General features: G+C 42.5%; 3 protein-coding genes and 1 long non-coding RNA gene across 7 annotated transcripts; 2 read left to right on the top strand and 2 right to left on the bottom strand.

Annotated features, from left to right (window-relative positions):
- Positions 1–2,593: 2,593 nt before the first annotated feature.
- LOC143125688 (uncharacterized) lies at positions 2,594–5,073 on the bottom strand. Its single transcript, XM_076287374.1, has 3 exons — positions 4,543–5,073; positions 4,238–4,271; positions 2,594–3,857 (listed from the first exon to the last, which is right to left on the bottom strand). Exons 1-3 carry the CDS (start codon positions 4,792–4,794, stop codon positions 3,451–3,453), a joined length of 693 nt encoding a protein of 230 aa, XP_076143489.1. The 5' UTR covers positions 4,795–5,073; the 3' UTR covers positions 2,594–3,450.
- Positions 5,074–29,634: 24,561 nt separating this feature from the next.
- LOC143125776 (uncharacterized) lies at positions 29,635–54,309 on the top strand. Its single transcript, XR_012987317.1, has 4 exons — positions 29,635–29,804; positions 31,392–31,464; positions 50,572–50,744; positions 52,471–54,309. It is a non-coding gene; the product is annotated as an uncharacterized LOC143125776 (long non-coding RNA).
- Positions 37,769–44,996, top strand: LOC143118167 (uncharacterized). Its single transcript, XM_076279318.1, has 2 exons — positions 37,769–38,027; positions 38,596–44,996. The coding sequence occupies exon 2, from the start codon at positions 38,850–38,852 to the stop codon at positions 44,994–44,996; it is 6,147 nt and encodes a 2,048-aa protein (XP_076135433.1). The 5' UTR covers positions 37,769–38,027; positions 38,596–38,849.
- Positions 54,310–54,748: 439 nt separating the features above from the next.
- LOC143125625 (stonustoxin subunit beta-like) lies at positions 54,749–69,439 on the bottom strand. Of its 4 annotated transcripts, XM_076287288.1 has the most exons (7): positions 69,234–69,439; positions 68,777–69,020; positions 68,391–68,561; positions 66,788–67,084; positions 59,815–59,988; positions 58,121–58,167; positions 54,749–56,705 (listed from the first exon to the last, which is right to left on the bottom strand). In XM_076287288.1, the coding sequence occupies exons 2-5, from the start codon at positions 68,940–68,942 to the stop codon at positions 59,981–59,983; spliced, it is 642 nt and encodes a 213-aa protein (XP_076143403.1). In that variant the 5' UTR covers positions 68,943–69,020; positions 69,234–69,439; the 3' UTR covers positions 54,749–56,705; positions 58,121–58,167; positions 59,815–59,980. The 4 variants fall into 4 exon arrangements, with proteins under 4 accessions (XP_076143403.1, XP_076143373.1, XP_076143382.1 ...); XM_076287267.1 differs by lacking the exons at positions 54,749–56,705; positions 58,121–58,167; positions 59,815–59,988 and adding an exon at positions 61,839–65,246; XM_076287258.1 differs by lacking the exons at positions 66,788–67,084; positions 68,391–68,561; positions 68,777–69,020; positions 69,234–69,439 and adding an exon at positions 61,574–61,771.
- Positions 69,440–72,089: the final 2,650 nt, after the last annotated feature.

Below are 72,089 nucleotides of genomic sequence, written 5' to 3'. Positions count from 1 at the left end.
GTTTCCTGTAGGCCTAGTATAGCGCTTTATTCTTTCTTTATTTTTCTATGTCCAAATATTGGGGGGGACATTTTGGTCATATTTGAATATTGGGGGGGACACGTCCCCCTCAATGTCTATGGTGACTACGGCCCTGGTTTGTCACCACACTTAGCCAATAATGGCAAACTTCCAGTGAACTTCTGGTAACAAACCTAATTTGCATAATGACATTGCTGGAAATTTGCTGCAACATTATCAGAAACCTGACTGAAACGGCATGAGAAACGCAGGGAATGTTAGTGCCACTTCTACACTGAAAAAAAAAGAAAACGCTGATTTTATCATGTACATCGGTTGCACACGAATGAAATGTCTAGAATTAGTCCAGCGATTCTCAATGTGATTGTGTTATACAGGTGGCATGTACTGAGAGTAGGTATTCAGATGTAGACCTACTTATTGCAACATCAATGTTAAAGGAAGACAACTGTGATATAAAAGACTTAAAAGTGTCTTAAAATGAAACATGCTGAATATGTTGTGCCACAGTATTCAGAATCATTCATTGAAGTTGAAAATACTGTATGTTCCATGACAGCACTGATACTTTATGCATGCTCAATACCCAACGCATTCATGGTGGGAACAAAGTGATTCATCTCAAAGCAAGACATAAGATACAACTCGACTCCGAATTCTATACTGGTCTCTAAGCAAAATAATAAAAAATAAAATAAAACAATAAAATAAATAAATCTACATTCAGGCAGGAATATTCTGTGTCACAAGGTGATCTTGAATTGGAATGACTATTTGACCACTGTAAGGTTGTGTTTTATTCAAAACTAGACTGTTTCATGTAATTGTAACATAATATGGTTTGATAAATTGGACAGCCCAACAACCCTTAATTATTCACGGGACATAGAACACACACACACCCACACACACGTACACACAATGGCGGACTGGCCGTCTGGACTTTGGACTAGAGATGCACCGATAGATCGGCTGGTGACCGGAATCGGCCGATTTTCAGGTGATCGGCCATGACCGGCGACCGGCAGGTCATTCTGAGACATGCCGATTTTATGCCGGTCAAATACACTCGTGCGCCGCAATTGTAACAACACCCAGCTGAGTTTGCAAAGTTTGAAGAAGCTAGCAACCAGGCCAACACTCAGGGCTGGATGTAGGGCTACAAAGAAAGCTCTAATAGGCTACTGAGTTTTTCTATGCAGCAAATGCTGTGCTTTGCCATTGGCCTACTGCGTGGAATTTACTAAGCTGTCACTTCATTAGGCTACGTAAACATCGCTCATCACCGCCCGTCACTGCCGCTAATTGCGTGCCCACAGCTGAACCACAAGCGCTGCTGAACGGAGATAACCGATTGCGACATTAAAAATAATCAAAGTTTAGCGATCATAGGCTACATAATAAGATGTCAACAAGCAGCGACATACAGTAGCCCTAGTAGCCTAGTTCTTCTCCACTTAAAAAAAAATACTCGAACTATTTACTGCACGTAGACTAGGGCTATGCCTTAAAATACCCTAGTCTAGCAGATTGAGAAGTGGATGTCGTGAAAGTGAACAAACGATCACCTATTAGAAAGGCAAACAAAGTTGCTTTTGACATAGTAGCCTACAATGAAGAAAACTGATGCTCTGAATACTGAATCAGCCGTCTCTGAAAGTTTCTATAGCCTAATTGATGCATTTAACCGGAATTTGGATTTAATTTTTTCACCGCAAAACAGACGTGCACTGTTTTCATATGGTGGAGCACCTAATCGCTATTAGCACTTCTCCCCTGTGTTTGCGTGATAGCCTAGGCTACTACCACTTTTCCCTCGCCCTCCCATAAATTCATCAATGCATATGAAAATATGTTAGCCTACATGGTAGCATGTTCAAATGTATCATGAAAATTGTTCTTATATCTTTAGTTGGATATTGGATTTGAGAAATTGGTGTTCCATAACTTAATCCATAATTTGAAACTGCAGCTGAAGTTAGACTTGAAGAAGAATCTGTCTGCTCACCAGTTCCATTTTTTTTAACAGCCATTTCATTATTGATAAGTTGATTACATGTCTATATTAACATGTTCTATCAAAGAAAAGATAGAAAATAACTATTTGTGTGTGTGCTGTAAAATGGTTAGAAGAAATGAAATCGGAATCGGCCAAAATCGGTATCGGCAGGTCAAACTCTATGAAAAATCGGAAATCGGTATCGGCCCAGAAAATTGCAATCGGTGCATCTCTACTTTGGACACATGCCAGAAGGGCCACTCGTCAAATGGAACAAATCGAATGCTGATTTAAATAGCCTTCTATTGGCATGGTGCAAGAACGCAGGCAGGACCTCCCCTCCCCAGACAGCAACACACGTTGGCCCCACGGCATAGCAGATGTTGGGATAACGTTGTTTACTGACTTTGGGCCAACGCCATTTTGGCCGGTGGGGTAACGTTGCTGTGACGTTGACATTTCAATAGAAAACTCAACAATCCGCAAACCAGCAGCCTACATATTGGGCATATGGCGGAAAGTTAGAAGTATACTATAATAGTATATATAATAAATACAACAACAACAACAAAATTGAAAGTAACTTGTACTTTGAGTATTTTATTAATACTTTAACCTTTACTGGAGTACGTTGCTCAAAAAGGAATTTTCATTTTTACTTGAGTCAATTTTTAAGGGAGTGATTGTACTTTTACTTGAGAAAAGATTTTCAGTACTCTATCCACCACTGTGTGTGTGTGTGTGTGTGTGTGTGTATCTTTTGTCTCAGAGAGGGAGGGGCGTGTGTGTGTGTCATTGTCTCAAAGCATTACATATTGTATATGAAAGTGCAGTTGCCTCTCTCTCTCTGTGTTGTTGAGGTAGATGCCCTCTGAGTTTTAAAATCATTCATAAGCCATAAGTACTTCCATAAAATGTCCAGCCTGTGAACAAGGCCTTGATTTCTATACATTTCCATTGGAACACACAACCATATTACTGTTATTCACATGAAAAGCAGCTAGGGGGCGTCCCAGAGGTCGCATGGCAGACACCATTACAGTCAAAACAATCGAACACATGATTGACATCAACTTTACTAAACTCCGCTCTTCAAGCTAAGTTGTGTGTAAGCTTTCACAACTTATGGTAAAATTGTCTCCCGTCACTGTAGTGCTACCTACTTTCATAGTTAAAAAATAACATGTTGAACAATAAATATAGGCTAGGCCTATTAGTCTGTTTTACAAACATACATTGCATGTTGTAAATAAATAGTAAAAAATAGACATCATATAAATAAAGAAATATGTGCTTAAGAAAATGTCCATGTCTCTCTTGGCATGCAGTGTCCTGAGGTGAGAAAAGTGCATCAGCTCCGCGGGCTGCCGGGTCCGCTTGGAACAAGTCTTTGTTTTTAATCCAACCAGTCGTCTCCAGCGAGGGTCGACTCACAGGCTGTCCACGAGGAACATCCCGAAACCCGAGTCGTTGCTTACGAGCTGCCAACGGGAAGGCTTTTCCCCGTGCACGGAGATATCGCCACTGATGCGGCTATCACGATCCAGGTGCTGAACCACAGCCCAGCATCTCTCTGTCACAGTAGGGCAGTCTTTCAGTTTTACCTCGCACGAGAGCAGCACGCGGCCCTTGGACTTGAGGGTTACTTGCACCGTACTATTCCTGTCACAGTCCAAGTCTGCGTTAGTGAAATTAAGGTTCAAGTAGATGAAATAGCTCCCTTCGCGCTTCACCGTCAGCATGCGTTGAACACTGTCATAGTCAAAATTAGCACCAATGGAAGAGCCGTTGCCGATGTCAATCGCGTCCCATTTCATAGTCCCAACATCGATTTTGTCTACGTGAGAATAAAACAATTACAATAGATTTTAGAATCGTGTTAGCATTTGTTTACAAATAAGAAGACAATACTACTACTACTACTACTACTACTACTACTACTACTACTACTAATAATAATAATAATGCAACAGGTAGGCTACGTCAAATATTTTGCCTATAATAGTGTGGGGGTGTCCAATTCCCTCCAAGGATTACAATTTGTAAGGCCACACACATTCAGCACACACAACATCACTACACAAACAGCTAGCCTATTTGACCAGGCTGGTGTACAGTTGATGTAATCATGATTTGCATTGGGCATACACCTACATTCTACCACATAACCTTTAAACATGAATTAAGCGTGACATAGACATAGTGACATAGTCTTACCTTGGGAAGCTCTCAGGTAGGCTAAGTTTCTCGACTGCAGAGAGAAAGAGAGGATGAAAAAGAGATGTTAGGCTACTATGATTAGGCTACAGATTGTGGATGTTTCTGCGTAAAATAGCAACATACGACAGAGTATGCTTTTGTAAAAAAGCAAGGCAAACGAGTGATTTGTATAGAAGTAGAAGCACATTTCACTTGCATCTTGCTATCTGCCTGTGACATCTTTGTTGTCATTGCAAAGTGCACACACACACTTTAGCCTATAATACAGTAGCCTATAAAGGCTATCGGTACACATAACTTACCTTAAACTTATCAGCTTCAGCGAGAGCGTACTGGGTAGCGCCGTGATACCCTGTCCCCGACGATTGGATTGACATTAACATGTCTATGTTCTTGTTTAATAAGTCCATCTTATTCCACGCGAGCACGACCACTGCAGCTCCACCAAGCGAGGTCACAATCACAGCGAACGCCAAACACGCCAGCGAGAGGTGTACGCACTTGTTGCTGTTGCGCACCGTGGGCTGAAGACTCTCCACGTCCTTCGATGACATGCTGACCAAGTTGAAACTGTGAGGCTTTTGCCAGGGAAACAAACTAGCAAATGAAGTAAGATGCTGTGTTGTATTCCGTTAATGAGTCCAAATGGTGTTTCTTCGAGACTGCGATGTGGAGAGAGTGTGTATAACTGTGAATAACCGATTCGCCAGTACAAATTACTTTTCCAACTCTGACCTTTCTCTCTCGCGGTCCTTCTTGCAGTTTGTTGAGAGAACATAGCTCAGGTCGACTTTTATCTGACTTCATGAACCAGAGGGAAGTCATGGATTTCCCTCGCGTCGTTTCCCACCCACTCTCCCCTCCCCTTTAGGGCTCCGTTGGCCGGGTCAGCTGCGTCGACGTAGACGGCTCACACCCCGACGGAGAGGGAGAGAAAAAAAGTTCAGACTTTCCGCTCCGCCGCTTGCTGGGTTGCGAAAGCAAGCGAGTGGAAAGTGAGACTAGTGACGATGTAAGCGAAACAGGACGGGGCAATCCGCCTCTCTCGCTCTCTCGCCCCCCCCCCCCCTGATGTTCTCATTATTTTTTTTTATACATCGAATAGAATATAATTATATTGACCAATTAGAACCATATCTCACAACATCAATGTGTATTAGGACATTTTACATTTCTTCCATTCTTATTATTCATATTTATAGAACAAGCAAAAGTCTTTGATATCTGTGACTGATTCTGTTGTACTTTGCCAGAAGCACACGCACACACACACACACACACAGAGAGAGAGAGAGAGAGAGAGAGAGAGCGAGAGCGAGACATGCATGGAACAAGACAACAGCCTCAGTGAATAGAGGAAAATCTATTTTTAGATAATCGACTAAAGGTCTGGTTTTTAAGGGATAAATACTGCTCATTATTCATGTCCCACCCACAAGAAAAGACCAGCCAATTAGATTTCATAGTCCAAATTCTACCGCCGCCCACAGGTATTACGAGCCAATCCAAGGCCCTCCCACCCAGACTGAGGGCCTCCACACCATTGCGATGTCATCCCTCTAACCTGTTGAGGTGTGAATTCTTTAAAGGACCAGTATGTAGGAAATAATGGAAAATAAATTGTAACCATTCCAAAAATGATCACCATATGTTGTCAGAGAGTAAGGAAACACGATGAATTGAAGTAATGGCTTATTTGACAACATTACTATAACCCTTAAAACCCTGTAAAACACATGAAAAAATGAGTTACGGAATCTCTTGGAATTTTCGTTCATGTTTTGAACGATTAATTCTAGAATAGCGTATTAATAATGGGCTGGCTGTCCTCCTATTTGTGTTGCCAAATTAGCAAAGGCCAACTGTCAACTTGCTGTCAGTTGTAGTCATGAACACCTACGAGGGGCAGGCAAATTTCCAAAATTAAAACAAGAAACAAATTAAGTGGACATCGGAGGAGCTTCCTGAGATGGCGACGTCTTTGTCAAACGAAGAATATCAAGTCTGACGCAGAGCTGGCCATATTTCTCCACGACAGGTAGCCTAAACTTCATCTGCATCGCTAACTTCAGCTAAATATGTTACGTTGGTTAGAGAGGTATTTTTTGTTTTCACCGTTTTCGTAATGTGTAGCTGGGTCATGGTTGGAGAAACGTTAAAGCAGCTGCAGGTTCGTTCAGCATGATGCGAACTTCTGGGTACTCAGATTAGCTGCAGGTCAACTAACGTTAGCTAAGTCTTCATTACATCTGGCAACCCAGAAGAGGCTCGCGTCTGGTAGTCTTGAGAACGTTCACCAGTGTTTTGATTTTGGCCTACAGAACGTTCGGTAACAATCCTACAAATCGCTCCTTCAAGACAATGCCGTTCCGCAGAGAGTGAATTATTTTCCTGGCTCCTTCTAGAATTCTACACGAACATTCTATAGTTTCAGTGTTCTTAAAATTGTTTAATGGCAGAAAAATCCTAACCTGGCCCTAGCCAGATGAATGTCGTTCCGCTAGCTCCGCCTAGCTTCACTCACATCCATCTGGAACCTCTTCCATTGAGAGTGATTTCTCCAACCAACTTTATGGTTTAGCCAATCAGGACGCAGGGCGGGAGTTTCATAGATGTGACATAGCGTAGAAGCGACTGTGAGACTGTTATCAGCGTCACGGGTTGGCTTCGATGAGAGTGGTTGAAGTAGCACGTCAATAGATGACGGACAAGTGGCTTATTCAATCATATGCAAGCATTTTTTGATTAGGTCCAGCCTTCTGAAACGACATTTCAATGGATCGGTTCCAGATGGATGAGTGGAGCTAGCGGAACGACATTCATTTGGCTAGGGCCAGGTTAGAAAAATCCCTGAGGGTAATTGTTGCGTCACGGTATAGAACCTTCTTCAAAAACGTTCCACATATTCACATAGTAATCACATATTTGTGATGGTACTCCCAGGGGCCCAGCTGCATCTGATCACATATTTGTGACCATACTCCTCAACAGGCTAAAGGCATCCTGTAAAGACATCCCCACACTGGGTGCTACAGAGGCTCTCTGTGTACAAGGTCCCACGTTTGACATGGTTACAGTATGTTCACATTTCCATAATAACACTGTCAGTGGCAGTTCTAGACTCAATTACTCCCTGGGCGAGATCCCCCCGAGCGCCCCCCCCAACAACAAAAAAATCTTCTTTTTTTTCAAACAGTCATTTTTTTAAACAGCAACGTTAACCAAAATGATGGAAATAAATAATCAGAACTTTTGAGGTTTTGACCGTTTTGTTGCAAAGCATAATCCATCTCATGGTGAAATTAGTTGTTGTGTTTGTTAAAACCGAATTATTATTTTATAGGCTAAGCATAGGTATCATTGCAAGATGGCTAACAAACGTAAAAGTTATACTAGGCTAGGCCCTATCAATTAACATTGACGTTAGCCCTTCACTCATGACATGATACTGTTATTATTAGGACATTACATACCTTTATCCTTTGCTCGTTTCTCCTCTTCTACTTTTCTTTTTTTTTGGAACTGGCCACCTGATGGCTTTGACCGCTTTCTGTCCATCGTGTTTGGCACTCGACAGTCGACAACAATCCACAAATTCCCATGATCCACTCGCGACCACAGTCAAGACCAAACCAATTCACCTGGGTGACCTCTTAATCGTTTTGTCACCTATTTTTATTAGCCATTTCACACAGTTAATTAAATGTGCAGGAATCATAGGTCTGCATTCATAACATTATGAGATGTGCGTTGTTTGGAAGAAAGTCAAGGTGTGACTGATTTTAGCCCACTAATAGACTGTTGTAGGCTACTATACAGTGGATCTCCCTTCATCGGGACATTCTAAAACGCTTAACGTGAAAAAGCTTAACGTGGCTTAAGGTAGGAAAACAACGATGAATCATCACCAAATTTCGCATGACCATATGTTGTCATGAACACTTAAGTCTGTCAAAAAAACTAAACCGAAATCCAACGATTATAGAAGATATCTCACGTTAACGTTTTCTTCTTCATTGGCGCATATGGCGAGAAAAAGGCTTAACGTGGTTTAATGTACCTAATCAACGATCAATGATCACCAAATTTCTCTTTCATATTGCTCCTAATAAGCACATAAAACTGTCAAAGTGTCAAACCCAAAGTCCAATTATTATGGACGTTATCTAACATTAAGCGTTTCTGCTTCATTGAGGCCTATTGAAAGGAAAAAGCTTAACTCGATTCAATGTACCTAAACAACGCCCAGTGATCACCAAATTTCTCTCATATATTGCTTATCATATCCACTTAAGACTGTAAAAAAATCGGACCCAAAGTCCAATTATTATGGACGTCATCTGACATTAAGCGTTTCTGCTTCATGAGGCCTATTGAAAGGAAAAAGCTTAACGTGGATCAATATACCTAAACAACGTTCAGCGATCACCAAATTTCTCTCATATATTGCTCCTCATAAGCACACGAAACTATCAAAAAATCGAACCCAAAGTCCAATTATTATGGACGTTATCTGACATTAAGTATTTCACAGGCCTGCTGGCTATAAGAAAAGGCTTAACGTGGTTTAATGTACCTATAAAACGATCAATGATCTCCGAATTTCTCTCTCATTTTGCTCCTAATAAGCACATACAACTGTCAAAATATCAAACCCAAAGACCAATTATTATAGACATTACTTGACATTAAGCGTTGCTGCTTCATTGAGGCCAATATTAAAATAAAAAAGCTTAACGTGATTCAATGTACCTAAACAACGCTCAGTGATCACCCAATTTCTCTCATATATTGCTTATCATATCCACTTAAGACTGTAAAAAAATCGGACCCAAAGTCCAATTATTATGGACGTTATCTGACATTAAGCGTTGCTGCTTCATTGAGGCCTATATTAAAATAAAAAAGCTTAACGTGATTCAATGTACCTAAACAACGCTCAGTGATCACCCAATTTCTCTCATATATTGCTTATCATATCCACTTAAGACTGTAAAAAAATCGGACCCAAAGTCCAATTATTATGGACGTTATCTGACATTAAGCGTTGCTGCTTCATTGAGGCCTATATTAAAATAAAAAAGCTTAACGTGATTCAATGTACCTAAACAACGCTCAGTGATCACCCAATTTCTCTCATATATTGCTTATCATATCCACTTAAGACTGTAAAAAAATCGGACCCAAAGTCCAATTATTATGGACGTTATCTGATATTAAGCGTTGCTGCTTCATTGAGGCCTATTGAAAGGAAAAAGCTTAACGTGGATCAATATACCTAAACAACGTTCAGCGATCACCAAATTTCTGTCATATATTGCTCCTCATAAGCACATGAAACTATCAAAAAATCGAAACCAAAGTCCAATTATTATGGACATTATCTGACATTAAGCGTTGCTGCTTCATTGAGGCCTATATTAAAAGAAAAAAGCTTAACGTGAACCAATGTACCTAAACAACGCTCAGTGATCACCACATTTCTCTCTTATATTGCTTATCATAACCACTTAAGACTGTAAAAAAAATCGAACCCAAAGTCCAATTATTATGGACGTTATCTGACATTAAGAGTTGCTGCTTCATTGAGGCCTATAAGGAAAAAGCTTAATGTGATTCAATGTACCGAAACAGCGATCAATGATCGCCAGATTTCTCTTTTATATTGCTCCTAATAAGCACATAAAACTGTCAAAATGTCAAACCCAAAGTCCAATTATTATGGGCGTTATCTGACATTAAGCTTTTCTGCTTCATGGCGAGAAAAAGGCTTAACGTGATTCAATGTACCTAAACAACGCTCAGTGATCACCAAATTTCTATCTCATATTGCTCATCATAACCACTTAAAACTATAAAAATATCGAACCCAAAGTCCAATTATTATGGACGTTATCTGACATAAGCGTTGCTGCTTCATTGAGGCCTATTGAAAGGAAAAAGCTTAACGTGGATCAATATACCTAAACAACGTTCAGCGATCACCACATTTCTCTCATATATTGCTCCTCATAAGCACATGAAACTATCAAAATATCAAACCCAAAGTCCAATTATTATGGACGTTATCTGACATTAAGCGTTGCTGCTTCATTGAGGCCTATTGAAAGGAAAAAGCTTAACGCTATTCAATGTTCCTAAACAACGCTCAGTGATCACCCAATTTCTTTCTCATATTGGTCATCATAACCACTTAAAACTATAAAAATATCGAACCCAATGTCCAATTATTATGGACGTTATCTGACATTAAGTATTGGCCTGCTGGCTATAAGAAAAGGCTTAACGTGGTTTAATGTACCTATACAACGATCAATGATCTCCGGATTTCTCTCTCATTTTGCTCCTAATAAGCACATAAAACTATAAAAATATCAAACCCAATGTCCAATTATTATGGACGTTATCTGACATTAAGCGTTGCTGCTTCATTGAGGCCTATTGAAAGGAAAAAGCTTAACGTGGATCAACATACCTAAACAACGTTCAGCGATCACCAAATTTCTCTCATATATTGCTCCTCATAAGCACATGAAACTATCAAAAAATCGAACCCAAAGTCCAATTGACATTAAGCGTTCCTGCTTCATTGAGGCCTATATTAAAAGGAAAAAGCTTAACGTGATTCAATGTAGGCCTACCTAAACAGCGATCAAAAAATCGGACCCAAAGTCCAATTATTATGGACGTCATCTGACATTAAGTGTTTCTGCTTCATTGAGGCCTATTGAAAGGAAAAAGCGGGGTACCTAAACAACGATCAGTGATCACCAAATTTCTATAGGCTAAGCCTAGCTCATCATAAGCACTTAACCATTACGTTCCCAATGCACATTCTTCATAGGCATTCTCTGTTACCATTAAATCTGCATTCTATGCAAACATTCTAAATGGCTAAACGCCATTTCAAGTAACCATTCTCCATTAGATTCTAAATACACATTCTAAGTCAACATTCTTCATAACATTCTCTGGCTAACTATTCAGCCACAATGAAGAAGAGTGGCGTTTCGGACGTTTTTTGTGTGCCTACTGAAGGTTGTTCGTTTTCTCTATGTCACACGTACTAAATCAAATGAAAGATGATTTCCTACATAACCTAAATAAAAATAGCAGTCATGGATAGTAGGCCTTTGATGAAAGATCCACATCTATGTAGGATAATGTGTGTATTTCGCTTATCTTAAAATGTTTTCTTAAATAGTGGAGTTGAGAGTTAAGAGGAAGTAGCCTATGCCGAGTGTAGCTCCACCCGGAGTCGTGTTAAGTGCTGGCTCCGCCCATCTTGAATGCCGTTGGTGAAGTCACTCCTCCAGTCAGATAACGTCCATAATAATTGGACTTTGGGTTCGATTTTTTTTACAGTCTTAAGTGGTTATGATAAGCAATATAAGAGAGAAATTTGGTGATCACTGAGCGTTGTTTAGGTACATTGGTTCACGTTAAGCTTTTTTCTTTTAATATAGGCCTCAATGAAGCAGCAACGCTTAATGTCAGATAACGTCCATAATAATTGGACTTTGGTTTCGACTTTTTGATAGTTTCATGCGCTTATAAGGGGCAATATATGAGAGAAATTTGGTGATCGCTGAACGTTGTTTAGGTATATTGATCCACGTTAAGCTTTTTCCTTATAGGCCTCAATGAAGCAGCAACGCTTAATGTCAGATAACGTCCATAATAATTGGACTTTGGGTTCGATTTTTTTACAGTCTTAAGTGGATATGATAAGCAATATATGACAGAAATTTGGTGATCGCTGAACGTTGTTTAGGTATATTGATCCACGTTAAGCTTTTTCCTTATAGGCCTCAATGAAGCAGCAACGCTTAATGTCAGATAACGTCCATAATAATTGGACTTTGGGTTTGATATTTTGACAGTTTTATGTGCTTATTAGGAGCAAAATGAGAGAGAAATTCGGAGATCATTGATCGTTGTATAGGTGCATTAAATCACGTTAAGCCTTTTCTTATAGCCAGCAGGCCTATGCAATACTTAATGTCAGATAACGTCCATAATAATTGGACTTTGGTTTCGATTTTTTGGTAGTTTCATGTGCTTATGAGGAGCAATATATGACAGAAATTTGGTGATCGCTGAACGTTGTTTAGGTATATTGATCCACGTTAAGCTTTTTCCTTATAGGCCTCAATGAAGCAGCAACGCTTAATGTCAGATAACGTCCATAATAATTGGACTTTGGGTTCGATTTTTTTACAGTCTTAAGTGGATATGATAAGCAATATATGAGAGAAATTGGGTGATCACTGAGCGTTGTTTAGGTACATTGAATCACGTTAAGCTTTTTTCTTTTAATATAGGCCTCAATGAAGCAGCAACGCTTAATGTCAGATAACGTCCATAATAATTGGACTTTGGGTTCGATTTTTTTTACAGTCTTAAGTGGTTATGATAAGCAATATAAGAGAGACATTTGGTGATCACTGAGCGTTGTTTAGGTACATTGGTTCACGTTAAGCTTTTTTCTTTTAATAGGCCTATAGGCCTCAATGAAGCAGCAACGCTTAATGTCAGATAACGTCCATAATAATTGGACTTTGGGTTCGATTTTTTTTAGAGAAATTTGGTGATCACTGAGCGTTGTTTATGTAGCCTACATTGAATCACGTTAAGCTTTTTTCTTTTAATATAGGCCTTAATGAAGCAGCAAACGCTTAATGTCAGATAACGTCCATAATAATTGGACTTTGGTTTACATTTTTTGATAGTTTCATGTGCTTATGAGGAGCAATATATGACAGAAATTTGGTGATCGCTGAATGTTGTTTAGGTATATTGATCCACGTTAAGCTTTTTCCTTTCAATAGGCCTTAATGAAGCAGAAATGCTTAATGTTAGATAACATCCATAATAATTGGACTTTGGGTTCGATATTTGTATAGTTTTAAGTGGTTATGATGAACAATATGAGAGAGAAATTTGGTGATCACTGAGCGTTGTTTAGGTACATTGAATCACGTTAAGCCTTTTTCTCGCCATAGGCGTCAATGAAGAAGAAAACGTTAACGTGAGATATCTTCTATAATCGTTGGATTTCGGTTTAGTTTTTTTGACAGACTTAAGTGTTCATGACAACATATGGCCATGCGAAATTTGGTGATGATTCATCGTTGTTTTCCTACCTTAAGCCACGTTAAGCTTTTTCACGTTAAGCGTTTTAGAATGTCCCCCATTCATCCCCCCTTTCCCGTTTCATTAAAGAGACCCAGAGGTGAACTGTCCCCCGCAAACCCCTCCCTTCGCCCCTTCCTCTGCACAGTGCAGTGCAGTAGGCCTACCTTCTGAGCAACAGGGGCGCCAATTCCCTAATTCCTCACACAAGTGATGGATAATAGAAAATCGTTTTGCGACGTTTATTATTATTATTCTTTTTTCTTTTTTTTTTTTTTAAGCGCTCGTGCCGCCCCCTACAAGATGCCGCCCCGGGCGACCGCCCGGTTCGCCCGTACCTAAAACCGCCACTGAACACTGTAGTACTGTAATCCTCCCTGCAGACGCGGGGATGAACACAGAGGTTAAGCTAACGTCCGCAAAACTACAGTGAAAGCAATCATGTGTCTGTGTGTTCATGTGTGTGTGTGTGTGTGTGTATGTGTGCACGTGTGTGTGTATGTGTGTGTGTGTGTGTGTGTGTATGCGTGCATGTGTGTGTGTGTGTGTGTGTGTGTGTGTGTGTGTCCTGTTATGTGGTTATGAACACATATGCAAACACTTGCAGCAGGCTGTGTGCATCTTCATATGTGGTTACAAATGCAGGATCTTCCATATACACACCTCTAACTAGCTTTGTGTGTGGTGTATGGTTTGGTGTATGTGTGTGTCTGTCTGTCTGTCTATCTGTCTGTCTGAGTGTGTGTGTGTGTGTGTGCGTGTGCGTGTGTGGATGCATGCACGTATGTGTGTGTGGATGTGCATTTGCCTGTGTGTGTGTGTCTGTCTATCTGTCTGTGTTTGTGTGAGAGGGAGAGAGTTTGTTTATTATGCGTGTGTGTTTGTATGTGTGTGTGTGTGTGTGTGTGTGTGTGTGTGTGTGTGTTTGTGTGTGTGTGTGTGTGTGTGCATATGAAGTTCATGTGTGTGCAGTTGTGTTGGTCCCTATGTGCTTCTTGTCCTCTATGTTGACACCATTATGAAAGTGGTTTTCAGTGGCTGAAGGCAGACAGAGGGACATTTTGTGGATATTCAAGCAACGGTCAGGGTGACCAAAGTCGTCTGTGTGCAGGAATGGGACAGGCCCTGTCCCCACCTCCCAGCACCACCACTACCACACACACACCACACACACACACCACACACACACACCCACACACACAGTGAGAGGGAGAGAGAGAAAGAGAGAGAGGGGGGGGGAAGAATGCACATAGGCCTGTGTTGCTTAGGCATAAAAAGCTGCCATAAACACTGCTATCATATTGTTGTGCCGTGCTGTGTCCTATCATATCATATCATATCATATATCATATCATATCATATCATATCATATCATATCATATCATATATCATATCATATCATATCATATCATATCATATCATATCATATCATATCATATCACATATCATATCATATCATGTCATACCATAAAATATCATGTCATATCAATTCATATCATATCATGTCATATCATATCATATCATGTCATGTCATGTCATGTCATGTCATGTCATATGATATCATATCATATCATATCAATTCATATCATGCCCTCTGGTGCATGTGACTGGTGCTGCAGCCTAATAACCCCCTGATGACTGGACTGCCCTGAACTGGAGTTGCCATGACCGTCCAGGTCCTGAGTCCTGCCCATGTGCCCGTCCGCCTGAGAAGAAAACTGGGCAGTGATGGCGTCCAGTCCACTGCTGCCGCCACCGCTGTTGGAGACGCAACGTGAGCTAAGGGGGCGAGCGGGGCCTAGGCTGTGGGTGCACGAGTGACGGACCTCACGATGTCCCGCGCGGGGCATCATGCAGCTGCATCGGTCTGTAAGAGCGGTCAGTCGAGTGATTACTGGCCTATGGAGCGGAATTTCCTCTGGGGACGCGGCAGGCAGAGAAAGCAGAAGCAGAAGTGAAAGGGGGAGGAGGGGCAGGGAGAGAACAGAGAGAGAGAGGGAGAGAGAGAGAGAGAGACAGAGAGTGTGTGTATGAGAGAGACAGAGATAGAAATAAACAAAGAAGGGGTGGAGAGAGTGAGAGGACACAGAGAGAGAGAGAGAGAGTGTGTCAATGTGATACTACAAGTTAATGATGTTTTATTGCCCTTTATGCTTTGGCAATAATGTATCTCAAATGCCATGCTGGCATTCAGATAGATAGAGAGACCTGAAGTGAGGGAGAGAGAGAGAAGAGGAGGAGAGAGAGAAGAGGAGAGAGAGATATTAGGGGGGTAGAGATGGGCAGAGAGACCTGCATTGAGGGAGAGACAGAGAGAGAGAGAGAGAGAAGGGGACAGAGAGAGAGAGATAAATGGGGGCAGGGAGAGAGAGAGAGAGAGAGAAGGGGACAGAGAGAGAGAGAGAGAAATGGGGGCAGGGAGAGAGAGAGAGAGAGAGAAGGGGACAGAGAGAGAGAGAGAGAAATGGGGGCAGGGAGAGAGAGAGAGAGAGAAGGGGACAGAGAGAGAGAGAGAGAAATGGGGGCAGGGAGAGAGAGAGAGAGAGAGAAGGGGACAGAGAGAGAGAGAGAGAAATGGGGGCAGGGAGAGAGAGAGAGAGAGAGAAGGGGACAGAGAGAGAGAGAGAGAAATGGGGGCAGGGAGAGAGAGAGAGAGAGAGAAGGGGACAGAGAGAGAGAGAGAAATGGGGGCAGGGAGAGAGAGAGAGAAAGAAAGAAAGACGGATGATAAAACTTTCTTTACAGAATCAATAGCCACCCAACCAGCCAATCAGAAAAAGGTATTTGTTTACATCGTTGATGAACACTAGCTTTGTCCAATGTGGCCCGTGTATTATAATTATTATTTGTGTATTATGCGTCTGTGTGTGTGTGTGTGTGTGTGTGTGTTTGTGTGTGTGTGTGTGTGTGTGTGTCTACGGACATTATAGACATTCTCTGGCACAAGCTTTGGTCAATTTCTGTAAAGAAACAGTGCCACCTATAGGCCTGGGATATGAAGTAACGTGTTGAGTCGCATTGAGATGGATCCGTTTGGACGCAAATATTCTTGATACGGTTCCAGGGAAGACGGAGAAAAAAAAGATCGGTTTGGTACGTGTGGACTAGGCCTAACACTTGAGCTCTGTCCATGTTTGAAAACCTCATGTGGCCCGTGAGCCAGGGACGTCACTAGACCTTATTCACTGGGGCACGTGCCTTAGTAAAAGTCTCCAGTGCCCCAGTAAAATTCTAGCGCAGCTCTCGCTGGAAACGGCATTCATGAGCGCATCTCCGGGCCTGCTTTAGTCATGAGTCGAGCCTGTCACTTACCAGCCAATAAAAAAAAAAAAACATGGAATAAAGAAAGGGGCCATAATAGCCAATCAGGAAATAGCACCTCTGTAGCTGGCTACAAGATTGAACGCAACAACTAATGAAAATCGTTCACATGATTCCTCCGAGTGTTTCGTTGTACTGCACACACATACACTGTGGAATCTGCTGGAGCTCGTTACATCATTTTGATCATAGAGTAAGTCGTCCCCTGTTTAATGTTACAACAAATTAACAACTTGTTTGACAGAAAAAATGACAAGTTGATCGCTGTTAGAGAGTGTTACCCACATAACTAGCATGTTTTCAATGCTTAAATAGCTTAAATTTAGCAACAGTTTACCAGCTTGTGCTCTCTCCCTCACACACACACTCACACCATGCATAGGTTGCATGCACACATGTGGACAATTAATAAGGATTTATACGTATACTGTAGAGAGAGTCCTGTAAAAGTAGCCTATACTATTTGTGAAGCTGTCCTACTGTAAAACTAAACATAGCCTTCTGATAAACTATTCAGAGATGGACATCAACAAATTCTTCCTGAACAGAGGCAGAGGGAGAGGAACAGTGAGGAGGATGAGGGAGGTATGATAATTTTGCCCACATTAACGGTAACATTAAGATTTATGCTGGTAATAGCCAGTGCTGTGATTTGATCAATGGTTTAATGGCAAACTTAAATAAGTTTGCTGCATTTGCAAATGTAGCCTATAATAATATACACAGAATCAGAGTAGCCATCTGTGTAGATTATTATAGGCTACATTTGCAAATTATCACCAAAAGTCAGTATGAAGGCTTTAGTAGGCTATTTAAGCTACAAAGAACTGCAGTATTTCCAGGATGTCTATAGGAGGGAAGTATATCTTGGGATGGGAGGGAAGTATATCTTATATTTGACTAAAAATAAGCTTCCCTTGTGTTAGTAGGAAAGCCTATTAAATTCATGCAGTTAGTATAGGCCTACTTATGCCTATGTGTTTGGATGTTGCTGGATAGTGGCTGCTACAACAATTGAGGGAGAGTGCTGGAGGAGGAGAAGGAGGAGAAGAAGGTCGAAGAGAGGGAGAAGAGAGGGGAGAAAGAGCACAGGCTGGGCAGTCCAATACCAGGCAGAAGGAGGAGGAGGAGGAGAGAGACAGGCAAGAAACGGATGAGGACATGATGGGGGCTAGACGTAAACGAGTATGGAGGAGGATGTCTGTGACCTAGGGGAGATATGTGATGGTCCAAATCAGGCTAGCCATTTATTTCATATTGCGCGCACACCGCACAGTTATTTTTTTTTATGTATTGGGAGTTGGGGGCCTGTGCCCCAGCAAAGCTCTAGGTCTAGAATCGCCCCTGCCGTGAGCCCAAAGGCTTGCCCTCCCCTGGGCCAGGAGGCCGTGGTTCAGCGCGAGGAGACATGGGGAGGACTTTTTTTGCGGTTCAAGCATAAAGTGAAAGGAGCGGACTGGGAGGATGTTGTTATTTCTGCAGGGCATCGAAGGGGATTATTTAGCGTGGGCCAACATGCATCTACATGCATCTAGTGTGTGTGTGTGTGTGTGTGTGTGTGTGTGTGTGTGTGTGGGTGTGCGTGTGTGTGTGTGTCAGTGTTTGAGTCAGAGGAATTACAGTAGCCTCTTCCCACGTAAAACCATGTTGCATTATAGATATGTTAGTCATTGGTGTGTTTGTGTGATTATTTTTGTGCATGTGTGTGTGTGTGTGTGTTTGTGTGTGTGTGTGTACGTGTATGTGCCCATTTCTGTGTGTGTCTGTGGGTGGGTTAGTTTTTTATAGCAGTTTTGGCATTGGTGTCATTGCTTAATATTGTGTAAATATCTCCAAGGGAGTGTCACTGACAGTGTGTGTGTGTGTGTGTAATTGAACCACAATAGGGAGAGTAAGAGAGAGAGTGTGTGCTTGTGTGTGTCAATTACATAGAGAGTAATAGCTGTTTGTGTGTGTGTGTGTGTGTGTGTGTGTTTGTGTCAATTACATAGAGAGTGATAGCTAGTCAGAGGAGCTACAGTGGCCTCTTCCCACTCATAGCCATAGTCCATTATAGATATGTTATTCATTGGTGTGTTTGAGTGTTTTAATGTAAAGCACATGGAATGACCTCTGTGTATGAAATGCGCTATATAAATAAACTTGACTTGACTTGCCTTTTGCCATGTCTGACTTCTGCTTCAACACTGAGTCATCATGCCACATACAGAAGTTTTCCGACGTCAGGGGAGGAGTACAGGAGCCTGGTGAAGGACTTAGTGCAATGGTGCAAACTCAACCACCTTCAACTCAACACTGCGAAGACCAAGGAGATGGTGGTGGATTTCCGCAGATCTAAGCCTGCTCTGCCACCAATCTCCATTGATGGGGTCCTACCTACAAGTATCTGGGTTTACACCTGGACAATAAACTGGACGGGTCAGCCAATACTGATGCTCTCTACAAGAAAGGGGAGAGCAGGCTATACTTCCTGAGGAGGCTGCGGTCCTTCAATGTGTGCAGCAAGCTCCTCAGGATGTTCTACCAGTCTGTTGTTGCCAGCGTCCTCTTCTATGCTGTGGTATGCTGGTGAGGAAGCACAAAGAAGAAGGATGCTGGGTGACTACTAGACAGGCTGGTAAGGAAAACTGGCTCTGTCGTGGGAGCTGAACTGGAGTGCATCACTTCAATATCAGATAAAAAGGACCCTGAACAAACTGATCAACATCTTGGACAACGACTATCATCTACTCCACAGCACTATTACAAAGCAGAAGAGCTTGATCAGCTGGAGACTTCGCTCACTGTCATGCACAACTGACAGACAGAGGAAGTAATTTGTCCCCAGGGCCATTGAACTGTTCAATGAGTCACTAAAGGGAAGAGGAGAGATAGACTTCTCTGCATAGTCTGTCTGCCTCCCCACCTATTTCCATGTTTGTGTACTGACTGTCCACTGGCTTACTGCTACACTGTTTACATGCTATATTAGCACATATGCACAACCCCTCCCTCCCTCCCACAGCCTGAACGGTAGCCGTACTTAATACTTGACCAATGGCTGTAACCCTATTACTTACATTACAACCTATTCTTGCACTGCTATAGTTTTTTTATATTACTTTGTCTACATTATTCTCTTATATGTCCATATTGATTTTATGCTGGTCTGTAGACTTTATTCTTGCACTGTTGCACTGTTGGACTTACTTATTTGCACCAACACCATGACACTCACTCTCATAGAGCACCTTGCCATGCATACAGAATCACAGGCTCAGGCCCTGCCCTGTCACTGCAAGCCCCTCATGCTTATTCATCCTTAAGCACACTCAGTGTTGGGGAGTAACGGAATACATGTACCGGCGTTCTGTATTCAGAATACAAATGATGAGTATCTGTATTCCGTTACAGTTGCAAGTTAAATAGTTGGTATTTAGAATACAGTTACATTGTTGAAATCAATGGATTACATGACGATACTTCTCTGTTTCATAAGTTGATTCACTCTCTAAATAAATTAAGGCAACTCCATTTCCCAGAAGCTCCTGAAAGCAATCTATGATGAAATTGTTTCCATGTTTAAATCCAAGCCCCGCCGTCTTGCACTAGCCTCACATCTCTAACCCAACCCCAAACCCATCTCTAAAATAGGCACTGCATTCTAAGTTTTTTATTCTAACTTAAAATAGCTTTATGGGTTATTTTTTTTCTAATTAGATCTACATTTACGTTTTAAAATGAATTATATGGTGCAGCCTCTGAAGAATTATTCTTGCGAGTAGCATATTTTAACGTGCGGTTTTTGATTGTCATTACGCGATCACATTCATTTTGAGAGCACTGATACAGTAGCCTAGTGTTTACATTTGCAGGTAATTTGCGGTCCACTTGTCATATGCGCCCCTCACTTGTACTGGGTTGGTGCCACCGAAAAATCTCACAGGCACAACTATAATTTTTGGCTACGCCCTTAAAGTAGCCTAGCCTATTTATTTTGTTTGTTTAATTAGCCTAGTCGCCTGCTGTAGTTTTAGTGGTCACCTTGCTATTTTATAGTTGTATCAGGTAGCTTAGTTGACTTTCCTTAGTTGTATCAGGTAGCTTAGTTGACATTCTCCTATGTTGGCCTAACACTTCAGCCATTTGGAACAGAAGAAAACACCAGAATAGGCCTGTTTAGTAAGCAGGATTTGATGGCCGCATTCCTACACTTATAAAATGCAATTCAATGCGGAAGTAATCCAAGTATTCAGAATACGTTACTCAGATTGAGTAACGTAACGGAATACGTTACAAATTACATTTTTGGGCATGTATTCTGTATTCTGTAACTGAATACGTTTTGAAAGTAACCTTCCCAACACTGAGCACACTATGTGGATATTTGATTTAGTATAAGGGCAGCCGTGGCCTACTGGTTAGCGATTTGGACTTGTAACCCGAGGGATCAAAAGAGTATATATACTTATACTTATTACTTACTTAATTAGTATATTTAGTATTTTTAGTATTTTAGTATTTTTTACTATCTTACTTATATATACTGTCTTTATTGTTTATTGTTCAGTATTTATAAGTATAAGTTTAGTAAGTATATATACTCTTTTAATTCTGTGAGGGAAATTTGGTCTCTGCATTTATCCCAATCCGTGAATTAGTGAAACACACTCAGCACACAGTGAACACACAGAGAGGTGAAGCACATACTATTATTATACTTATACTTATATTACCTTTTCTGCATGTTGTTGCAAGTGCATGTTGTGTGTGATGTCTGTATGCTACTGTGACCTTGAATTTCCCCTTGCGTATCAATAAAGTATCTATCTGTCTATCTATCTATCTATATATCTATCTCTCTATCTCTCTATCTCTCTATCTATCTTTTATGTGTGTGTGTGTGTGTGTGTGTCTGTGTATTTGTGTGTGTGTGCTAGTGTGTGTGTGTGTGTGTGTGTGTGTGCTAGTGTGTGTGTGTGTGTGTGTGTGTGTGTGTGTGTGTGGGTGTTGACAGCGACGGTAAGTGGTGAGCTCAGATTTTATTGTGAGCAAAGAGCTTTACTTCCTATTTGTGGTCCATGTTTGTGTACTGTGTGCTAGTGTGTGTGTGTGTGTGCTAGTGTGTGCTAGTGTGTGTGTGTGTGTGTGTGTGGGTGTGTGTGTGTGCTAGTGTGTGTGCTAGTGTGTGTGTGTGTGTGTGTGTGTGTGTGTGGGTGTGTGTGTGTGCTAGTGTGTGTGTGTGTGTGTGTGTATTTGTGTGTGTGGGTGTTGACAGCGACGGTAAGTGGTGAGCTCAGATTTTATTGTGAGCAAAGAGCTTTACTTCCTTACTTCCTTTTTGTGGTCCATGTTTGTGTGCTGTGTGCTAGTGTGTGTGTGTGTATGTGTGTGTGTGTGTTTGTGTGTGTGTGTGTGAGAGAGAGAGACAGGTTTTGATGTTGCTTCTGTAATGCTCATGACCTTAAAAATGGCCTTAGAGACACAGACCACTACCTGATATTTTGGAGAAAAGTCCCAGGCTTAAATACCACTGGAAATTCTCATTGGACTTTTCCTCATTGCCTCCATCTCATCATTTTACAACATCCATTTGTGTGTGAGTTCAACATTACAGACCTCAATACATAAATAAATATTGCACACATACAAACACCATGTGTCAAATGATGCATTTACATGTTTTATGCGGACAATGCAAAAACAAAAACGTAGATACAATGTTCAGTAAACGTGACCCACCAGCCAACATATTTATTATTATTATTATTATTATTATTATTATTATTATTTTATTATTATTATATTATTATTATTATTATTAGTAGTAGTAAACGTAACCCACAGATTGCCAGGAGTATTTATGTTTAGTTAAATATTTATTTATTTAGATTGGAGTATTTATGTTCAGATATTTACACCCTTCAATCTGTTTCCGGTTTCCGGTTGAAACATTCAAAACCAGAACTAGAAGATATTTCAAAATGAAAAGGAATTGGACTTTAGCGTAACACTCTACAAAATGTCAACTTTAAAACATTTTTTTTTTGTTTGTCCCCAAGTTACCATTATAGGTGAATGTTGTATTCTGTGCCACCGGAAATGCCTTGGGAACATGTTTGTTTATGCAGCTGAAAGGGTCTATAGGCCTATAAATATACCAACTGCCCCCCCTAACACACATGCACACACCCATGTCACTTTTTCACTTTCAAAGGACACTTTTAGAATGATCAAAGTGTCTCAGCATTCCAGTATCCTCGGTGAAGTTCTGATTCAATTTTGATAAGGTATTCATATCACACTTCTTACGAGAATCTTCCTCTACTTTCTCAGAGCACACACGCATACACACACACACACACACACACACACACACACAGGGAATCCCTTTTTTTTTTTTAGGTGTGCTTGTATGCTGGGCATACTGTATACAACTTTCCTACTCTCTATTTAAATACTACTGGGCTGTTGTGACAAGTGAATTTCCCAGCTGTGGGATCAATAAAGTCTTATCTTATCTTATCTTATCTTATCAGATGCGGGCGGGAGCGGGACTAAAAATACACATTAATGCGGGAGTGGGACATCATGTGACAGATGGGGGCGGGAGCGGGACTAAAAATACACATTAATGCGGGAGTGGACAGGAAGGGGACATCATGTGACAGATGCGGGCTCCTAGTAGATTTCCATTAGGGAGACACTTATGGCCCCATGACCTGTTTACATTTTGTTCCCGTGGAATTATATGACTCTGTCTGACATATTTCTCAATCCCTCGCTGGGATTTCGCCCAAGCAGCATACTGTAGCAGACCAGCGATTGTGAGTATGTGTGTGTGTATCTCTTCTGAGATTTAAAGAGAAAACATGCAAGATATTAATAGAAGCTGACAGTATGTATTTCTTGTGTCAAAAAAACATCTACCTCCTCCCTAACAGTACTGAAAACATGCTGAGCTCCTGTAACAAAACCCTTGGAGATTGCAATCGTGTCTTGAAGCCAGATGTTGAAGATGTCTAAGATGAGTGTGTGTATGTGTGTGTGTGTGTGTGTGTGTGTGTTTGTGCATTATGCAATCGTGTTTCCTCAAAGGCTAAGATCACAAAACACCCACTCATGTTGGAAAATACAATACATACACACACACAAACTACACACACACACACACACACACACACAAACTACACACACACACACACACACACACACACACACACACACACACACAGTACATTAAATCCAGCCTTCATTCCCTTCCCTAAAGCTGCTGATTCACTCAACAGTATGTGAGCAGTGATTTCACTCCAGAGACCGTTGAGGAAGTGAGGGGCACTAGCGCAGCATTTTTTCTAGTTTTGGCCTGTGTCCAATCATCCGGGCTGCATTAATCATCTGGGCTGCGTCCAAACGTTAGATCCATGGGCTGACTGATGCAACATGCAATAACTGTCAGTAGATTTCCATTAAGGAGACACTTTTGCTGCAATAACTGCTTTTGATCTACAGCTAGTCACTGTCTGTCCTGCCGGTGTGGGGAAATTTCCAGCAAATACTTTAGCTGTTAAATGTCTACTCGGGTTGTTGTTTTCCAACTGGCTACACTTGGAGAAATGGAGTCATTACGTAAATGTAAATCCGGTTTATAGGCCAAGTATACTTGGGGTGCACACACACACACACACACACACACACACACACACACACACACACACACACACTGATTCACTCAACAGTATGTGAGCAGTGATTTGACTCCAGAGGCCGTTGAGGAAGTGAGGGGAAGCTCAGCTTAGAGGGTGAGACGGAAAGAAAAACTGAATAGGCCCCTCCCTCCTGCATGCAGGCTTTAGAAAAACTGAATAGGCCCCTCCCTCCTGCATGCAGGCTTTAGCGGGCGGGAGCGGGACATCATGTGACAGACATGACGACACAGATAGCTGCCATCTCCAGAACTTTTCTGTTGACACAGCTATTGTTGGCTGTGTTAAGAAGGGGAATGATCTGGAGTATAAGGGGGTCATCACCAGTTTTGTTGAATGGTGTGGAAAGAACCATCTGCAGATAAACACCAGGAAGACAAAGGAGATGGTGATTGACTTCAGCCGTAAGGCATTATCAGTTGCACCAGTGAACATCCAGGGAATAGACATTGAGGTGGTATCAGTCTACAAATACCTGGGTGTTCACCTTAATAATAAACTAGACTGGTCCCAAAACACAGATGCCCTGTACAAGAAGGGCCAAAGTCGTCTCCACTTGCTGAGAAGACTGAGGTCTTTTGGTGTGTGCAGGTCATTATTAAGGACTTTTTATGACACAGTTGTGGTGTCAGCTATTTTTTATGCTGTAGTCTGTTGGGGTAGTGGGTTTTCTGAGAGGGACAGGAAGAGAATAAATAAGCTGGTAAAAAGGGCCGGCTCTGTCCTGGGCTGCCAACTAGAGCCTGTTGAGGTGGTTGGGGAGAGGAGGATGATGATCAAATTGGCATCCATCATGGCCAATTCCTCTCATCCCCTCCATGGGACAGTGGCTGCGCAAAGCAGTTCTTTTAGTAACAGACTACTTCACCCATCATGTAAGAAGGAGCGCTTTCACAGGTCTTTTATTCCATCTGCCATCAGAGTGTATAACACCACTGTTATGAAAATTTGTAATGTTAATGTAGTGTCTGAACTTCATTATTAATATGTGCATTTTCCACTGTACATGTGATGTGAAGCTTTTTTTATTCACCATACATATTGGTTCACTCTGCCTGTAAGTATTGGTGAAACCCTAAGGCGTGTTGCAATCACTGTGTGATTTTTTTTTTTTTTTTTTTTTTTTTTTTAGGTGTGCTTGTATGCTGGGCATACTGTATACAACTTTCCTACTCTCTATTTAAATACTACTGGGCTGTTGTGACAAGAGAATTTCCCAGCTGTGGGATCAATAAAGTCTTATCTTATCTTATCTTATCTTATCAGATGCGGGCGGGAGCGGGACTAAAAATACACATTAATGCGGGAGTGGGACATCATGTGACAGATGGGGGCGGGAGCGGGACTAAAAATACACATTAATGCGGGAGTGGACAGGAAGGGGACATCATGTGACAGATGCGGGCTCCTAGTAGATTTCCATTAGGGAGACACTTATGGCCCCATGACCTGTTTACATTTTGTTCCCGTGGAATTATATGACTCTGTCTGACATATTTCTCAAAATGAATTTATTGACATATTCTAATTATGTGACAATTTAGTAAAATGAGGTGAGGTGTTTCTTGAAGTTGTATGCATTTTTTGGTCATCATGTCTCGGTATAACTCTATGGACTTAGATCAACTTTGAACCTCTATATCTCAGAACTGCTCAGAAGGCCGATATAACCTGATGATTCCAAGAGGTCACATAGCCGAGACTGCAGGTGTAGAAAGAAGGTTATCGCTTGAGACTGATCAACTATAATAATAATAATAATATAAGCTTTATTTGTATAGCACCTTTCATACACAGAATGCAGCTCAAAGTGCTTTACATTTGGAGCATGTAACACAATAATAGTCAGTCAGTCATTATCAATCACTTTCACTTTTCTTCATTGCTGTGGCCGTTTATGATCTCTACATACATATCAGAAATATAGAAAAAATACCATGTAACACAGTTCCCCTTTGTTGCTGTGGCCGTTTATATTCACTGTCCGTAAGGTCACCCCACCCACCTCCCGAATATGACATACTGTAATGACCTATGACCTGAAACATGAGTAAGTGTGTAAGGAAGCCTCATCAACCATCACAACAGACCTTCTCCAACTCTCTCTTCCTCTTAATACACACACACACATACGCACACACAGAATATCATATCAGACTCACACCAACTGGCCGTTTATGATCCAATCAGCAATATATCAGACATATAGAAAAAATACCATGCAATACGGTTATTAGAGAAGAGTCAGTCATTCCCCTTTGTTGCTGTGGCCGTTTATGATCCAATCAGCAACATATCAGAAATACTATTATACTACTATGGATATTTATAAAGGCAACTGTGAAAACACTCCTCACACCGAAGACTTTGCACGTTTGCTCACATTCTGTTATAGCTCATCAATAAAGTAAAACTCCTTTTTATTTGTCTCTATAATATATGTCATGTTTACAATACATACCGGTACTGATTTATGAACTAAAAAAAACAAAGCTCATTGGCTTTGTGTTCTGCACATTCATTCATCGGCTTTGTATCTGACCTAATGTTACAACATGTGTATTTATGAATTATCAAACTCATACTCAACATTATTTCAAACGTATGGTTTGGCAGTATTGAGTTGATTGGTTACTGAAATGACATTGCAGCAACTTTAAAGAAAGAGAAAGATTGAGAAAGATTGAGAGAGAGAGAAAGAAAGGGAGAATTCGGCCGTGCTTTTGTCATTGCATGTTCGTGCCTGCCTGCCTGTGTGGTCATTGCATAGATATGCCGTTTTGTTTCAGAGAGGAAGAGAGAAAGGGTGGAACTTTCTGAGTTTGTGGCTCTGGTGATGCAATGAGGTGAATCTTTTTTTTTTGTCTTGTCTAATTTTAGCTGTGAGTTAAGATGATGCAATTGATAACTTTTCAGCTTTGGGATTCCCAGCATCAACAACGGTCTGAGACACACAGAGACACAAAAAGACAGATGTATAGAAATGTAGACAGCTGTATAGAACAGGTGTATAGATAAATATAGGCAGGTGTATATAAATATAGACAGGTGTACAGAAATGTAGACAGGTGTATTGTGTTGATTCAACCTGGTAAAATCAAGGTAAATCTGTGTATATATTTATTTCTGTGTGTGTGTGTGTGAGAGAGAGAGAGTGAGTGAGTGAGTGTGTGTGTGTGAGAGAGAGAGAGAGAGAGAGAGAGAGTGAGTGAGTCAGTGAATGAGTGTATGTGTGTGTGTGTGTGTGTGTGTGTGTGAAGGGGGAAGGGGGGGGGGGGGAGTACCGGATCGTTCGGCATGTGTTCAGACCCAGACTTTGTCATTTCCTGAGCCTACTGTCCATCTCCTTCCAAATCACTTCCTGTCTGATCTTCACTGTCCGTAAGGTCACCCCACCCACCTCCCGAATATGACATAATGACCTATGACCTGAAACATGAGTAAGTGTGTAAGGAAGCCTCATCAACCATCACAACAGACCTTCTCCAACTCTCTCTTCCTCTTAACACACACACACACACGCACACACACACACACACACAGAATATCATATCAGACTCACACCAACTTTCTCTTCCTCTTTTGCAATTGAAGCAGGCTGGAGGTAGGTAGATAACTGTTGACATCACCATGGCAGATGCATATTGTGTGTGTGTGTGTGTGTGAGTGTGTGTGTGTGTGTGTGTGTGCATGTGTGTGTGTGTGTGTGTGTGTGTGTGTACCATTTCTATTTTAGCTGACATAATTTAAAACATGGTCAGTGCCCCGCCGGTGGGATGGTTACCCCCCTCCCTCACCACCCCCCAACATTCTAACTCATTTTTATACATCAGATTGGTTCTGTAGCATAGTATGCATCATTTGAAGGCTTGGACTCTTGGGAATCAATACATATGTGTAGAATGTGAAGAGTAAAATATGTGTAGTGCTTTACATTGTCAGATTAATCTAACTATATTTAATCAAAAATGCCCTCCTCCCCTCCTCCCCTCCTCTGTGAGTACAAAAAACGAGTACAGTAACCATCGTCAATGAAGGACTGGGCTGCAGTAAGACGGAGAGGTGGACATGGGGGATATTTCAATGGTCCTGTGCCATAGTGACAAAACATCTAAACATTTTGAATTGCAATGCTTACACAATGCCAAAGGGATGATGCATCTTGGGGGCACTGGCTATTTATATGAGAAAGAAATTTAGTTTTGACACATGAGTGAACTGTTTTTGGAGAGATATGAGCTTTTGCAGGTGAACCATGGTGTTGTGCTGAATCATCCAGGTTTTTTTTGGCAAAAGCACCAAGAGTGTTGAGAACGTCCGGTCTGTTTCAAGAAATGAGCCAAAGCAATTGAGAAGGAACTTTGCAATTTCGTGGCACTGACTCTTTATATGGGAAAGAAATTTAGTTTTGAAACGTGAAAGGTTTAAGTGAAAGGTTTTGGGAGAGATATGAGCTTTTGCAAGTGAGCTATGGTGTTGTGCTGAACTATAAGACTATTTTGCCAAATGATCTTAGTGTTTTGAGAATGCAATTTCTTTTTCAAGAAATGAGCCAAAACAATGGAGAAAAGCTGTTTATATTAACTGTAAATATTAAGGGTGTGAATAATCATTTGACTACCAGTATAAAAATGTGATCTCAAAGTCTATAAAAAGTTTTAAGGTTGTGTTACATTTCCATTAACTAGGAGAGGTAGACTATTTGTGAATTTTAGGTAGGTGAGTGACTGCTTGCTGTTTGTATTGAGATGTTGGGGGTCCAGAGGGGAAATGTTTTGTGTGTTTCTGTGGTTTCTGTGGTTCAATTTAAATTCTTATGATTAATATTGTCAATTAAAAGTTTGTATGTTTTAGTATTTGCACACTCATGACATAGCACACATTGCACACATAGACCTCTGAAGTTCGCCTACAAAAAAGCTGCCATCTTTGACATCCGGTATCTGGCGATTTTTCCTATGGGAAAATAACATGGGGATTTTGAATAATCGCACCTGTTAAAGTCTCGTGGGGATGAAAAAGTCTGAAATGCAGACGTTTTCCTGAACACACTTTTGTCCTCTGCCTTCGAGTGGATATTGTGATCTCCAGTACGTGAAGGCGGCACACTTAGATGTTTGCTACTCCAGAGCTAACTTGCAATGCAATTTGCCATAGGTAGTTAGCTTCAATTAACAACCGGATCTCCTTATATGGGCAAAGATGGCCGTTTTGGATCTTTTTTGTAGGCGAACTTCAGAGGTCTATTCAGTCTGCTGTCAGGGAAAATGTCTTGGAGAGTATCTCCAGGCCTGTAGATGGCACCCTGGGAGGGAGGGACGGGGATGGGGGCAGGTACCATATAGCTGGCAGAGAAGAAGGAATTTTGAATGCCAGTGTGCAACACCTGAACCTTGCCTTGTCCGATCTCTTTGTATTTTAAGGTATGTGTCATTTTATTCTTAATGTTGCCATCTAAGGTTGTTTTGTAGAAATTGCTGGTTAATGTGTTGAATGATCCTGATATGATTCTTATTAAATTGAAGTAAATGTTGATTCAAGCAAATGTTTGTTTGCCACTATTAACCATGTGGCCATGGCTTTTTAGTGAGGTTACATAGGAATGAATTGGTTGCTAAATGTTGTGTTTATTCACACCACATGTATATTCTTATGAAAGGTGTTAATGCTGTAAATGTGTGTGTTAATCGATTTAATGTTGAGTGTGTCTGAACATTGTTGGACATGTTTGAATATTTGAGTATTGATGCTTAACCCTTTGAACCCTAAGCTGTTTTTAGGGCATTTTCACTACCTTTATTCATAAGGATTTATTCTGGTCATTGTAAGTGCCACACACATATTATATATAGTTTTTTTCAGCAGAGTCCAGGCTATCCAGATCTGCCATCAGTTCATGTATTAGTACTGGCATTTTGACATGTATCTCACCACAGCAAGCTCATAGCTCTACATGCATTTCATTTGTGTGTAGGGCAGACTGTCCTGAATCTGGCAATATAATTGCCATGTTGGAGGGATACTCTGGGGCTGAGTAATTTACAGAAATATGTGGTGTGTGATTTACGGAAATAAATGCCATTTTTTATTTAGTGATGAAAAATGACCTTTCTGCGCTCCATATCTGTGACACGAACTGATCTGACCTGACTTGACCCAAGTTTGCGTGTTAGCCTGCGTGTGTATGCACTCATAATGATTCTCAACTCTATACTGCATTGCCATAAACAAAGTAAAGGCAAAAAAGTTGTTTCTTTGTTGAACAAATTGGGATGCAATGCAGGAATTTGCTAGGATCTCAAAACCGGATTATGAACATGCTTTGCCATAGAGAAACACACGATAGCGTTGGATTATAAACATGCTTTGCCACAAAAACAGACAAAAACGTGGGGTAAGTCCAGCTAAATGAAGTTATTATTTTGCTGTCACTTTGTCTGTTTTATAACCCAGAAGGATGTAGGCTACTTAGTATCAAATGATAGCTCTGTGTCTCCTCTTTCATCTGACATGTGTGGCATATCTATCCGATCACGGGTCCGCGAGTAATTCAAACGAGAGTAATGGGAGTGCAGGTGAACGCAGAGAAGTATAGGCTATAAATATGATGCAATTTGATTTGTCATGATTTTTTTTAATTTTCATACTTGATCGTACAGATAAGTGCGTGGTCTTGTTGGAAAGCCCCACTTCTGCCCTGTCACGCTATAAAGGTTTCATCTCGATGCGTTGAACAGTTCCGGAGCAATGTAACAGAGAAGAAAGGGTGTGTTTTTTGACGCACTTTGTGTCAATCGGGTTCTAAGGGTTAAAGTATTTTAACTAATAAATGTGTTAAACTAATAAAAAGGTGTTAGATTTACTGTAATGTGTTAGATGTCAATTGATAAAAAAAACTGCGAAGGTCCTTGAGAAGTCCTGGAAAAGCATTTAAATGTTGTTAAACATTCAACATGTGTTAAACATATGTGTGTGTGTGTGTGTGTGTGTGTGTGTGATGGGAACTCAAGTGGAATTATGCAAGAGTTAGGGAGAAGTGGAAGAGAAGAGAGGGCCTGCTCAGACAAGATCAAATCAGTTTCAGTAAGTATATCAATAGTATACACTTACTGTCTGGGAATGAGACGTCCTCCGCACTCTGCGGACCTTTTTTAAACGGATATCCGATTCATTACATTACATTTGGCCAAAGCCACTAACCAAAGCGACTAACAACATTTTTTTTAACCAAAGCGACTAACAACATGGTAAACATTTTATATATCATGCATGCAGACTTTCACCTATGTCTGAAAGCAGCTAGTGTGTGTGTGTGTGTGTGTGTGTGTGTGTATGTGAACTCTTGTACATGCACACGTGTTTGACTCAACCCATAATCCCCCCCCCCCTCACTGTTCTTTCACCGTTGAGTCACCCTGTGATAATTTTCCAGACGCTCCTGACAGGCGGATGTTCTATCTGTATCTGCACATACCAGTATGTCGTGAACATTTTTGGGTAACACTTTACTTGACATAATCAACATAAGAGTGACATGACACTGTCATGACACATGAAACCTACAGTAATACAATAATCCTGTAATCCTAATCCTAACCTCTAACCCTAACCCTAACCCCAACCCTAACCCTAACCATAACTCTAAACCTAACCCTAACCCTAAACCTAACCCTAATCTTAACCCTAACTTGTTATGACAAAAACCGAATTATCACTTAATAACAGAAGCGACATGTCATAAACGTTTATGACTTGTGCATGACACGTTCATGACAGTGTCATGTCACTCTTATGTCAACACTGTCAAGTAAAGTGTAACCCATTTTTGGCTCTAGAAAAAGAGAAAAGAGGGGCAGAATTAAAGATATCTTTACCAACATCATCAATTGACAAGATATTCCAATGTTTTTTTTTTTTTACAACATCACATATAGAGTGGCCTAGTGGTGAGAAAGTGGAGTTGAAAACGTAAGGAAAAGATTTTTGTCTTTGTAGATCATTTCTATCCCTCCCATGTGCTTTGGCTTAATTTAAAATTTCACGAAAATACCCTCTTTGCAACAACTTATTGAGAAGCTTATGGGCCTCAACTTGAAAGTCATCATCCCTTGCACAGATACGTTTTAGCCTGAGGAACTGACTAAATGGAAAACCTTTTTTGAGAGGAAATAGGGTGATGACTTGTGTAGTGCAGAAGACTATGTCTATCAGTGGGTTTGGTGAAGAGTGTGGTATAGATGTACTGTAGCCTGACTCTTGCCAGATGAATTTCGTTCTGCCTAGCTCCACTCATCCATCTGGGATTGCTCCATTGGAGAGGTGTTTCAGAAGGCTGGGCATTATCAAAAATCCTTGCATATCATTGCATAAGCCACTTGTCCGTCATCTTTTGACGTGGTACTTCAACCACTCATATCGAAGCCAACCCGTGATGCTGAGAACCATAGCCGTGGGAAGTAGGGGTGCTGGGGGTGCGGCAGCACCCCCTGCAGGAAAGCACGCATATTTATATGTCATACCACTCACGATCAGAAAAAAAAGAAGCTCTCCGTCCCCCTGTCTATTATTCTATTATGCACTAAAAATGTTACATTAGACCTGGGAGATCTAAACAAAATCTAAACAAATTAACAAAACAAACCGGAGGGAGATATCCTATGACGCTAGCTTTATGGTACGACAATATGCCATATTAAGTAGGCTAGCTGAATATTACCGTGAGTTTCCCAAGGAGCTGAACACGGGCCGCCTCAATCTTCAGCTTAAAATGATGCATAGTGTTATCGGGGAGACTCGGTGCACCACGGTGAAAGGTGGCATGGATATTAAGTAAGCTCCATCCACAAACAAGAGCTCTCTTCAGCAAGGTAGATGAACTTATTCATTCATCTGTGTCTTTGCGTGCCTGTTTCAGTGGCCTCCTCAGAGCGTTCTTTCTCTTCTTTTTGAAAGTTTAGGCTAGGTTAAAGGCTACACTGTGCGTTTATGATGTCAGCATTTGTTGTAGGCTATATTTGTGATATGTGGATCAATTTAATGTAGGCTAGCCTATGAATATTGCGTTGTGTAGGCCTATGTTATGCATATGTTTTGAGTCAATGTGTTCTGTCTAATATGCTGTGCGATAGGGTCTTTAGCCTGTTTTGACACCCATGTCAGAAGCGTCAATAATTATTACGTTTTATTAATGTTGGTGTTCAACAGTTTTATATTTCTCGTGTTCACCGTCGATTTCGGTGCAAGGCTACAGCAACTTTGTTACCTTACTAGTGTAGCGTCAGATAGCAGACGGTTACTTTGACCCCCCCACTACAGCACCCCCAACCAAAACTCACTTCCCACAGTCGCTTCTACGCTACGTCACATCTATGAAACTTCCGCCCTGCGTCCAGGGCTGTTTTAAGGAATTTGCCCACCCCCCCCCCCACCGCACTCAAAGCCTACAGGAACCACCGCATAGCCATACAGTTTAAGTTCACCCACACTTTATATAAATAAAACATGTTGACAGTGCAAATACCTCTGTTTATACTGTGCATTAGTTTTGAACATTTTGAACATTTGAACATGAGCAAAAACACCACCTTACCATAAAATCCAATGTCAGCTTCTTCCTCATGAATGGAGGATGAAGTGTTGATGGTGTACCTGGGAAAATAATTGAAAAAAAATCTGAAATTACCTGTAAAGTACGTTGACCATTTCACTGTTAGCATATTGGAAAAGGTCATTAACAGCTCAGCTCAGTGAGAGAAATTCACTCCTTAACTACCTTCATCTGTGGAGGTATCATTAGGGACGGTTCGTTATTTATAAACGGGGTCACCGGAGGAAAATAGGGGAGGGTCATGTCTTATTCTTTGTTGAGGGGAGGGTCACCTAACTTCTTTTTTGTCTAGGAGGGGGGGTCACCCATCTTTTGTATTAATGAAAACAGCAAAAAATCAAAGTGGCTTGTTTGATTGTTGATTTCTGTCGCCATATAACGTTCTCTTTCGTTCCATAGCTCTGTCAACATTGAACAATGAATATACGGGTTTCTCACGCAAAATACGGAAAATGTCAACATCCGTCCCCATTAACGTTGGAAGGGTTGGAGCAACAAAGTAGCCTACTTTATTCACACCTAACAGCCTATATCCATTTGGTCAACTTTATCCAGCCCTAAAAAAGCTAACTTTGGTTTACTTGTAGTTTACCGTGTAGCCTAGCCTAACTTTAAACAGTGTGAATGATTATAAAGCATACTTGTGCTTCATTCATCCACACATCCAGCTCCTAACGTTTTGACAAGCATTTTCTACCAATTGACCTTGTTCCTGCCCATCTCTAGCTTTGCTGTCTCCATCCTTTCTGTTTTTGTTGTTTGCAAAAAAAAATATAGTAGCCTAGGCCCTATTTATTGGTAACCAGCAACAAGTGCAATTTGTTAATCGCTGTCATTCTCTCTCCTGCCAACAAAAATGTGTTACGTTCCAAGTAGCAGTGCGTAATTCTGCTTCATAAAGCAGAATACAGAATACAGAATACAAAAATACATTGGTCATATAAATAGCCAGTTTATGGTCTACAGTGTAGGCTAGAGTTGGTAAGTTATGGTAGGCCAACTTGGAGTGAATATACAGGGGGATTTATTTGGCTCTTATAGTCTGGCAGGTGCACACGTAGACATAGGCTAGCCTACGGCCGAACACTGCAAGCGCCAATGAATCGTGCTCACGACAACCACGTCGTTAACTTAAATAGGCCTACTGTAGGTTAACATCACTGAGTTCGCATTCAAGCAAGCAAAACGATGATTTGAATACATCCGTTTCTCTGGAAGGGCAAGGGGTAACAACAGGACAACACAGAGACAGGCCAGAATGCAGGACTAATGTTATGAGAGTATTACAGTAATATGGGATATTCTACGGGAAAATATTAAAACGGCAAGACAGCGGGGAAAAGTTAAAATGATATGCCTAAACCCAGAAAAAGTTGGCATGTTAGGTATTTTTCGGTCCCTGTGATTATTTGTGAAATTGTGCAAACGGCCTTTTCAAGTCATTTGAGAAGGGGTCAGGGGAAGGAGTGTAGCAAGCTCCCAAATTGACGCTCGTCTGAGAAATTGAGTTTTGGATAATGTTCAGCTTCGGCAGCTTTACAATGACTGAGGAAGCCTAGAGACGAGTCCATAGCAACAAGTTCATGTGTTGAATTTGTTATTACCCAGTGTGCTTTGTTTAATGGTCTCAATGTTTTATTGTTTTATTTCATGTGAATACTTACTAGAGGAGTAAATTATTTAAAGTAGGCTAATGCAGTTGCAGGAAGTGTGCATTTAGTTTCCATGCTTATTGTGTTTCCACAACAATGTTAGTGAGTAAATCTACTGAAATGGCCACCATCTTGGTGAAGTGTGATGTGTAAGATCAGAAAGCAGAGGGTGAGTTTAGAACGATTGCTTAAGTCGATGTGTTTTCATAGCGCTCTATAGCGTGGGCGGAAAGTATCGACAATTGGCCGGGCAGGGTCATGTCTTTTTTGAAAAGACTGCTGGAGGGTCGTTGAAAAATTTCTTGCAGGCAGGGGAGGGTCATGCAACTTTTGATTGAAGCACTCAAAATCCCTCCGGCGACCCCGTTTGAAAATAACGAACGGTCCCTTAGGGAGGCTGAGGGCTGAGAAATTTAAGCAAAGCACCTTGAGGGAGAAAGAAAAGATATGTTAGCATTTCCATATTTTGATATTTAGAAGGGATGCAGCTGCTTTCACAACTACCAATGCTTACTGTAAAAACATCCCAAGCTAATGTTATACATTGACCTAGGCCTACTTGTAGCTTAACATAGCATTTAAGCATTTTGCTTATTGAGAATTAGACAGACGCACCTGGTGCTTTAAAGACAGTTAACAGCTGGCGTGCATGAATACTGCTAGACATGAATGTTCCAGTCTGCTTTGATGCACATAATTTATTGTGTGATTTTCCTAACCCCCATTTGGTAAATAGATCATCACGGTCGAATAGTTAGTATAGCAGAGAAGCTATGCCACTTTCATCAAAACCTATTACAAAGCTATAGCATTGTTGTCATTAAATACGATAAACAGTGATTCTGGAACAGATCTGCATCTTCCTTATCCAGTTAATGAACATATTACAGTATGTAACCATATTCCGTCGAAAAAAAAAGTTGCGCTAACTGTTCTAATTTGTTACAAGCAGCATGGGCCGTCAGGCAGGTAGTTAGTTAACATAAACATTTTTTGCTAGGCTAGCCTTCCTGCTGCGACATTACACCATTTGTACAAGACAAGTAAAGCCATTTTATCCAGTGTAATTTATCACTTACTTAATCTTATTTTTTCTTGTCATGCTCTTCCTTTCTTTTCTTTCTTTTCTGGCTTCTGGACCCATAACTCCGCTTCATTATGACTTCTGAGGTTTTATATTTTTTTCAGAGATCAGAAACCTGGCTGGCTGGCTGCTGTCAGCGACTACTGAGAGGGGCCCCCTTGAGGGGGATCCCGGTATTGCCGGTAACAGTGTCATTGCACTTTACTGCATTGACTATCAAAGGGGCGCTCACAGTTTGTCGTTGCATTTTATTCTTCACCAGTCGTTGTCTTGGGGCCCCTGGCCAGCTCGGGGCCCCAAGCAATTGCTTGGTTTGCTTGCTTCTAGCGACGGGCCTGCCTGCGTCCTGATTGGCTCTACCATAAAATCTGGTGCCGAAATCACTCTCAACGGAAGCAATTCCAGATGGATGTGAGTGGAGCTAGGCAGAGCTAAGCGGAACAAAATTAATCTGGCGAGAGTCAGGTTGGTATAGATGTGTCCGACACCAAAAATTACCCTCGAATCGAGGACACTCACTTGGTTATGGTCATATTTCAGACTGAATTCAATTGACTCCATGCAGTTATCAGTCATACCATTTCCATTCAAGTCATGTGCAGGACTTAGTGTCCACACAATGATTTTATATCATTTCTTGGGGGATGTGCGGCCCACCGGACAATTTTCAAAAACCAATGTGGCCCTTGAGCTAAAAAGTTTGCCCACGCCTGGCCTATAATGAGCCCATGTGAGTAAGCGTTGGTCGCGACGCTAGCACATCTCTAAAGGCGTATGAACCTGGACCAGACCGTCGTGTCTGACAGACACGTGCCTTTTGCCACGAGCTGAAGAGCACTCTGGTCAACAAGTTTCAAGTTTCAAGTGAAATTCGCAGGCCACACTCAAGACCACAAGACACTGTGAAAAGTTTGCCAGTGTTGTGTTTTCTGTGGAGTTTTGTCATTTGTGAAGTTTTGTTATTTCTTATTTACATGTGCGATCAGATGTTTACCTGCCAGAGCTATATGTGCTTATAAATGCCAGTAACACTTATGGAGAAACGTTTGAGGTTTAGCAGCCCAATACTGTAGTGCCTCTTTAAGAGAGGAGTGTACTGTGAGGACATGTGACCGGTGTTTACTACGTGAAAAGGAAGCGCGAGATTCATTTAGTTTGTAATGACTTTCAACCCGGTGTGCAGCCACTTGGTAAGCTCTCTTAATTTCAAATGTTTCTTGTCTGCTTTTATGATGTACGCTTGATGTTGTCTACTGTCGCCTTGCTATGTTGTTGCTGTGTTTATGTCCGTTGCATGTGAAAGGTAACGCTATGCTCCGGTGGCTCTAAGCAGTTAAGTTAATTGATAAATATAACGTTATGCTCCAAAGTTATAAGTTGACGCAGTGGCAAAGCTGTGGGTCATAAAGCTAACATTTCGACTTATAACATTGCTGTAAAATACGTGTCCATTCGTGTTTACTTTCTTTAGCTTTATAAATGTTTGAAGTGAATCGCGGACTGGTATTTAACGTAGGTAACGTACTTCCTGGTTTGCCGCAGTGCATTTTGGGAGTTGTAGTTCCAGTTCTAGTTTCCTGCTAATAGAAAGACTGCATGCATTTTGAATAGGCTTTTGGTAGGACTTGAATATGGTGCTTAATGTTTGAATGTAGTGCATAATGTTTGAGTGTACATGCAGATTATGAAATGATGATGACGATGATGATGATTATGGAATATTATTGTTATAGTATATTAACAATATTATTGTTTATTTGTATTTTATATGTTATTTATTGCTATTGGGCTATTGAGGTAAAGAACTGGGGAGCTGTGTTGGTTGTAGTATGCACATGGAAATTGAAACGTTGCATTTCTTATTATTCCAGGTTTATTACCTGGTTCCCTTTTGAACAAAAATAAACAAACAAATGTGGAATACTGAGTAGTATCCTATGTACACTGGGTTGCCCTTTCCGTGGGGAGAACACGGAACAGTAATAAACCAACGGCCGGAGTACGTCAAGCTAAAACCCGCAACCGCCCTCTCAGCATTGACCAGCGAAAAAGCACCAAAGGAAGAGGAAGAGGCCGAATAGACCCCTCTGTGTAGCAGCGCCTCGGTCAGTGCAGGGAAAGGAAGATGGATTCGGAAGAATTAGTGGCCCTAAAAGGAAAGCGCTCAACAGCACAGGGCTCTTTCAACAAGAGAGCCAAAAAGCTGTCCCTCACTGGAGACCTCCTAGAAAAAAGGGTGCTTATCGACGAGATCAGAGCACTTGGTGTGGACTTTGGAAAGTTGCACGACGCTGGTCTCGAATATGTTGATGCGCTAGGAGAAGTGGAAAGCGAGGAAGAAAAAGCAAGAAAAGAAGTAGCTCACGTAGAGGAGAAGATGGCGACGTGCCTTGCCACCTATACAGAAACACTCCAGCTCGCTAAGGAGACGTTATGGTCCAAATTCGCCTATGTTGACCTTAAATTGTACGCTGACGGTGCAGAGGAGAAATGTGCTGAAGTGGAGAACACTGAAGTGAAAGAGTTGCCGGAGGAAGACTTTCAAGTCCTGAGAGAGGGTCTGCTGGAGAGAATTAAAATGCTTGAGCAGAAGGTGCTTGAATGGGAAGGTCTTGTCGCTGGAGCCAAGATAACAGTCTACAAGCAGCAGCTATACAAGCTGGTCAACAGATTACATGACTGGGTGCGGAGCTGGGAAAAGGTGAAGCGGACAGAAGAGGTCGACGAAGATGTTGAAGCAAGTTCTGATGAAGAACAGAGCGAGTCTGGCACGCAGCCCCAAAAGACTCCAAAAGCCCCTGAAGACCCCAGTGTAACACCTGTACCCAGTCCTAAAGCACCTGCATTTCCATATGCTCCACCACAAAACATCCTTGGCCTGCATCCCGGGGCGTATGGCTTCAGACCACAGATCAGTCTTGAAAGAACACGTCTGCCCACATTCTCGGGAGACATGACCGACTATTATCGGTGGAAGGCTGAGTGGGAAGAACTGGAACAGCTGGGGAACCCACAGAGGACGGCTGGTGTTACAAGGTTCCATCTCCTAGCAAGTCTCAGCGACAGGGTGAAGAAAGACTTGGTTCTGTCCAGTTGTGCGTCAGCAGATGAAATGTTCAGGCGCCTCGACAACCGCTTTGGTAACAAGGCGAAAATCATTCTGAAGATATCTGAAGAGGTTCAGGGCCTACCCCCCGTAAAGGGAGATAACCCTAGAAAAGCGATTGAGCTGATCCAAGCAGTGGAGCGGGCCCTTAGTAACCTTGTGATCCTGGGAGAAGAGGAGGTCATAAAGAACCGGTGGGTAGCACAGTCCCTTGAAAGCAAGCTACCAAGCTCTCTGAAGGAGAAATGGATTACGCACAAGACCAAGTCTGCGAACAGTTTCGCTCCACATAACCACTTTGACTGCTTACTGCGCTTCCTGAAGAAGCAGGAGGTAATCCTGGAAGAGCTGGATCAGCTGGAGGCGAGCCCAAGAGAGGGAAGCTCCTCAGTGAAAGGCCCGGCAGACAAGCCAGAAAGAGGAGTCAAGAAAGCGTTCTCCAAAGCTACCTTAGGTCAAAGAGAGTCGCCTCAGTCGAAGCCACGCTTGGGCTCGTGCACTGCCTGTGCTGATGAGACACATGCTGGCAGGCTGTTTGCCTGTAAAGTCTTCAGGGAAATGGATCTCCAGAGGAGAAAGGCTCATCTGAAGACCCATGGAATATGCAATCGGTGCATGTGCTTCCACCTGAAGGATGGCCGTTGCAACCCAAAGTTCCTCTGCAGTAAAATGGACTGCCGCAAAGACGAGCCTCACCACTATCTGCTCTGCCCCAAGTCCATCGCTCAAGAGAAAGATGCTGGCCACGAGGTGCAAGGTACCAAAAGGATGGAGAGAAAAGGCCTCGGGCTGACCAGCAAGCAAGAAGAGCTTCTGGCGAAAGTCACTCCGGAACTAAGAGCAGAATTCAGAAAGGCATTTTCCAACAAAGCCTCAACCACAATCTGCACTGCTGGAGGTGGACTGAAAGAGTACCCAGTTATATTGATGTTACTGGAAGTGACAACTAACTCAGGCCAGCTGATAGGCACTCTTATTGATCTTGCCTCTGACACCAACTACATAACAAACAACGCTGCCCAGCGCCTTGGACTGATTGGTGAGAGCATCAAATTAATTGTCCATGGAATAGGAGGAATGACAACAACAGTCACAACCAAGAGGTACTCCCTGCGACTAAGAGTGAAGACCATCAAGGGGACGGTAATGGAACACAAACTACTCTGCTACGGCCTGGAGAGTATTGCAGAGATAAGTCAGCCTGTCACTCCACAACAACTGCAAAAAATCTTTCCTGACATTGCTGCAGAAAAGCTGGTCCGCCCTGAGAACATCGATCTTCTGATCAGCCACAGGGAAGGTCGTTTAGTTCCACAGCCGTTCAAGTTGGAGGGAGATCTAGTCCTCTGGGACGGCCCATTGGGCAAAACTGTTGGCGGTACTCACCCTGATCTCTTCGAGGTAGTCGACCTAACGCTGCACCAGTCTGAAACTCACTTTGCAAGATCTATGAGGACATCCTCAAGGGTGTACAAAGAGGTCCTTGTGGACACCAAAGACCTGAGTGAGGACCCAATGAGGATGGAAGAAGTGACCCTCGGCAGCACCACTGCCACAAACAAGGAGGTGTTTGAGTGGTTCAAGTGGGATAGTATTGGGGCAGCGTGTGACCCGAAATGCGGGAGCTGCAAGTGCAGCAAGTGCCCTCCGGGAGGCAGAGAGATGACCCTTGGAGAAGAAAGGGACTTAGAAAAGATAAAGGACTGTCTCTCTTATGTGCTAGCGGACAAACACAGTGACGCCCCTCACTGGGATGCGGCCTACCCATGGAAAGTGAACCCTGCAATTCTGCCAGATAATCGCCGAGCAGTGGAAGCAACCTTCCGGAACACCGAGGCTCGGCTGGCAAGGGAACCTGTGTGGAAAGCAGCATATGGAGAGCAGATCCTTGAGATGGTATCAAGAGGAGCAGCCATCGAGCTCACAAAGGAAGAGATCGAAGGGTGGAATGGCCCAATCTGGTACATCAGCCATTTGGTTGCCCCAAATCCTCATTCTAGCTCAACGCCAGTGAGGATAGTCTGGAACAGCAGCCAGGAGTTTAAAGGGTTGAGCCTGAACAACCTCCTGCACAAAGGCCCTGATGTCCTCAACCCAATCCGAGGTGTCTTGTTGAGATTCAGAAGCAGATTGTATGCTGCTCTTGGCGATGTGAAGAAAATGTATAATTCTGTGTGGCTGAAGGACGAGGAGGTCCATCTCCATCGATTCCTCTGGAGGGATAACCCCGAAGATGAAATTGGTGTGTTTGCTGTTGTCAGGGTCAACATTGGTGACAAGCCTGCCGGATGCATCGCTCAGGTTGCTATGAGAGAAACGGCAAACCTGCCCCAGTTTTCGTCCATGGTTGAAGAGCGCCGGATCCTGACAGAGGACTGCTATGTGGACGATGTCCTAACATCACATGATGATCTCCAAACTCTGGTTAGGTTGACAAAAGGAGTGGAAGAAATCCTAAAAGCAGGTGGCTTTTCCCTCAAGCCCTGGGTCCTGACAGGCCAAAGTGGGAGGAGTGAGAAACCCGCTGACTCCAGCAATGTCAGGTCAACAGAGCCCAAGACCCTGATACTCCCCAACCAGATGCGGGATGAAGAGAATAAGGCATTGGGATTGGGATATGAACCCGAATCTGACAAACTCCGTGTGCTGACGTCGGTGAACTTCTCAAGGAGGCGAGGAAAGATGAGGACCGGTCTGGATCTACGAGAGGATGAGATCAGAGGCAGCACCCCCGAACCTCTTACCCGACGCACGCTGCTGAGTCAGATTGCAGGGTTCTATGACCCCATTGGCCTGGCCTCGCCTGCCAAGCAACGAGGAGTGATGCTCGTACGAGAGTCCTTTCAGGAAGCAGGAAGAGACCATCTTTCCAAGGACACCTGGGACGACCCTCTTTCGCCACGTCTTCGAGAAGCTGCAATAAAACTTTTTGAGCAGTATGCGAGACTTGGCCAACTCAGATTCGACAGGAGTCTCACACCTCATGGAGCCATAGGCCGCCCAATGGGGATCACATTTTCCGATGGTAGTGAGGCTTCCTACGGCGCCGTTCTTTACCTACGGTGGGAGACAGAAGATGGAGTCGTAGTTAAGTTGGTTGAATCAAAAGGCAAGCTCACCCCTCTAGACCAGAAAGGTGATGTCATTAAAGCAGAGCTGTGCGGGGCTGTCTTTGCATCCCGCCTGAAGACATACTTCGTGAAGCACTGCTACATCAAGGTTGATCAGTGGATTCATTTTGTCGATAGTCAGACAATTCTGGGAGCCATCCAGAAGGATAGCTATGGCTATCAGACATTTTTTGCAAACCGGATTGGAGAAATCCAAAAGGCTGGATCAGTAGATAGCTGGAGGTGGGTCGAAGGAAAGCAGAACATTGCCGACCTCATCACAAGGGGAACATCCCCTGAGGAGCTTGCTGAAGGATCAGTCTGGCAGGAAGGCCCAGAATTTTTGAAGTTGCCGGAATCAGACTGGCCTGTGAAAACTGCCAGAGAGATCAACCCCTCTGTTGCTGAGATCGGGGGACTTCGGAGGAAGGCATTCTCGGCACTCGTCACAGCAGGAGCCCAGCCCAGGAAATGGTCAGGCCCAACCAGTGTTGCACTTGTACACCTTGTGGACCCCCGGCGGTTCAGTTCACTGGCACGGTTGTGTGGAACCATCGCCTGGGTGAGACGAGTAGTAGGAATCTGGCTGGGTAACAGCCAGGCTCCAGTTCGGTCAAAGTGGGAGGCAAGACCATACCTGTCTGTGGAGGAACGAGCAACAGCTTTCAAAGATCTAGCTCTCGCAGCTCAAGATGGTGTCGAGTTCCGTGACACAACCCTTGATCGCCTGGTTGTTCATAAGGAGGAAAAGACAGGACTCTTGCTCTGCGGAGGGAGAATCCAATGCTGGGATGAGGATGGAGTGTCTGTACCGCTAATCCCATGCCAGTCGTGGCTCGCAACCCTACTGGCCAGGGAGGCACATGAAGAAAATCATGAAGGTGTTGCTTCTACCCTTCTACGGACAAGACGGAAAGCCTGGATCATGCAGGGACGAAGAACAGTTAAGAAGGTCCTGAACAACTGTGTCACCTGCAGAAAGAAACGAGCCAAGATGTGCCAGCAAGTAATGAGTGATCTCCCTCAAGAGCGTACCAAAAGAGCAAGCCCATTCGAATATGCAACCCTCGACCTTTTTGGCCCCTTCGAGGTGAAAGACGCAGTTAAAAGAAGGATCAGCAAGAAGGTCTGGGGCATTGTTTTTTGCTGTATGGCCTCGAGAGCTGTCCATGCTGACCTCACCGATGACCAGTCGGCAGAAAGCTTCCTCCAAGCATACTCCCGCTTTGTTGCTCTGAGGGGGCATCCAAGGAAATTATGGTCCGACAGAGGCACCAACTTCATTGGCGCCAAGCCGGCTCTGCATGAGCTGCATAAACATCTGGCTTGCTTGCAGGCTGCGTCCATAGAAGATGTAGCCGCTAAGAACGGAACTGAATGGAAGTGGGATTTTCACCCTGCAGATGCACCCCATAGGAATGGAGCTGCGGAGGCAGCTGTGAAGCTTTTGAAAAGGGCGCTCATGAGCCTCGGAGGAGCTACAGGGTCCCTCACATGGGGGGAGCTCCAAACTCTCTTCTACCAGGCAGCCAACCTGACAAACGAACGCCCAATTGATGCCAGAGCTCAAGAACAGGAGGACTCGGTCGAGTACTTAACACCCAACTCCCTCATACTGGGTCGAGCATCGCTTGGAGGAGACACCAGAGGGCTTGACCTAGAGACTCATCCCTGGCGTCGTCTAAGGGCTATTCAAATTGGAGTGGACCGGTTCTGGGCAAAGTGGAGGGAACTAGCTGGTCCAAATCTGTTCATTCGACACAAGTGGCATCGGACAGAGAGGAACGTCAAAGTCGACGACCTCGTCTGGATTGCTGACCCAAATGCTTTGAGAGGTCAGTTTCGCCTGGGCCGGATTCTGACAGTTTATCCTGACAGTAAAGGGATCGTCAGGGATGCTGACATTGCAACGTGCGCTGGCCTTCCGGTTTCCCTGGCGGGTGGCCAGAAGAAGAGGAGTTCTTCACTGCCCATGACTGTTATCAGGAGAGACGTGAGAAGACTGGTGGTCCTTCTCCCGGTGGAGGACAAAACTCATCCACCCAAACCGCCATGACACCGGCCTCTTCCTAAACCCCTCTCTTTCACCGGCCAAGCCCCTGTCACCCTGTTACCACCCTTACCCCAGTTGGCTGGTTGGTGCAAGCCTAGCGCTGCCACCAGGCCAATCACATTGCACATACATGAAGAAGAGCACGCACATCCCATACCTCACATACCCAGGCAGTACACCACACACCTGCCAAAGGGATGTGATTGACTTGGACATTGGACTAAACTGCTCCACCATCGGTCGTGCCTTCATCGGACACTTACATATAGATATCGTGCAAAGTTAAGGGTTCTAAAAAAAAAAAAAAAAAAAATTTCACTAAGAGGGGTCCTTTAAGTGAGTTTGGTAAGTTCCCTGGATCATAAGATCAGGAACTTAAGTGGGAGGTGTTGTGTTTTCTGTGGAGTTTTGTCATTTGTGAAGTTTTGTTATTTCTTATTTACATGTGCGATCAGATGTTTACCTGCCAGAGCTATATGTGCTTATAAATGCCAGTAACACTTATGGAGAAACGTTTGAGGTTTAGCAGCCCAATACTGTAGTGCCTCTTTAAGAGAGGAGTGTACTGTGAGGACATGTGACCGGTGTTTACTACGTGAAAAGGAAGCGCGAGATTCATTTAGTTTGTAATGACTTTCAACCCGGTGTGCAGCCACTTGGTAAGCTCTCTTAATTTCAAATGTTTCTTGTCTGCTTTTATGATGTACGCTTGATGTTGTCTACTGTCGCCTTGCTATGTTGTTGCTGTGTTTATGTCCGTTGCATGTGAAAGGTAACGCTATGCTCCGGTGGCTCTAAGCAGTTAAGTTAATTGATAAATATAACGTTATGCTCCAAAGTTATAAGTTGACGCAGTGGCAAAGCTGTGGGTCATAAAGCTAACATTTCGACTTATAACATTGCTGTAAAATACGTGTCCATTCGTGTTTACTTTCTTTAGCTTTATAAATGTTTGAAGTGAATCGCGGACTGGTATTTAACGTAGGTAACGTACTTCCTGGTTTGCCGCAGTGCATTTTGGGAGTTGTAGTTCCAGTTCTAGTTTCCTGCTAATAGAAAGACTGCATGCATTTTGAATAGGCTTTTGGTAGGACTTGAATATGGTGCTTAATGTTTGAATGTAGTGCATAATGTTTGAGTGTACATGCAGATTATGAAATGATGATGACGATGATGATGATTATGGAATATTATTGTTATAGTATATTAACAATATTATTGTTTATTTGTATTTTATATGTTATTTATTGCTATTGGGCTATTGAGGTAAAGAACTGGGGAGCTGTGTTGGTTGTAGTATGCACATGGAAATTGAAACGTTGCATTTCTTATTATTCCAGGTTTATTACCTGGTTCCCTTTTGAACAAAAATAAACAAACAAATGTGGAATACTGAGTAGTATCCTATGTACACTGGGTTGCCCTTTCCGTGGGGAGAACACGGAACAGCCAGCATGACGAAACTGGTGGCTCATGATAATGTAATTGGCAATCTTGTGTGTTGCGAAACCCCATTTACGTGACTACAGCTGGAACTAACTGCAGGATCATGTGCAGATTTACAACCAGTGCAGGAAGCAGCCCCACAACACACACACACACACACACACACACACACACACACACACACACACACACACACACACACACACACACACGAGATGACGACAACCAATTTACATGTTACTGGAAATCTTGCCCAACAGCTGTTGGACTCTGAAAGCTACTGGACCCGGAAAGCATCATGACTTAACAACCGAATACCGATACAAACCTTTGGCAAATTTGGGATTTGCTCTGGATGTCCATCTGGCCAAGAGGCCATTGACACCAATTTCCAATGCTCCTAAAGACCAGGCACGCAATTACAATCGTTAATCCAGCAAGGACGTGTATTTTCTTTGGAACTGAGTAAACAACTGCATTTTGTAAACTTTTGTTTACAAGATTGCTGCACTTCTGAAACAATTTGGTAAGCTGAATGCACTAATTTAAGTTTAATTTCACTGCTAGTTACAGTACACCCCTGCTGGATGTCATAAGTCAATGAACCCTTACCAGACCCACTCTCAGTTGAGAAGGGTCTGGTGTCAACAAGGCTATATCCATTATTCACTTCTGGATCTCTACATCTCTCTATGTACTGTATGTCTCTATATCGATAAACTGTATATCAAGGATTCAAAAACCTTTATTGTCAATTACATAACGACAGAACATTGTCTGAGGTTCGGGTTAGAGAAATGTAAAAAAAAACTAAAAAAGAAGTGTATTTGGCCATGTTTGAAATACACATTGCAAGTTGTTTTGGTTGAATATTTGATTCTTGTACATTTTTTCTGGCTTCTCTCTGATAGGAAGCTGTACCAGAATGTGATGTAAAAGTGAGGACTGATTCAATAAGTGACTGGTACACTGCTGTTAAAATATCCTGTCTGACATGAAAACCATTCTGCTTCCTCAGTAGAAACATTGATGGGTCAAGGTGTCTGGCCACACTGTGTCCAGAAGAGTTTGGCTAGCATCCTCAAGTCCTTTGTTTTTGTAGGCAAGCTGGAGCGGGTATAGTCTCTCACTCACCATGGTGACAAGGTCCACAGCGACCTCCCTCCAAGCATGTGTAGAGAAAGTTATGTCAGTGCCACAGGCCTGAAATAATTCAAGAACAGCTGAAAAAGATGTCACCCTTTCCGTATGTTTATTAATTTATGTTATGGCATGCCATGAATGGCTACTGTTCCATCAGGTTGTTTTTTCATAGGCTGCCATGCAGTTACTACAAAGTAGAGATGCGCGGATGGGCTATTATTTCAACCGTAACCGCATAGCAAAACTTATCATCCATCCGCCATCCATCCGCACCAACGTTTTTTGACCAATTTTCAAATCCGCACCTGCCCGCCATCCGCTGGTTGTTTTAATGTATATGGGTGATGCGGTGCTGCTGACGTGAGGCTAGAAAGCTCTTGCCTGTTCTAGAAAGACTGATCCAATGCAGCAAATATATTAAAAGGCTAAAGTCCTACATTGGCTATGTTGTAGCCTATCCCCAGAATATCAGCAGCAAACTCTTCTGCAAAAGTATCCAAATAAAACGCAGCCTGTAGCCTACAATTGTATCATTGTAATAAAAAACGCAATTTAGCACATCATTTCAACATGCTGCTATTTAGCCTACTAATGAATGCCTATTGTACTTTATTTTTTGCAAAAAGAAAGAAATCCTTAATAAAATAACAAGTCATTCACATTATAGGCTACTTTACGCACTGTAACCCACCGCACAGCAGTGCAACGTGCATGTTTACATTTTTAGTAACAACTTGCTTGCTTGCCTTACACATCTAAGTTTTCCAACTATTTTTCTTACCTTCTTTTTTCCGCTGTGGATGTTACTGAGCTTGTAGAAGTTTTAGCTCTTACGTTCTGAACATCTAGCACTGCCATTGCCCGATGTCAGTTCTGAGTCATATCACACCATAATCTGTCTCCCTTTTAAATGCCTATTCCCTGAATGGTAGGCTAAAATGACTGTGTTTTATCCTCCAATACTGGCAGCTGGGCTCATAGGTTGCAGATTTGCTTAGTGGCCTACCAAGGCTCTGCAACGAGACGCGACATGGGAGATGAATCATCGGTCAACTTGCACTGTAGCCTATTATACTTTCTTATTGCACACTGGAGAGAAAAACATGCTGGTAGGCTACAATAGGCTACTTAATTTAAACTTTGTTACCTTTAGTGTGTGTGTGTGTGTGTGTGTGCGTGCGTGAGGGGTTGCTCAGTGAAACATCGGAATACACCAATTCCGCAACACCGTCTCTGATAGATAAACAAAGCAGCATGCATAGAAGCAACTAGGCCAAACTGCCTGATGAAAATTTGACTATTTCAAAGTGTGCTCGTTTTTTTCGGATGTAGGTAACACAATTTAACAATGTATAGGCTATATTTTTTTGATTTGATTGGTTCAACCGCCACCCGCCCGAATTTAACTAAAATATTATATTTCTTCACGTCATCCGCCCGATCCGCGGTTGTGTAACCGCGAACCGCGCATCTCTACTACAAAGTCTGAGCCAGAAACAGTCCACACACACCTTTGCCATGCAGTATTTAGCGCCCCCTAGTGGATAACAGCTGGCAGCGGGTGTGGGCACAACCCTGCACTGAGGGATGCCCTAACAGGCTGAAAGGACAAGTAGAAAGAAGTCTGCAATTGACCTGTCGCTAAGCGCCACCCTTAGAACGCTGATGAGCCAATGACAGTCCAGCCTGAACAGGACGTAACGTAACCTAACATATCTTTGTATCAATCTTCCACTAGCTAGCTAGCTAGCATTACCGTCAGTGGTTTTTGCAGGTGATTTGCACGGCTACTCGCCACAACTGCTTGTCACCTTGTATGTATTCTAAAGTTTTGAAAACACCCCTCCATAGCATAATTAAGTCCCTTTTGATAGCTTCTGGAGGAAAGTAAATCCTTTTATCGACCAAAACGTCCTCAAAGCCTGCTTTCATATACTGTCAGCTGCCATTGTCCACAATGTATTTCTATTCAAGTCTGGTTTGTTTGTCCGAGTTTTCACACGGTAACAATGGGGGGCGGGGCTTAGCGACAGGTCAATTGACTTCCATTCATTTTGGATTCCTTCCAGTACATTATAAAGGACCACTCTGAAGTACTCTGAAAGCTTATAAAAATTACTGTATGTTAGTGTGATCCACTAGGGAATTTCCTAATCGTTTGTTTGTTCATTCAGGATGAAAAATCTCAAAGGAAGTCAAACTCTTCTTAAATTAAGTCAAATGATCTAACGCGATAGCGCTAGATAACACCAACTAGATTTTTTTTATCTTGATATAAGATTAATTAGCCTGACGAGCCAGACCCACATTAAAATGTAGGGTCTGGGCACTCACCGTTCGCAGTGCTCAGTCCGAGGGGCGGGATAGTCAGTTGTCTTTCAAATTCCCTCTGCACGCAATAGGACAGCGGCAGCGCTATGAGTCCCATGCGTTTCCAACCAGCAGAGCTAGTTGGCTAGTTCAAACGTTTGCCAACTTAATAAAAGCTTAACTCGTGTCACACTGTTCGCTAGCAGCAACATCCATCTTATTTGTTTTCAAGTAGCAGGGAATTCAAGCCAAACCGTTGCAACTCTGCCATCAATCATTATGTTAAGCCCACCTAACGACTCTATACACGATTTCATTGGCCTGATTAAGTTTCGATTTCTGGAGCTCACAAGCCAACGGAGAGTTGCTAGACTAGCCCTGGCAGCAAATGTAATTTGGGGCACGTCTAGATTCCTAGGCTAAAGATTAATAACACTTGGTTAGATTTTATTAGATAAGCAGTTTTTGCAGTGTATCAGTACATTTGAAGTCACGGTGATGTTACAATTTCACAAATCCCATGGCACTCATCATAAATCCCATGGGAAACACATTTGCACACTTGTATTTAAAAATGCGAGAACATGAACAAAATTTGTACATTTGTAAACTTATGTGAATGTATCTATTTCTCTCCCTTTCCCTCTCTTTGTCCCTCTCTCTCTCTGCACATCTGTAGAATATTTTCTGGAGAGGGATCTACCAACATATTTTCAGGTTCTTCCCACAAATGCGTCTGAGTGGCAAGGTCGGCTTCAGCCCCCTCCAAACACAGCACCATAGGGGATCTGAATATCAGGCAATACTAAGGACTATGCAAACTACATGCAGCAAACACTGCTAACAGTTTTGGTAAGAGAGAGAGAAAAAAAGCTGAGAACCGTTCAGAATTGGTGTCTGTTGAAGATCGTATTCCTGCCCACACTGCTTGGCTCACTTTTCAGTGGTGTACCAAAGTGGTCTCTGCATGCGTGCGTTCGTGTGCTTGTGTGTGTACACCTACTTTCACTCTCACCTAGGGTTGCCAACTTCCTCAACCCCAAATGAGGGACACTTCACTTCAAATGCGGGACCCCCCCCCCCCCCAAAAAAAAAAAAAAAATTTACAAATGGTGTACTGTCACTTTAACAGCAAATATAGCCTATGGTCATTCCACAAACTCTAACATTGTTTGTGCCACATTTAGGCCTATAGCACAATGATAAGTATATTAAGTTGGTGTAAACAACCTTAATTCCTGTGGAAATAGAAGCATGTAATGATGCTAGCTAAATATTTTCTGTTTGCAATTAAAAGTGAACCTGGTAGCCACCTAGCTATCTGAGTGGAAAGTGTTTCAATTGGCATAGCCTATCATGTGCTTCATGTAAATGCTTAGTTTAAGGGAAAAGGATTATTGAAGACTTCAAGACTCACCAATTCCATTACACAAAGACAATTGACCACTCTTCATATTCTATCAGTCCAAATCACAGTGCGTGCAGCCTATGTCAAAGTGCCCTCAGTAGCATAGTGTGAACCGGATAATTCCGCAATATCCTCGCGTTGTTTTTGTTGTTCTCATGATTTCCTTTTAAAAGTTTCTTATATTAAAAAAGTGAAATCAATTACCAACGATCACAAGCCAGCTGGAAACTTCCACCCTCTCTTCCTCTCATTCCCAATTAAAACGAGTAGCATAGCGTTCAAGTTAGATCTGCTGCATAATAGAGAGAGGACCCAAAAAGTATCATCCTTATGTAAGATGCTGTTGCTGCATTTTGACATTGTAATCGTTCTCTAAGAAAAGTGAAAAGCAGTTTGCAGTAAAGCTTCTCTGGCTAGATTGTGGTGCCCCTTCTGTCCCTCGGTGCCGTGCGCACAGTGCGAGATGCGCGTGGTAGCGACGGCACTGGACACTTTGTTCCAGGTGCGTTTACAGTAGCCTACTACTGACAAGTTAACAAGGCCGATGAGATGTGATTGAAAATCGGGAATGGTGCTGTCCCTGACGGGACAAATCAAAATCACCCAAAATACGGGATGTCCCGCCCAATTCGGGACGGTTGGCAACCGTAGTCTCACCCCACGTATGAATTCAGGCACAGTGTTTTTAACAGTAAACATTGATATCTAATGCTTTGATTTAAGCTTTATGGTTGGGCAAAATTCTGCCATCGGCCATAAAATCCATTTGTAATGGCAATATGTCATTTTTTAAGGAACATTATTAAACCGTTCTTCTATAACAATCTAACTGGTTACCATTTAGAGGAAAGGCCTTGGAACACTGGAACATGAAGGAAAAAGTAGGCTAATGATTTTGCTCAGAATGAACTGAAATGAAAATCATTCTGTTTTCAGTCCCTGGTCATAACTTGTTTTGAACAATTTTCTTTTTTGTCATTTGTAGTTTGTAGGGTGGAAAAAAACGGCCATATTGCCCAGTCCTGATAACAGGTCTGAAATGGAAGGGTCAGCATTAAATTCTGCCAGGAAGACTTAATACATCACTCATTCATTCATTACTTCTGACCAATCACCAGTCTGCATTAGTCTTTATAATGACATGACTTTGCACCTGCCTGCTGCTTTCAGGTGCCAATTTTTCGATGTTCCCACCCTCTCTCTCTAAGGCCTGTCCAGCCATCCGGGGGGTAGGCTCCTCCTCTGCCATCTTGTTCCGGCAGGATCTGCAAGGGCCTGCACATTCAGTGACCTGGACTGAGGACGGGGTCTATGCCAAAGACTCTCATTGTTGCTTATATTATGTCTTTTTTTTTAAATCCTTTGATGGATTAAAACTTGTGTTAACTTTTATTGTACCTCCCCGAGTCTTTCTGGTAGAACTGGGATGTTTATTATGTTGCAAAGTTAGTACACATATCTATGTAGACCTACTTTGAATGGTGGAAAACATTCCGCGTCATCTACGGCCACAAAGTCAGATTATTAAAATCTTGAAAGGGTAGTAGTGTTATTGTTGTTTAAAACACACTATTCTGTTCTCAAAGCTCAGAATAAAGCACGCTCAAATGTTTTTGTTTTCTCTGTGTACAGTATCTACAAGTTCTGTGTGACAATTAAACATTGTGGAAGGAGACTTGTGGACAGAATGTAAAGAACCTAGATGTTGATCTTTTACTTAGCAACATGTGACAAGCTTGAATGGATCACTGTGATTTGCTGTGAATTCTGAACATTGTACTAACCCACTAAACATTAGACGTCATTAGACGTCTGATGGACATGCAGATCATGTATTTATTGCGTCCGTCGGTCCAAGACCCACTATGTAACCTATTTTGGACGTTATACAGAGGTCCTGTGGATATCAATACTGGACGTTGGGAAAAAGACGTCATCAAGCGTTACAATGAAATTGGACGTCCAAAATAGGTCAAGTCAAGTTTATTTATATAGCGCATTTCATACACAGAGGTCATTCAATGTGCTTTGGTCTCTTTGTGCAGTGGAAATGTAAACTCTACATCACAATGTGCTCATGACCTGACCTCAATTCTAACCTATATTCTAAACAGATAGCAAACTAACTAAGATTAGGCAAAACAATACAACATTTAGGGAGATTCCGAAGGTGTTGGGGAGTGAGACTGATTCACTGCACAACTACAATTTGAACATGGACCAGATTGTCGTTTCTGACAGATACGTGCCTTTTGTCATGTGACTACATTTTGTCATGCTTGATTTTGTCATGTGACTGCAGCTGGGACTATCTTCAGAAAGCATGTGGTTTGCAGATGTACAACCAGTCATTAGGCGGAGTGGGTGGGAAGGAAGAGGAGGAAGGTTGTGGTTGATTTTATGGGATTGTAACCAGTGATGCATTTCTTTTTGCCTCTATTCAGATACGACAGTGGAGATTGAGAGGAAGTAAGTTGTAAAAGAGGTAGACATTGATGTTGCAACCTGAATAGTGTTTTCAGGAGTCATAGACAATTTATTGGTTCATTTTAAGAACAAGACATGAATGCCATAAAAGCTCTTTCAGAGGGAAGGAATAGCCTTTTCAGCCCCCAACCCTGCTACACACACACACACACACACACACAGAAGATAACGAACCCATTTACAATCTGTGTCCGTTATAGCCTGGGAATCCGGTTGTTAAGTCTGACATCATGGGCCCAACAGCTCTTTCTTCAAAAGCATTTACTAGCGCAGCCAGCTGTTTTACATAATTTGTAAACCTTGTCACCATTACTTCCGTTTTAGAATGAAACAGAATCGTTGCTGAATCCCGATGCTGCTGATCTAGCAGGCAGGCAGTGCATTTGGCCAAGCCTTTATTCCCAACCATTTCAGTTGACTGTATAAATGGGAATTTACCTTTTATGTTTCGTATAAAAGTACAATCTACTGTGCGTTCATTTATTTAACAAATAATCTGTTCTTTGTCTAGTTTGGTTAAATCTTGTAGCCTTTATTGTAGGCTGCTTTATCTGGTGTAATAAGTCCAAATGTAGTAGACATTATTATTATTAATACAAATAATTCTAGCCAACAGTATGTGTGTGTGTGTGTGTGTATGTGTCGGTTATAATTGCGCCTATATAATAATATAGGTCTCATCCAAACTGGTTTAGTCTCTCCTAAAACCACGTCTGTTTCGAGATTAGACTAACACGTGCTAAATACGCCCTCTAGTGTGTGATGTGAATTTCCTTGAAGACACAGCAATTGAGATCAAGGTAAAACCCAGCAGCAGGTACATATGACACAGCGATGGATCTTAAGACGTCACGTGACATCTTGCATCACCGGCGAGTTTAAAACCACCACCAATGAAGAAAACACACAGCCTACTGTGAGTTTCTGTCTCTCTCTCTCTGAACAAGTCATGGCCAACTACAGAGGTGAATTTGTGTTTTATTATTCATTAATGCCACCCTGTGGCTTTTACAAATACTGCAGTAAATCAATACAAAATGTCCATATTGAGATATTCCATCATGTCTACAGCAGCAAAGGGAAGCCTATACATACCATGACACCTCACTGTACAGAGACTAAACTGTACCTGACAAGAATCAAAGTATAAAGACTACTATTATTCAGTTGAACTTATTTAAACTATGAAACATTTAATATCTATCAACTGATATCATGAAATTGACTGAACAGAAAAAACATTAATAAAGTATACACATTTAGATCACTTCATCATTATCATCACTTGGAAAATGTATTGCTGTGTACTGTACATTGGTAAATTGATCACATTAAGGCTACTTTGTGAACTGACTGTCTTTAGGTAGGGTACCATATCTAAGTAAGTCCAACAGTGCTAGAATAAAGTCTACAGACCAGCATAAAATAAATATGGACATATAAGAGAATAATGTAGACAAAGTAATATAAAAATCTATAGCAGAGCAAGAATAGGTTGAAGTAATAGGGTTACAGCCATTGGTCAAGTATTAAGTAAAGCCATAATCCAGGCTGTGGGAGGGAGGGAGGGGTTGTGCATATGTGCTAATCTAGCCTGAAAACAGTGTAGCAGTAAGCCAGTGGACAGTCAGTAGTACACAAACATGGAAAAAGGTGGGGAGGCCGACAGACTATGCAGAGAAGTTTATCTCTCCTCTTCCCTTTAGTGACGCATTGAACAGTTCAAGAGCCCTGGGGACAAATGACTTCCTCAGTCTGTCCGTTGTGCATGACAGTGAGCGAAGTCTCCAGCTGATCAAGCTCTTCTGCTTTGTAATAGTGCTGTGGAGTAGATGATAGTAATTGTCCAAGATGTTGATCGGTTTGTTCAGGGTCCTTTTATCTGATATTGAAGTGATGCACTCCAGTTTGGCTCCCACGACAGAGCCAGCTTTCCTTACTAGCCTGTCTAGTCGCCCAGCATCCTTCTTCTTTGTGCTTCCTCCCCAAAGAAGGCAATCATATGGTGTGTTGTGAAGACATCGTGCCAATCATGTGTTGTGAACTCGCCGCTGGAGCAAGATTGGTGTCGTGAAGCCTTGCGCACGCGCATTTCTGCCGAATAGGATGCCCGACTAGTGCCCAAAAAGCGCTGCAATTTGGCCTCCGATTGGAGGGACTTGCCTAAAAGGACTTTGATTAAGATCAATTTCCAAAAGATGATTTTTTATTCCTCTTTGTAGTCAACTTTAGCATGGGTCCCATAAAAGCAAAGAGATGTTTGAACAGGAGTGTGTTACCACTGTAGTCTGCACACTGTGGTGTTCCTGCAGGATTAGGAGGTCATGTGATCTGGCACAGGGACACTGATGAGCCAAGGGAAACCCCAAACCCAGCAAAGAGGGGCTCAGTGAATGTGGAGTGGAACGTGTGCAGGTGGGTGAGCGTGTTAGAGGAGACGCTGTAGAAGGACAGAGTGCCTGCTGGCCAGTCCAGGTACACTCCTACTCTGCTGGAGTGGGAAGAGGAGGCTGGTATGGCAGTCTTCTTACTATTGTGATAGACAGAGTAACCAATACCAGAGTAGAACAGACACCAAGACTTGTCATTATATCCAAACCTAGAGACATTTCTCCTCCCTTTCCTATCGATGCTTTTATAGGCCACTGCTATATAAACCCCAGGACCAGCAGTAGGACCACCACTCCGTTCAGCCTCCCAGTAGCAGCGTCCAGTCAGACTCTCTCTACACAGCACCTGAAGGTGGTGGTGAAATCTCTCTGGTATTCCTGGACTGGAGTCGAAGAACCAGTCGAAGACCCGGTCGAGGACCCAGTCATGATATGGGTTAAGTGACAACCCAGTCACCTTTTTGTTCCCCTCAGAGAGAGAGATTTCACTGTGTGCTGTGTTTGGGTCCAGTGTGAGCTCACAGGCATCTGCACACAAGAGAAGAGGAGAGAAAACACACAAAGTGTGTGTGAAAAGGAATGTTCAGCATGTGAGCATGAACTCAAACACACACCACACACACACACACAATCAAACTCACAAACTCACTCACATACTGTACTCAAACACATCGACACACACCGACAAACACACACACACACACACACACACACACACACTCCCAGATACACACACAAACACAGCCTCGAGAGGCTGTTCTATATTGTGAATATAGCACAGTGGAGGGCTGTTGTTGTTGCACGAAGCGAGCGAAGCGAAGCTGAGTGCCGTTAAACAACCCTCAGCTCTACTATATTCACGATATAGAACGGCCTCAAGGGGCTTATTGCTTTTATAAAACGGCTACCACATATAGGACATTAAAAATGGATACAAAATAAACAAATAATCATGAAAAAGCTATTTCATCTACAAATGTCCATTCTTCCGCGGAGTCCCCTGGAATAGTTCCACCGCTAATAGATTCTTATCGGAATTGTTGCTGAGCAACTTTGAATTTTAACCGTTATGCATTCTAAGCGCATTATAGAACGAAATGTGGTCTCAGTCGTGCTATATAGGCCGTGCTATACAGGGAAAATATACAACGGCATCGAACATGATTCAACCAATCATAATCAAGGGCCGGGACTATCCGTTTTATAAACACACACACACACACACACACACACACACACACACACACACACACACACACACACGTAGAGACTTGAAAACAAACACAAACACAAACACACACACACATATGAAACAGACACAAACATACAAGTGCATCCACATAGCCTAGAAATCTAGACGCACCCTAGCGGCAGCAAATTACATTTGCTTCCAGGGCTAGTCTAGCAACTCTCCGTTGGCTTGTGAGCTCGAAAAATTAAACTTCTATCAGGCCAATCAAATCGTGTATAGAGTCGTTAGGCGGGCTTAACATAATGATTGATGGCAGAGTTGCAACGGTTTGGCTTGAATTCCCTGCTAATTGAAAACAAAGAAGATGGATGTTGCTGTTGGCCAACGGTGTGACACAAGTTAAGCTTGTTTTAAGATGGCAAAAGTTTGAACTAGGCAACTAGCTCCGCTGGTGGGAAAACGCATGGGACTCAGCGCTGTCCTATTGCGTGCAGAGGGAATTTGAAAGACAACCGATTATCCCGCCCCTCGGACTGAACACTGCGAACGGTGAGTGCCCAGACCCTACATTTTAATGTGGGTCTGGCTCGTCAGGCTAGCATCCACACACACATGCTCAAACTAAAAAGACACATGCACCCACACAAATGCACATACCAAGGCCAAGCAAACACACACACACATATGAAACACACATGCTCGGTATCCCTATGTATCATACATTCATCATGCATATGTCTTTTTCACTCACATTTTTTCCCACCAGGTTTGATCCTGCACTCTCCTCCATGGTCATACCTTAAGTGGAATGAGAGCAGAAATACTGTTGAAGCACATGTAGGTTTGAGACTTCAGTATGCTATTCATTATCATCAAGTATTCATTATCATGATCATTTTTTTTTTTAAAGTATATTTTTGGGCTTTTTATGCCTTTAATCAGATAGGACAGTGGAGAACGACAGGAAGTGAGTGGGAGAGAGTCGGGGTGGGAATTGAACCCGGGTCGCCGGCATACGGTGCAGGTGCCCCAGCCAGTTGCGCCACAGCTGGGGTCATTATCATGATCATTTTAACCAAACTAATCTAACTAACTAACTTATCAACCTCCCTGTCCAAGTGGCTTAGACTTTCTCGCTGGTAAACTACAACCTGTCAGCATTGGTCCTCTGGTGGCATAGATTTATTTCAGTTAGCCTTATAGCTGGTTTAAGTTGCATTGAGAGATGATTTTATGGAAAGTACCCCATGCAAATCTTTAGGTATGGTATAGGGCAGGGATTCCCAAACTTTGGTACACCATATTAAAGCTGCAGTTGGCAAGTCTGACAGATAGAGGGGACTTAGCCAAAATGTTGAATGTTGTATTTTGTGCTCGCCAGTGCGCACCAGACTGCACCAGACTTTGATTGACAGTCAGATCTCACACATCCCTGTTCTGATTGGACTAGAACAGGGATTCCCAAACTGTGGTACGCGTACCCCCGGTGGTATGCGAGCTGCTTCTAGGGGGTACGCGAGATGAAAAGAGCTATGGCGGACAGGTGTAAAATTAAAAATTTAAATCTTTTGTGATTAATTCATGAATAAATACACAATTTCGAATCAGGTCATAATGATATGGAAACATGAAATTAAAGGATATCATTTATAAACTCTGTATGTGTTCATCAAAAGAAGGGCAGCTTATTAAACATGACGCCTGGAATAGCTAATAGAATGCGTTACTTTTGAATGCGTTGGATGGTCCGTGGGGGGAAAGTTTCGCGGATATAACAGGTTTTTGAAAACAACAAAAACAGAAAGGGGGGAAGGAGCAAAGCTAGGAGTTATTTCAGATGGGCAAGAAAGGTAACATACATTTAACAAACTAAAGGTAGCCTAAGTTTAGCCATAGGCTGTAGGCTATAGCCTAATGTTGTCCAAACGAATACATCCTTGTCATGAGTTGTTGTAGGCCTATTATAAGATATTGTATGTGGATGTAGTTAGGCTACTATGCAGGCTAATTTTCATAACTTTTTAACTGACCAAATGCACGCACCTAAAACCGGGAAACGGACAAATATTGTCAAGGGGGGGGGGGGGGGGGGGGGGGTATAGAATGCATTACGTTTTTATGTGTTTATGTGTCGGATGGTGGGGGTACGCGAGCCGAGTCGGAATGTAGGAGGTGGTACGCGGGGGGGAAAGTTTGGGAACTGCTGGACTAGAAGAACCGGGAGCTGTGGATTTTTGCAAAACAAATAACAGAATGGTGGAGGTAGAAGTATGTTTTTTTTTCTAAAACCGGCTGATTTATGTTGTGCTGTCGGAACATAGTGACGGTTTCAGTGAATATGATCAAAAACATCTTGCCAACTGCAGCTTTAAGTGTTGAAAATGAACATCTCAGCCAGTTGGTCAGGTCATACGTTATCATTGTTGTTAACAAGACGTTACCCACCAAACTCTTCTTGAGACTTTCACTACAGGAAGCATTCGACGGAGCCCTTCGTCTGATCTCAGGTATTTCTTCAGATCAAACTCCACGTCTGTAGCTGACATCAGCAGCAGGTAAGCAAGAGCTGAACACTGGGCTGGAGTCAGGTTCTTATTCTCATCTGCTGAGTTCATGTACCTGGGTATGAAACATAAATATCTTACTAATTCTTATTGCTAGTATATTTTTGGGCGCTTTTTTTGCCTTTATTTGGATAGGACAGAAAAGAGTGACAGGAGGTAATTGTGAGAGAGAGATGGGGTGGGAATTGAGAAATGACCGCAGGCACTTGGACGCTCTCGGGCGCTGTGCCCTGACCACCCCCCCCCCCCCCCAATCATTAGTACACGTGTAATAATATATATAAAATACTTTTGTGTATGTAAATGAGTGTGTGCATAGTATGTGTTGTTTTTGTGTATATATGTGCTTGTGAGTGTGTGTGTGTGGGGGGAGGGGTAATGGTGTGTGTGTGTGTGTGTGCGTGTGTTTGTGTGCAGACATTTTCTCAGCGTTTTAAATGCACTTCTCTCGAATAGCCATTAAGAGTGATGCAATGGAAAAGCAGAAACCATTATTAATAAACTGAGAGAATAGCTTTATCAACTGGTTACCATTATTCCAAATAAATAATTCTGTTCCAGAACATTACAAAAGATAATGTTTCTGCTTTTGTTTTTGTTCCTGGCCATAACTTTGTCTACTTTTCATTTTCGTTCTGTGAACCAGTTCAAGGCCTTGCACAAAAGTGAAAATGACAACACTTTACTTATTTTTAGAGATGCACCGATTGCAATTTTTTGGGCCGATTCCGATTTTTCATAGAGTTTGACCTTTGGATACCGATTTTAGCTGATTTCGATTTAATTTCTTCTCACCACTTTACAGCACACACAAAGAGTTATTTTCTATCTTTTCTTTAATAGAACTTGTTAGAAATGTAATCAACTTATCAATAATGGAATGGCTGTTTAAAAAATGGAACCGGTGAACAGACAGATTCTTATTGAAGTCTAACTTCAGCTGCAGTATCAAACGTTAATGCTTCCCAGTGTGGGACATTCATTTCACACATTAATTGGGGGGCAGCCGTGGCCTACTGGTTAGGTTCGATCCCTGACCCAGTAGGAAAAATATGGGCAGGGGAAGTGGTTGAAGGGGAAGGGGAAGCCCCTCACTGCTCCCCGAGCGCCGCTGTAGCAGGCAGCTCACTGCGTCGGGATTAGTGTGTGCTTCACCTCACTGTTCACTGTGTGCTGAGTGTGTTTCACTAATGCACGGATTGGGATAAATGCAGAGACCAAATTTCCCTCACGGGATCAAAAGAGTATGAATACTTATACTTATACTCTACTTAATATATAAATGCACTGTTATGGAACACCCATTTGTTTCCTTCTCACATCCAATATCCAACTAAAATGCAAAAACAATTTTCATGATACATTTGAACATGCTACCGTGGAACATATTTTCATATGCATTAATGCTTTTATGGGAGGGCAAGGGAAAAGTGGGAGTATCACGCAAACTCAGGGGAGGAGAAGTGCTGATAGCGATTCATTAGGTGCTCCGCTGTATGAAAACAGCGCGCATCTGTTTTGCGGTGAAAAACGTCAAGACCGGCCGGTCACCGGTCATGGCCGATCACGTGAAAATCGGCCGATTCCGGTCACCGGCCGATCAATCGGTGCATCTCTACTTATTTTATTTCAAGAATGACCTGTTGATATCTTTTTCTAATGAATGGTCGCCCAGCTCATTCAGACAGTGGAAGAGGTTGATGGTTCGTTCTGGTGAGACTCTGATCATCTTCTTGATGTATCGAACTGTTTTCATGATGCTCACTTGTTGGACATTCAAATGTGGCAGAACCACATCCAAGGGAAGGGATACGGGATTTTGGGCTCCAATGACCAGATGAGATTGGCTGAAATTCGGGACGCTTTTTTTTTGGGGGGGGGGGGGGGGGGGGCGGTAGGCTTACAGCGAATTTTCAAACCTGTACCAAAACACATTTTTATTCAAACATCAAGTCTGCCTCAAAATACAACAGAGAAATCATGAACTCAAAATGTCATTGTGGGAAAAAATAAAACAATGACTGCGTAACAGTGCAAATCAGACCTTTCAGAATAAGGATAATAGCCTAACGCTAATAACAAGCCTTGCCAAAATTATGGGTCATTAAGTAAAAATAGCCTACAAAATAATTGTTAGATTAAGTAGATTATGTTAAAACAACATGGACATTAGGCCGAACTTCCGACGTATTTCTTTGCACACACGCTGGCTCTGCCTGCTGCGCTGCCTGCACAATGTCCTCGGCTTCGCGAAATCAGTGCATATTCGCGCCTAATTATAGAACGTCAAAAAGAAACAAAGTAGCCGGGCTGCATCCAGACACTTAGCTGCCGTCGGGGGCTGCATGCAGTCGACTCAGACTCTCTACGGACAGTTTTTAATGTTTATCAGAAAATAACTACTCAGTATTCTGATTGAGTATAATTTTCGGGACAATTAGGGCAGGATTCGGGATTCGGGACAACTACTTGGAATTTTTCGGGACGTCTGGTCACCCTAGTCCATTCTGACTTTGTAAGGCCCTATCCACCAACATCTTGTGGAGGTCGAACCTTGAGTACTTAAACATCCACAGAAACGTCTCACCACGAGTCTCAATAAGAAGATTCACCTGGTCAGTTACGTGTCTGTGGAGTATGTAAAGAGCTGCCAGGAACTCTTGTACGCTCAGGTGCACAAAGCTGAACATGCTTTCTCCACATGTAGCTTTTTGAAGATCCGTGTACGAAGTCCAGTGCCGGTTCAGACCTCGATGGGGCCCTAGGCAAAATCCTGCTAAGGGGCCCTCCCACCTGAACATTGTAACTATTTGTTTTATATATTATCTGTCACCTCAGTGCTCCCAATACAATCATCCCATCCCATTTTGGATGTCTACGGAAGTTATACCAAATATAGTGTTTATCCCCATAAAGGACCTTCACAGCTATAAATGGCCAGATGCTTGTTGTACATATCCCCTTACAAAAAATAACTGCTGTTTTTTCAAAGTACAGTTAAGTTATAGTAGCCTAGGCTACAGTCCAGTAGCCTAGTATTTTTATGTGTCTAAAATACTGCATTCCCTGCATAACAACTGTAGGCTAAATATTTCCTCCAAAACTGCTGTTTTAATACTCAGAAATCTGCAGTTAGCTACTGAACTGGCTGTCCTGATTCCCTTCAATATTTTTTCAAACGTGGACTATTTTAAACAATATTTTTAATACTTAATATACTGTAGGCCTAATTTACGATATGCATCTATTGCCCCTGCAGCAAGGTTAGGCTACTTTCCATTTTGCATAGCTTACGGTCAGTTGTAGGCTATCTAAACCAACTAAAGCTTGACTGAAATATTGTAAACATTTACCTTTACAATGTATTGGAAGAGTGAAATCACCGATTAGTTTCGACAGGTTCTCGCATGTTTCTGCTGAAAAACTGCTAGTTTCATCCTGAGCTGTACGTTATCATGAGCCATTTAAAGATGAGGTTTTTTTTAAATGTAGCCAGTCGCCCGCATTTAAAAAACAGGACATGCAACTTTGCGAAGTACCGTGACAGGCTGGCAAGCAAGCCGCAGACAGATCAGATTCACTTCCCTGTTAGTTAGGCCTAACCTAGGCAACTAACACGCGCTAGAGAGATGCATGTAGATAGTATAGTATATAGTTTCTTGATCCCGTGAGGGAAATTTGGTCTCTCTGCATTTAACCCAATCGGTGAATTAATGAAACAAACAGCACACAGTGAGCACATACTAATCCCGGCGGCGCTCGGGGAGCAGTGAGGGGTTAGGTGCCTTGCTCAAGGGCACTTCAGCTGCGGCCCACTGGTCGGGGCTCGAACCGGCAACCCTCCGGTTACAAGTCCAGAGTGCTAACCAGCGGGCCACGCGTGCCCGTAATCAAACCACGAAACCACGAACACAAGTTTACCCGACTGCTGTTCCCGCTGTTCATTCTCGTGAAGTTTCTTCCGTTTTTCATGCCCTGAATGCTTCATGCATCCGGTTTTATGTTCATCTTTCTAATGTATGAGGCTGTCCTATAACTGTACATGTCTGTCACTAGCTTGACTCAAGCGGAGACATGGAAGGGGGCCTTTATTAACTTGCGGGGCCCTACGCAACTTGCGTAGTGTGCGTATAGGGAGAACCGGCCCTGACGAAGTCCAACCTGCAATGCTCCTGTAGTTACATCAATGCCACACTCTTTCAGGTCCTTCTCATAGAATATCAGGGTGTCTTTCTCCAGATATTTGAATGCCAGTTTCCCAAGTTTAACAAGGAGCTGTCCTTTTCCTTCTGCTGTCATTGCCTCCTCTTCCTGGTATCTGTCATTCATTCTGGTGATTTGAAAGACACAGAAGTGTGTGTACATTTCTGTTAGAGTTCTGGGCATTTCCTGGTTGTGGACACTTTGCTCCTCTCCCATTTGTCCAAGGACCGTTGCTGTGATCCGACAGAAGACTGGCATGTGACACATTAGAGGCTTCGCTTAGATTTTAAGTGTTTAATGACTTGTTCAGCTTTTTCTGGAATGATGTTTCTGAAATACTCCTCTCTTTGGGCTTCATCAAACCCTTGGACCTCTGTCAACAGGTGGAAGATTTCACACAGATCCTTACTGGCTGCAGCTGGTCTCGTTGTAACCCAGATGAGTGCTGAGGGCAAAAGCTTACCAGTAATCAGACTCCCTATCAGTGTCGCCACTGATGTTTTTTCTTTTGGGTCACAGATGCATTTTTTGAAGTCTACCCCAAGTCTGCTTTCATCTAAACCATCAAATACAAAAATAACTTTTGCCTTTTTTAATTCAATGTACTCTCCCAACTCTTCAAGTTCTGGGTAAAATTTCAGGAGAAGGTCAAAGAGGCTGAAGTCCTCATCTTTGTATACATTCAGCTCTCGAAATGGAAGAACAAACACAAGCTGTATATTCTGATTATTTGCTTCTTCTGCCCAGTCCATGACAAATTTTTGCACAGCAACCGTTTTCCCAATTCCAGCTATTCCTAAAGTCAAGACCTTGGTGACAGGTTTGCCTCCATGGTAGCGTCCGGAGAATAGATCGGACAACTTCACTGACTTCACTTCCCCAGAGCATGTCTTGGTCTCTTTTTGTCTGATGTTCATTGCTGACACTTCATGCGCACTGTTGACCCCTCCAGTACCTTCTATAATGCAAAGCTCAATGTAAATGTCTTGTAGTTCTTTTTCCCCCCTGAAGTTTGTTCCAGGTCTTGACATACAAGGAGAAACCTGTCTTTTGAGATGGCCTGGAGGTAATGTTTGAGTGAAGATATGTCCTCTGTCAAACACAACTTTGCTAAAATACCAAGGAAAGGTGAAATAAATAGAAGAACATATTAAAATCACTGTAGAAGCATAACCATTCTGTAAGGCACAACTATCATATGTCATGCATTCAACTTGTTGAAGAATAAACATATTTTTCTTTTCTTTTTTCTTATAATTAATCGTACATGTTAATGTTATGTTAATCGTATACACACACACACACACACACACACACACACACACACACACACACACACACACACACACACACACACACACACTGTTACGTCCCTGTATGTTTTATCTGTGTTTATTTGCTTTGGTCTGTCCTGTGTATGTGTTGTTGTGTTTCAGACAGTCCAGCAGGGGGCTTAATTGCTGGGCCGGCACCATAGATATATATACACTAGATGTCGCCTTCTGCTTCTCAGCATGCGTCAACACCGCCGCCATCTTTGTACAGGGATCTGAAGCGCTAAACTAGTTCTCCTGTATTGTCAGCGTTACCTATTTAGCGACGTTTGGCCATCCCCAGCGATAGAAAACCTTTTTAGCGATTAGCGACAAATTTGGGAACTTCTCACAATGATGGCAGATCGGCTTCTTTGTTGTTGAAACGTAAGAAAATCACCTTTCTCATGGCTTTGTCATTTATGAATTCAGCTACATCTCGTTTGCCCATGGCACTGACCCATGATTATAAAAGTAACGACTGGCGTAGCCTATGTAGTAGCAGAGGTAAATGTTCTACAGATCTAAAGCAACTTCTGGTGAGATTACAACTTACATGAGTAAACGAGACGAGGGGTATGTGGCCTCAACCAGAGCCTGTCTAGAAGAGCCTGTTAACTTTCATTGTATTGAACCTGGTTGCAGTTTACTCATTGTTCCTCTAGGGGCCGCCGCTAGCTAGTGCAGAATGAATGGGACTCTATGGGGCTAGACGGGTAAAATGTATCTTTATTATCGTCTTAAGCTTAGTTTTCTCTAGACTCAACCATAAATGCATGCCTGTCAGTTGGAACAACCCAAAAAACTAGATAATTGCATGAGATTTTGATGATTTATGGTGATTTTATTTTCGCTAGATCTTTGCCCAGATTGACGCTAATGCATTATAGAGGAGTGGATCACTGAAGCAAGATGGCGTCTCGATTGACGCATTCGTTCCAATGAACAGCAGTAGTCAAGGCGACATCTAGTGTATATGTCTATGGGCCGGCACTATAAAAGGTGCCGGCTGACGTCAATCGGCAGGTCTCTTGGTTTTGAGGGCGTTCTTGGATTTTGGGTTGCTTTGGTTTTTGGCTGTCGCTGTCGCTTCCCCGAGTGAGAGTCGAGGAAAAGGCTGGGGATTACCTGGGCCTACTTTTGAGGCCTTTCGTTTGGGCAGCCTTATTTTTTCGTTCATCCATATTTTTCTCAGTGTTATCATTTTTGTAAAAAAATATTTTTGAATTATACTTCCTTTTTTTGACCGTCTCCTATCATTTGCCCATGCGAAACAGCGAAGGAATAACCAGACCTGCATAGGGCTTCTTTAACAGTTGATATACCACTTGGCCTTACCTCCTTCTTGTTGTGGCTCAGGCACTTCTGGACTTGTAGCTGAACGCTGAAGATCCTCCACCAGAAGAGGATCATGAGACTTCAGGGCCTCATAAAACTTATCTTGGGTCCCGGCTCCTTTCTTCTCCAGCATGGTTATAAGAACATGGTTCTGCTCTTGGTGGGTTGATTTGCTCTGCACCTGTTCCCTCTCTAGACGAGAGAGGACTCTGCAACGCTCCAGGTCGATCAGAAGAGGGGCAAGGACACCAAGACGCATCTCTAGCTCCCCCTTGTGTTTCTTGAAGAACTCTTGACCTGATTAAAATATCAAGGAAATATATTACAGTTTTTCTCAGTCGCTTTGGTCCATTTCTCAAATTATCATTAACATTTGCACAATAGTTACTGCATTTCTCAAAGCAATTAGTGCAAACTGCACCCCATAGTGGATTGCCTTCAAAATGCTTTGTTTGTCTCAAAAGTAAGTATAACTTGAAACTGTCAGTGCAATCAAAATGACAGACCAATGTCAGGATAGTCAAACTGTTTTGTTTTGTTGTCAATATGACAGTTTACTCTGAAAGTATTTTCTAATGAACAATGTGCAAGGCAGCACTATTTTATATTTCAAAACTATAAAGTCACACATTATTGTGTGTAGATGGGGTTGATGCATGGATACATGTACTAAAGCATTGCTATTTGTTCAAGATGGGGAGAAACTGCTTTAATGATGTGCACAAGTGAAAAGATGATTTGGAGTTTGAACAAACAGTTTTGAGAATTTAAATCCTGATCTGAGAAATGTGCCAGAGCAACTGATATTTTTTTTTATAAACATTATAAAGCGTGTGAGGTGAAAACGCATGTGAGGTGAATAGTGTCTTCAACATATATAATGAATACAGTGTAAAAGGCCATTGAACTGAAATAAAATGTGTGTGTGTTTGTGTGGATGTCTGTGTGTGTGTGTGTGTGTGTGTGTGTGTGCGTGTGTGTGTGTGTGGGTTGTGCCACAGCAGTGGCACAGGTGCTCCAGACATGTTCATGTTGATAGAACAGAACACTGCTGGCCTCCAGCTTAGGCAGGGGAGAGAGAGAGAGAGAGAGAGAGAGAGAGAGAGAGAGAGAGAGAGAGAGAGAGAGAGAGAGAGAGAGAGAGAGAGAAAGAGAGAGAGAAAGAGAGAGAGAGAGGAGGCAGGAGGGTGAAAGGGAGCAGTGAGAGTGGGAAAATGGCAAATAAGAGAGAAGACAGAGACAAGACATGAGGGAAAAGGAGGAGAAGGACATGAAATGAAACAGAACAAGTCCCACAGGAAATAAGCAAAACAATGTAAAAGAGGGAGGGAGAGAGATAGCAGAAATAATGATTTTTATTCTTCCCATAAACAAGAGTATCATCAGAGACTTAACACACACTTCATATGCCACTGATCCTGTACATAACTATTATAATTGTAAAGATGTAAATATGTGATATACTGATATAATTATGATTTAATTTTACAAGTCTGTTGTCAAGGCTGATCTACTCACTAGTATCATAATCACACCTGGGTTGCTGTTCATTTTTGACATGCTATGGAACCCAAATGTGAAATGGCTGACAGTGGGTCCTTACCCCCTCCTTGCTGTGCGTTGGGCACTCCTCCGTAGCTGAAGGTGAGAGGGCCGTTGATGGTGCAGCCGCTCATGGACGGGGCGTTCACCATCCCTCCAGAGTGAGACGCCACGTTCACGTTGACCCCTCCACCTCCTCCGCCCTGCCACGGGTTACACGACTGACCCCCCACTTAGTGAAGGATAGAAATAGAGAGATGGAGAGTGAAGTAATAAGAGATCATGGAAGGGAGTCAGAGAGAGAAATGAATGAAAAAAAGAAGGAAAGATAGAGGGAGAAAAGAAACAAGTGAGAGAGAGAGAGAGAAAGAATCGATGAATGCACATAACTCTTCCCACATATACCCAATCAAACATGTCATTATAGACTGTCAGGTATACACTTACATCTTCCCAGATCCCTCTCCAAGTCCATGGCCAGCTGGTTGTGCTTCATCTTCTGCAAGATGGTCACCATGACACCCCCAGCTCCCATGCTGCACACCTGCACCATCAAGTCCACGGTGTCGTCTGTGTCGGCCTTCTCCAGCTTTCTCCATGCCATTTGGCACATCCCAGAGGTAGTGCTTAAACCTCTTAAAGTTGCCCCCCGAGAGGTCCTCCAGGGTCTTCCTCAGCACTTCCTTCAGGGCTGCGGGCATTGTGGGGTCCAGATTAGGAGTCTGCTACAAACTGCACAGATTCCGTTCTCTTCTTTGCACCACTGCTTTGCATAATTTATTTTCAATACTATATGTCAAAATACAATACTGTAATATTATCATTGCTACTTCTGAAAAACAATGGGAGATAAGTAACAGACTAGCACGTGCATATTTCTAAAATCACCAAATAAAGACATTACCCGGTCCGTGCTGTGGCAGGGCCGTTCCTCCACTCAAAGCCAGGGTGCTCTCCATCCCACCAGGTTGAGCTGGGACATTGTCCATGTTGACCCCAGCACCCCCTGCTGGCCTCCCAGTGTGTGTGTGTGTGTCTGTGTGTGTGTGTGTGTGTGTGTGTGTGTCTGTGTGTGTGTGTGTGTGTGTCTGTGTGTGTGTGTGTGTGTGTGTGTGTGTGTGTGTCTGTGTGTGTGTGTGTGTGTGTGTGTGTGTGTCTGTGTGTGTGTGTGTGTGAGTGAGAGAGAAAGAGAGAGTGAGAGAGAAGAAGAACATATAGATAGAAAAAAACAACTGGTTGAAACCCTTCATGCAGAGTTAAGTAAGAGTACAGGGGAACACACCCACCAAGGGCTGAATAAAATAGCCATCAAATTGTTTAAACATCTCTTAAAGGTTGTATCAGCGATAGCGGGCCAACGTCACTTCTGTTGATGATTAAATAAAACAGAGAGCTAGCACACTACTCCCTCCCGTGCAATTGAAACTCTCCTAAACGCGATTGTTTGAATTGTTTCAACCAATCTCGTCAGTTATTGGTTGAAACACTGTATTTTGCCTTTGAGTGGTTGCCAACACTTGGTAGCAGTTTGTGTACAGATCTCGGAGCCTAGGCTGCCTACAGAGATGCGTTTTTTTTGAAGGCCTGCTTATAGGGCAGGCAGCTAGCGGATTATTAGGAAAGATTACATGAATGTGATCATTTATTTTGGGCCGTTTTTGGGCCTGAAATCGCTGATACAACCTTTAAAGCTTTAAAGCCATCAAAGCAAAGAGATGAGCACTGTAACCTGCATTGTGTTGAAACTGTGCGATTCAGTCCTGCACACGCCCGGACTCGAACCAACGAAACAGAAGCACCTCGGAATGGGAGTCGAGCGTGCTGACAATCGAGCTTAAAGCCCAGGTTACTAGCTTTTGCCACAGCAGCACCCTTGACTCTGTTGACTCTTCAACAACCCACAACACAAATCAAGCTCCGATACAAAGCTTCACAAATTGGTTCACGTCTTCGATACACGCCTCGAAGCAGGGGGTTCACAGGTAACATCACTACCATTTTGATTTCTTTTTGATTATTTTAGTTTTGTTCTCTTGATTTCTGAGTTAAGCATAAATAAACTTTATATTGCGTTCTTCCTACAGCTCACGGTAAGCTACTTTGTTGGTATGATTGGTTATTAGGTCTATCCAATTGAGTGCAGAGGCATCCCCCCCCCCACCACCTGTATTGGTTGAAACACGCCCCATAATTACACCCCAATGTAGCAATATCAGATATTCTGACTAGAATCTGAGTATGACTCGTCAGGCTAGGGGTATGCAACATTTTGCTGAATGTCTTATGTCGAATGTCGAATACTTGTTCTGTCCAAACCACACGGCGTGTTTCAGTTCTCTTTTTGGCCCCTGGCAGCCCTTCTCTGCCTCTCCTGTGGTGTGCTCGGGCTGTCATGCATAATCACTCCAAGCACCAAGTAGCCACTTATCTGAGTGCCAGGCAAGAGTGGACAAATCCACCCTGGCTTGCCCACCTCCCTGGTGCCACCTCTGTGCGCACATGCACTCTGGCAGGAAATCCCTAAGCTGGCTACCAAACAAGCTATAGCCAGTCAAGCCAAAGGTCCATACTTCATATATAGATAGATAGATACTTTATTGATACCAAAGGGGAAATTCAAGAAAAAAAAATCATAGTTCCAAAGAAGGAACTCAGAACCATCCTCGATCTCAAATGCTTGAATGCCTATCTAAGACAGAGGTCATTCAAAATTATCACTTTTTTACAAATTCTCACCAGCCTGTATGAAAATATACAGCACACTCGAAATGTACGCTCAAATCTGTCATTTGTGGTACCCAAAAAACATTCACTTACTCATACAAGCAAGTAGTAGAAAATTATTGTTTGGCAAAATGTTGAGATGATAAAATAGGTTCAAGTTTCTCTGGCACCAACATAAGGCTGTCTAGGCTACTCAAAGATAAGTTGTTGCTTCAAGTAAACTCCATTATCTTGTTATATCCATCACTGCAACAACGTGCATTGTCAGTCATGAATTCTAATCATGTAGGCTATATTGTGTTGTTTTTTGCAAGTAGAGGATGGTGACTTATTGCATGATTGTGTGGTGGGTAGGAGACTGCTCGAGACCAGAGTGGTGAGTTCAGACAGACAGACAAAGTAGCACATCTTAAAATGAATTTAGGCTACTTATCGGCTTAAAAAAGGCCGATATGATAACCATAATAATGCTGAATGTCGGCGCCAATACTCGGCCAGGCCGAGGTCACAGTCACTTCATCGGCTTCAACTGTTTTACTTCAGCTACTTCCTTAGTCCTGCTTTTAAATTCCACCAAGTATGTGGTCAACACAGCAATTGTTATAAAAGCCTAGTTGGTCAATAACCTCCATTGCTATTCTAAATATGTTTTTTTTTAAAGAAAGAAAGAAAGAAAAAAGATCAGGTAGCCTTTGTCGTGGTCGACTTCAGAGTGACCACAAAATTTATATTTTACCCACCCCTTTTTTTAACCACTACACGCCATCTTACCTTAGCGTCCAGAGGAGTCCTTCCTTGGTCCACTTTCAACTTCTTCCGAGGACAGAACAATTTTAATGATTGCGTGAAAGCAAATGAATGTGAAGTTTAAGCACATTTCATTTACAGGAACTGTGGCAAGATGCACCATCTCTTTAAGGAAGTGGTTTAGCCAACTGCTGATGGCCTTCACTTTAAACGTTTTTTTTATCCTCACATATTGTATAACGTACAAAACTAAGGGGAAGGGGTAAGACCGATAATTGGAATTGGGCTG

Source organism: Alosa pseudoharengus, unplaced genomic scaffold (genome assembly GCF_046254945.1).
Source record: "Alosa pseudoharengus isolate Yale_2024_CS ecotype anadromous, Long Island Sound unplaced genomic scaffold, YU_APseudo_1.1 YU_APseudo_1.1_scf_1, whole genome shotgun sequence".
Taxonomy (NCBI): domain Eukaryota; kingdom Metazoa; phylum Chordata; class Actinopteri; order Clupeiformes; family Clupeidae; genus Alosa; species Alosa pseudoharengus.
This window is presented reverse-complemented; position numbering and strand designations above follow the sequence as displayed.

What these genes read in the sequence shown, in the direction of transcription:
- LOC143125688 (XM_076287374.1), bottom strand. Translation starts at nt 4,794, where the DNA reads ATGTCATCGAAGGACGTGGAGAGTCTTCAGCCCACGGTGCGCAACAGC. An exon ending in CTGAAGCTGATAAGTTTAAG is followed by an intron (nt 4,272 to 4,542) that starts GTAAGTTATGTG and finishes TTCTCTCTGCAG; the next exon opens with TCGAGAAACTTAGCCTACCT. An exon ending in CTACCTGAGAGCTTCCCAAG is followed by an intron (nt 3,858 to 4,237) that starts GTAAGACTATGT and finishes ATTCTCACGTAG; the next exon opens with ACAAAATCGATGTTGGGACT.
- LOC143118167 (XM_076279318.1), top strand. Translation starts at nt 38,850, where the DNA reads ATGGATTCGGAAGAATTAGTGGCCCTAAAAGGAAAGCGCTCAACAGCA.
- LOC143125625 (XM_076287258.1), bottom strand. Translation starts at nt 61,689, where the DNA reads ATGAAAACAGTTCGATACATCAAGAAGATGATCAGAGTCTCACCAGAA. An exon ending in TTAGAAAAAGATATCAACAG is followed by an intron (nt 59,989 to 61,573) that starts GTCATTCTTGAA and finishes TTTCATACCCAG; the next exon opens with GTACATGAACTCAGCAGATG. An exon ending in AAAGTCTCAAGAAGAGTTTG is followed by an intron (nt 58,168 to 59,814) that starts GTGGGTAACGTC and finishes ATTCCACTTAAG; the next exon opens with GTATGACCATGGAGGAGAGT.